The sequence below is a fragment of the Panicum virgatum genome, chromosome 7N, assembly GCF_016808335.1.
Source record: "Panicum virgatum strain AP13 chromosome 7N, P.virgatum_v5, whole genome shotgun sequence".
NCBI lineage: Eukaryota > Viridiplantae > Streptophyta > Magnoliopsida > Poales > Poaceae > Panicum > Panicum virgatum.
This window is the reverse complement of record NC_053151.1, coordinates 10560943-10633031: the sequence shown is the minus strand read 5'-3', so window position 1 is coordinate 10633031 and position 72089 is coordinate 10560943. Positions and strand designations below refer to the sequence as shown.

The window sequence follows — 72089 nt, the reverse complement described above, 5'->3', positions numbered from 1 at the left end:
GTGAAACATAAAATTCCATGGTTTACATCTATTGTTAGAACTGTTGGAGTAATGGGCTTGGCCCATTTATTCTAAAGCATTAAAAGAATTTAAAGCCCACTATTAATGCTAGGGAATCAATGTTTAATTCCGTACCGGGAATTGAGGAGGATCTCAACCGACTTAAAAGGTGGACTTCTTGTACACCACTTGTGAAGCCGGTAAGAGGAGGACGGTGAACCACACGCGCGCGCGCTCGCCTCGCCGGGCCGGGCCGGGCCGGGCCGTGGCCGTGGCCGTGGCCGAGGCCGTGGCCGAGGCCGAGGCCGAGGCGAGGCGCGGCGCGGCGCGGCGCGGCGCGGTGTGATGGCTATTTTGCCGTTGACAGCAATTAATTAAACGTGCAATTAAATCTGTAATTAATGGCCATAACAGCATCACCTAAATGACTCTGATGGTGTCCAGGTTCAACGAACCTGAGCACCTGAGTCACTATATAAGGAGTGCCATGCCCCTCATCCATCCTGCACCAGAGCACTGAGGCAACTCGGCTCCTCTCTTCTCCCTCTCCAGTTGCAACAACTGAGTTCCCCAACGCTAATCTCTGCGCGCACAGAATTAGCGTGAGCAGGCCTCCGAAACCTTGCTCGCCTTGAGATCCTGCACGGGATAGGCGGGCAATCAGGTTTTTGGTAACGCTTTTAGCGTGACTGCTCAAAAATACTAAGGCTTTGCCCGATTGTACGACTACTTCCTGATGGAACGAGCCGAACGACTACGTCGACTACATTCTGGTGGCCGAACAGACTACGTCGACTACATCTTGGGTGAGCGTTCGTTGGGACTGCACCTGCGAACTTCTCTTCCTGCACCGATTTAGTTCGACTACTTCGACTGAGGCCAACCGAGTAGATGTCTACTCCAGTTGGTAACACAGCGCAGCCAATGCCTCCGGCAACGGCCCCGCTTTAGGGTACTCCCTGAAACTTTGGTTATTTATATTGTTTATGCTTATATGTGTGATAAGTATAACATGTACACATGTTTTATTTTACTCCTTAAAGTCATAGAAATATTGCTAGTTTATACTCTAATTTTGGAATTAAAATATACCGAAAATTGCCTAGATTTCTAACAATCCAAAAACCTGATGATGTTAATAGGCTTTCGGTATCTAGCTTTGCTGCAATCAATCAAACCATCACCTTTTGATGGTTCAAATTACAAACGTTGGCAAGAGCGGCTTATACGTGGTTAACACTATCGAGAGTGATCCATGTGAAAGAGGGTAAGCCTGAACAATTCTCTCCAGAGGAAGGGAGTGCGTTCGATGAGGCTGATATCCTCTTTCGAGGCTTGATCATTAGTTGTTCTCGGTGATAACCTGGTGGATTCTTATATCCGGCTGCCACTGGCAAAGCTTTGTGGGATGCTCTTGAGGCTCATATGGGAGTATCTGACGCCGGGAGTGAGTTGTATATCATGGAGCAGTTCCTTGAGTACAGGATGGGTCGAAGACCGTTCTGTAGTGGAACAGGCTCATGAAATACATACTCTGGCAAAAGATCTCAAAAATTGCAGCAAAGAGTCCCCATGTGTGTTACCCAATAAGTTTGTGGCTGGAGGTATAATCTCTAGCTGCCACCTTCTTGGAGGGACTTTCCTACTTTCTAAAAACATAAGAGACAGGAGTTCACAATAGATGGACTCATAGGGGACTCTTGATGTTGAGGAGAAGGCGAGAGCAAAGGACATACGTGGGGAAAGGAGTTGTTGGTGCTTCAAGTGCCAATCTTGTTCAGAAGAACAACTCCCATAAGAACAAGAAAAAGCCACCGCAGAAACCAACCAAAGACTAAGAAGACAACCACTTTTAAGAAGAAGAAAAAGACGGGAGCCTGCTATGTGTGTGCTAGTACGGATCACTTGCTGCAAAGTGTCCGAACCGCAAAGGCAACGACTCCGCCAACATGGTTATTAGCGAGCCTGGAGGAAATTCGGGGTACGGTAATTTATTACCTACTGTTCTTTCAGTCTTTGGTTCACCCGAGTGGTGGGTTGACACTGGTGCTAATATTCATGTTTGTGCTGATGCTTCATTGTTCTCTTCTTACCAGACCGACGGGACTTCCTCCTTGCTGATGGGGAACGGATCACATGCGCGTGTTCTTGGTGTTGGTACGGTAAATCTGAAGTTTACTTCGGGGAAGACCGTGCAGCTGAAGAACGTGCAGCATGTCCCCACCATCAAGAAGAATTTAGTCAGCGGCTCTCTACTGTGTAGAGATGGTTTCAAATTAGTCTTTGAGTCTAATAAATGTATCTTGTCTAAGTTTGGTACTTTTGTTGGAAAAGGTTATGAAAGCGGAGGTTTGTTCCGTCTTTCTTTGTCAGATGTTTGTAATAAAATTGCATACAATGTTATTAACGTTGATGAAACAAATGTTTGGCATTCGAGGCTTTGTCACGTTAATTTTGGTTGTATGATGCGCTTAGCTAATTTGAGCTTAATTCCAAAGTTCACTTTTGTCAAAAATTCTAAGTGTCATGTATGTGTTGAATTAAAACAAACTCGTAAGCCTCATAAGACCGCGGAGGCAAGGAGCTTGGCACCCTTAGAATTAATTCATTCCGATTTGTGCGAAATGAATGGAGTGTTGACAAAGGTGGTAAAAAATATTTCATGACTTTGATTGATGATAGTACTAGATTTTGTTACATCTATTTGTTGAAGTCAAAAGATGAAGCTTTACACTACTTTAAAATCTATAAAGCTGAAGTAGAAAACCAACTTGAGAGAAAGATCAAAAGAGTTAGGTCAGATCGTGGTGGCGAGTATTTCTCAAATTTATTCACTTTATTCTGCGAGGAACATGGTATTATTCATGAGAGGACGCCTCCCTATTCACCTCAGTCAAATGGGGTTGCCGAAAGAAAGAACCGCACTCTAACGGATTTGGTTAACGCCATGTTAGATACAGCGGGACTTTCCAAGGAATGGTGGGGTGAGGCTATATTGACTGCATGTCATGTCCTAAACCGTGTTCCTACAAAGAATAAAGAGATAACTCCTTTCGAGGAATGGGAGAAGAAAATGCCAACACTGTCATACTTACGTACATGGGGTTGTTTGGCAAAAGTGAGTGTGCCAATAACCAAGAAACGTAAGCTTGGACCTAAAACTGTGGATTGTATCTTTCTAGGTTATGCTATTCACAGCGTTGGATATAGATTTTTAATAGTGAAATCTGGAGTACCTGACATGCATGTTGGTACTATAATGGAGTCCAGAGATGCTACATTTTTTTGAAAACATTTTTCCCATGAGAGATGAAACAAGTTCATCTAGGCAAGAGTTCATCAAGGATGATGGCTCTGCTGAGCCGATAGAAACACAATGAACATACACTTGTAGAAAATCCTGAGGAGGATAACAATGATGCTCCGAGAAAGAGCAAGAGACAAAGGACTGTAAAGTCTTTTGGTGATGATTTCATTGTATACCTCATAGATGATACACCCAGAACCATTGAAGAGGCATATTCATCTCCTGATGCTGACTATTGGAAGGAAGCAGTAAGGAGTGAGATGGATTCTATTATGTCTAATGGAACCTGGGAGGTCGTTGAACGTCCTTATGGATGTAAACCGGTTGGATGCAAGTGGGTGTTCAAGAAAAAGTTTAGGCCAGATGGTACTATTGAAAAGTACAAGGCTAGGCTTGTGGCCAAGGGTTATACACAAAAAGAAGGAGAAGATTTCTTTGACACTTATTCACCAGTTGCCCGATTGACCACAATTCGAGTGTTACTTTCCTTGGCAGCCTCTTATGGTCTTCTCGTTCATCAGATGGACGTTAAGACGGCTTTCCTCAATGGAGAGTTAGAAGAGGAGATCTATATGGATCAGCCGGATGGGTTTGTATCAAAGGGTCAAGAAGAAATGGTTTGTAAGTTGTTAAAATCTTTATATGGTCTCAAGCAAGCGCCTAAGCAGTGGCATGAAAAGTTTGATAGAACTTTGACCTCTGCCGGCTTTGTTGTGAACGAAGCTGACAGATGTGTGTACTATCGCTATGGTGGGGCTGAAAGAGTGATTTTGTGCTTGTATGTGGATGACATACTGATCTTTGGCACTAGCCTTAATGTGATTAAGGAAGTCAAAGAGTTTTTATCTCAAAATTTTGAGATGAAGGATCTGGGAGAAGCTGATGTTATCCTTAATATAAAGCTGGTAAAAGAGATCAATGGTGGGGTGATTCTTACACAGTCTCACTATGTGGAGAAGGTGTTAAGTCGCTTTGGTTATAGCGACTATAAACCTGTCTCAACACCATATGATGCCAGTTTAATTCTTAGAAAGAACAAAAGGATAATGCGAGATCAGCTGAGATATTCTCAGATCATTGGTTCATTAATGTATTTAGCGAGCGCTACAAGACCTGACATCTCGTTTGCTGTAAGCAAACTGAGCCGGTTTGTTTCAAACCCGGGAGATAATCATTGGAAGGGTCTTGAAAGAGTAATGCGCTATCTGAAGGGGACAATGAACTATGGAATTCACTACACCGGGTACCCAAGGGTACTAGAAGGGTATAGTGATTCAAATTGGATTTCTGATGCTGATGAGATAAAGGCCACAAGTGGATATGTGTTTACACTTGGTGGTGGAGCTGTTTCCTGGAAGTCTTGCAAGCAGACCATCTTAACGAGGTCAACTATGGAAGCAGAACTCACAGCATTAGATACCGCCACTGTTGAGGCTGAGTGGCTTCGTGAGCTCCTTATGGACTTGCCGATAGTTGAAAAAACCGTTACCGGCAATCATAATGAACTGTGACAATCAAACGGTAATTGTCAAGGTGAATAGTTCAAAGGATAACATGAAGTCATCTAGACATGTGAAAAGGCGGTTGAAATCTGTCAGAAAATTGAGAAACTCCGGAGTTATAGCCCTGGACTATGTTCAGACGGCTAAAAATCTGGCAGATCAGTTTACAAAGGGTCTTTCACGAAATGTGATAGACAATGCATCTATGGAATTGGGCTTGAGACCCACGTGAGTCATTCTATAGTGGAAACCTGTCCTATGTGATCGGAGATCCCGTGAATTAGGATGGTGAAACAAAACTAAAGTCTGACTGTGAGAAGAGAACCTTTGTGAAAAGGGCTCATTCCGTGTATAAGGTGCATTTCTCTTCTAATCTGTATGGCAGGTTGGTCTATACCTTAATGTGTGCCAGGTGGTTTCTTTTAAACAAATGAGTTGTTTTCTTGAAACAAAAGATGTTGTCCTACAGAACATCTGAAAGGAACACACCTATATGAGTTTGACCACTGGTCATGGTCTATGAGAATTGGGTATTCTCTAGAAACTCATGAAGGGCCTGGAGTATGACTTATAAGCTCCAAACCGCGGGGATGCTTTTGCAGCCTAGTACCAGTGTAGGGCTCTGGTCAAACTTGTTTGCACAAAACTGGCAATTCAAGGCATAGTCCATTGCACAGTTGTGAATAAGTGTAGCCTTTGTCCTAGATGGAAGTTCAACTTAACAGTCTCTGTCGAATACTGGTATATCAATGAGAGAATGAGGGTATTTCTAGTGTGGCTTGAATTTCTTGGTGGGGATTGTTGGAGTAATGGGCTTGGCCCATTTATTCTAAAGCATTAAAAGAATTTAAAGCCCACTATTAATGCTAGGGAATCAATGTTTAATTCCGTACCGGGAATTAAGGAGGATCTCAACCGACTTAAAAGGTGGACTTCTTGTACACCACTTGTGAAGCCGGTAAGAGGAGGACGGTGAACCACACGCGCGCGCGCTCGCTCGCCTCGCCGGGCCGGGCCGGGCCGGGCCGTGGCCGTGGCCGTGGCGTGGCCGTGGCCGTGGCCGAGGCCGAGGCCGAGGCCGAGGCGAGGCGCGGCGCGGCGCGGCGCGGCGCGGCGGGGCGGTGCGGTGCGGTGCGGCGCGGCGCGGTGTGATGTGATGGCTATTTTGCCGTTGACAGCAATTAATCGTGCGATTAAACGTGCAATTAAATCTGTAATTAATGGCCATAACAGCATCACCTAAATGACTCTGATGGTGTCCAGGTTCAACGAACCTGAGCACCTGAGTCACTATATAAGGAGTGCCATGCCCCTCATCCATCCTGCACCAGAGCACTGAGGCAACTCGGCTCCTCTCTTCTCCCTCTCCAGTTGCAACAATTGAGTTCCCCAACGCTAATCTCTGCGCGCACAGAATTAGCGTGAGCAGGCCTCCGAAACCTTGCTCGCCTTGAGATCCTGCACGGGATAGGCGGGCAATCAGGTTTTTGGGTAACGCTTTAGCGTGACTGCTCAAAAATACTAAGGCTTTGCCCGATTGTACGACTACTTCCTGGTGGACGAGCCGAACGACTACGTCGACTACATTCTGGTGGCCGAACGACTACGTCGACTACATCTTGGTGACCGTTCGTGGGACTGCACTGCGAATTTCTTCCTGCACCGATTTAGTTCGACTACTTCGACTGAGGCCAACCGAGTAGATGTCTACTCCAGTTGGTAACAGCGCAGCCAATGCCTCCGGCAACGGCCCCGCTTTAGGGTACTCCCTGAAACTTTGGTTATTTATATTGTTTATGCTTATATGTGTGATAAGTATAAACATGTACACATGTTTTATTTTACTCCTTAAAGTCATAGAAATATTGCTAGTTTATACATCTAATTTTGGAATTAAAATATACCGAAAATTGCCTAGATTCTAACAAGAACACACAGAGTTACATAAACAGAGACATAAAAATCTTAAATTTCCTGGGTTGCTTCCACGGATGATCCTAACTAGGCACTTTGCCATTCCTTCCTAGCATCCATGACTTATCTGATCTCTACTTCTCTAAGGATCATCGAGTAATAAAATACACGCAACCAAGCAGGGAATCTTGGTAAGATCAGTATCGCCTCAGTCAGGTTCTTCTAAATTACAAGAACAGCACCAACCTCACTTTCAAGATCCTCCCGATCCAATACACCAAGAGCCGTCTTCATTACTAAACCGAAAGCCTAGCTAGTTGGTCAGAACAAAACTACCCCCAATACGTTTTTTTAAATCTTTCGCGCAAGAAAATGAGGAAGGCAAAACAAATCGAACCGGCGAACGGATTGGATTCGAAGGACACCACACGGACGCAGAGAAGCGAACTACCACTCCACTCGCTCGCTTCTTCGAACAGGGGTCGGGTGGATCGCGAACTCGAACGGATCGGATGCGTGGAGCGGACGACGGATTGGGGCTCGATTAAGCGCGAAATCGACCCGGAATTCGTGCGAGGCGAGAAAGGCAGGGCGGACTTACTTGGAGAAACCGGTGGAGGAGCGGCGGAGAGAGGGCAGGGCAACCGCGCGCGGCCGGCGGAGGCGCGTCGGGAGCCTGTCAGTGTGTGCGGTGGAGGCTGTTTGGGGGGGGGGGGGGGGGGGGGGGGGGGGGGTGCGCTTTCGTTCGCGTCCTTCGGGCGGAAGGACGCGACAGAGGAAGGCCGCTATGCCCACGCGCGTGCTTTGCCTTCGGGGCCGCCCTGACGTGGCGACGTGGCAATGCCGAGTGGAATTTCTAGATTTGTTGACCGCTGCTTCCTACTCGTAGTGTCTTCCGAGCTCATTTCTTTACCGATAAAAAATCATTTTATTTTCTTATCTCTACTTATTTAATATTTCTAAAGCAAGTAATGATTCCACGGTCCGGAATTCTAATCGAAATCCGAACAAATCAATCCGAATCCCAATAGAACTTGGACAATTAATACCTCATAGGGTCACTGACGGTGGGTAAGTACCGCTAGCAGGGATTCGTGGGAACCCCCATTTAGAGATTCAGCCAGAGATGTAACACGTAGCGAGGGCTTCCTCGAGGGAAGAGTGAGACAGTGGTTTTTAGATAGGTTCAGGCCGCCCTGTGGCGTAACACCCTATGTCCTGTGTTCTTGTGATTGGTTATCTTATCGGCGTTCTGGGATCTGAACCCCTTACATATTCTAGGACCTTTCTATTTATAGACCCCTTGCATGCCTCTAACTGTGTGAATGCTCCCCTTCGCATGGTGGGCGCCGTCCTCCAGCTCATCCTGTCTCCTATCAGTTGAGTAAACAGGTTGTCGGGCCCGCCACGATGCACCCGGGATGTGCCCAGACTGTAGCATCCCGGGGTGGGAAGCCCCTCGGGGTGCGCCCCGAGGTGTCCCGGGGGTAATCCGGGGTGACCCCGGGTCAACCCCAGGAAGGCGGCTCAGGCCAACCCGGGGTTGCCTTGATATGAAGTGCAGTAAATGGTGGCGGGCTCAGCCACCGCCCATTTACTGTCCGATGGAACATGGCTCAGGGATAAGCCTCCACAGCCGGCTCTCTCCACCGTCTGAGCGCACGGCTCCCCCGTAATCATGATGCTTTTACGGGGAAGCCGCGCTCCTTCTCGGGCTTTGCGCCGGGCTCGGCAGTGCGCCGTAATCTTCTGGGATTCCCCGCCCGGTAAAAATCTTTTACCGGGCGGGTGTCTTCGTGGGGAAGGAAAAGGATCTCCTTGGGCCGCCGGCGGCGGTGGAGCCCTGGCCCGCTCTTGTGGGTGTCCGCCCGTGTAGACGGATAGCCCGGGCCTGAGTCATTGATCCCACGCCAGCCGTCATTGTGGGCCGGTGGGCCATTGACGGAGGTACATCCGGGTACCTCCCAGCCGAGTAGTTATCTCCCGACTAGGTACCTACTCGGCCAGGACTACTCTGCACGACTACCCGGCGGACAGGCACTCGGCTGGACGTCGAAAGGTTCCTCCGAGGATCAGGATCAAGGCGCGGATATGTATTCCAGATATCTAGGGATCTCAACCGACCTGATTCCATGTAACAACCCGAGTAGATCTCTTTCCTTACTTGTAACCCACGGCACCTGGCCTATAAAGGCGCCGTGAGGGGACCCATAGAATCCATATCTCATCGGCATTAGCATCAACATCAAGCTCAATACACACCACACAGGACGTAGGGTATTACGCTCCCGAGCAGCCCGAACCTGTCTAAACCCTAGCGTCAACTCACAACCATCTAGTTCTTGGCTCCGGAATCCCTCCTTCACCTACAAATCTACCGCCGGGCATACCCCTGGTGAACTTGCCGGATAAGCAATCCGACAGTTGGCGCGCAAGGTAGGGGAGATTTCTCAGGAGTCCTTACAGCGAGCTCGATGGCAGCAAGATTCGGCGTCTTCTTCTCCGCCAACGTCAGCATCTAGATGTAGGCCGCCGCCGGATTTGCCTTCACCTTTGGTAGTTTCCCAGAAACTACAGTTCCTCGAAACCCACCCACCAGCCCCTCGATCACTGAGAGCGGCAACTCCACCAGCGTCAGATCTGATCTGACGACTCAAAGTTCCATCACTCGTCGAGTTTCTGAACTCGACATCAACGAACTTCCGATCGTTCGCCCCAGGGCAACACGTCGGCCGGTCATCTGCAACAATGATCTAATCTCCGGAATAGATCGCGTCACCAAGTCTCTTGCCGAGTGCATCCAACTCGGCGAGACTGTGCTGGGTCATCCAGGCGGCTCGGCTATCCTCCCATACGGGCTTCGCAACAACTCCGCGGTCTACTCGGATCAGATCCGAGTACGTATGGGCCAGTCTGACTCGGATCAGATCCAATCTGATCTACCCTCATCTACTGAGGTTGGGTACCAGGCAGCCGTCTTCACCCTCCCGCCCAACCGCAGCAACCCCGACGGCCGGCGCCAGATCTCAGTCGTCTTGGTGGACTCCGAGTCCTTTACTGGCGAGGACGACCAACAGCGGGCGGAACGTCTTCACCGCAATGGCCTCCGCGCCGATCGTCGGGCCAACGAGAAAGTCATCCTGCAGGCCGAGGAAGATTTCGAGAACACCGAGCGCCGCAACCCCAGGGTTGCACGGAGGCGTCCGTCACCGCCAAGGCCCAAGAACCTCGAAAACGAGTTCGTCCTGGATTACGACGGTCACCAAGTCTTCGCCACGCCATCTGCCAACATGGCCGCCGTCCTCCAGGTATTTGAGGGACTACCCCAAACTCCTGAGATTGCAAAAGCTCGTGCTCGCCTGCATGTCGCAGCAACCCAGGCTCAGGGCCTGAGAAGGGACTACTGCAACCACCGGGGGCAATCAAGCTCCAACCGCTCGGTGCGTCCTCATCATCGTGATGAAGAGGTTGACCAGCCCGACCTTCACGACCGTCTCGCCCGCCGAGATCTTCGACCCCGCATCGACAATCGCCATCGCCAACGGGACAACGCCGAGCAGGAACGACGTCGCCGCTACGACGACGAGCATGGCGCACCCGACCACATCCGCAACAAACGCGATCGTCGACCCCGCGACGACGACTATGACCTGGCAGACGACCTGGATGGCTTCTCTCCGCCTTCTCCGACAGGCTGCGAGCCATCCAGTGGCCCGCGACCTTCAAGCCGGTCGGCATCGAAAAGTTCGATGGCGAGTCCGACCCCAATACATGGCTGCACACCTACTCCATCGCCGTCCGAGCAGCGAACGGCAACAACGACATCATGGCGGCTTACTTCCCGGTGATGATGAGCCGGCAAGCACAGAACGGGCTCGAGTCCCTTCCTGCTGGCTTGATCAATAGCTGGCAGGACCTCTGCACCGCCTTCGTCTAGTACTACCAAGCAGCCTGCCTGGGCCCCAAAACCAGATGGGATCTGGGCAGCGTCACGCAACGGCCTTCCGAGTCCTTGCGTGATTACATCAAAAGGTACTTTGCTAATCGTAATACAATTGCGGAAGCTGATGACAGGGATGTGATCTACCACTTCCACCAAGGCCTCCATAGCATCGAACTATGGAGGAAGATGTTCGAGTCCAACCCCAAGACCGTCTCTGACATGATGGCCATCGTCAACAAGCACGCCGACATGGAGGACGCCGAGCGTGCACATCGCCGCTACAAGGATCGCCGCGAGCCTGCCGATCGCCCTCGCCAAAGGAACGATGACCCAGATCGCCCAAGCGGGGATCGTCCACCACGCCACGGCAAGAACCGCGACCGCGCCGAGTCGTCCAAGGCCCGCGACCGCAAGCATGGCCCCGACAACACCGTCGCTGTCGCCGACCGACCTCAGCGACACACCTCCCTCGACCAGGAGGAGCTCTATAGGCTCCTCGACTCCAAGTGGCCCTCTCCAACAGCGTCGCTCCAGAGGAGTCCAAGCGGCCCAGGCTTGATGACCGTGAAAGACCGGGTAGCTCCAGAAGCTCCCGTGGCCGCGGCCGCAGAAATCGCTCACCCAGGCGAGACGAGGAGGAACAGCAGGGCAAAAGATCACCCGGCACCTTCCAGGAGGAGCAACGGGTGGTTAACATCATCTTCGGAGGCTCCAGCGCCCCATCCTGCAAGCGCAGCATCAAGCTGCACAATCGCGATGTCAACTCGGTGTTCAGGCACCCGGTTGAACCTCTTCGCTGGTCGGAAATCCCCATTACCTTCGACCGATGCGACCACTGGGTCCATCTACCCAGGCCAGGTGCTTACCCGCTCGTGGTAAACCCGGTGATACGCCAGATCCGTCTGGCCAGAGTACTCATCGACGGGGGCAGCGCCCAAATATCATCTTCTCCAAGACTCTGGAGGACATGGCTTTGACATGACCAAGCTGGTTCCTTCAGACCAGGCCTTCTACGACATCATCCCGGGTGCGGGTTCAACTCCGGTTGGCAAGGTCACCCTCCCCGTCACCTTCGGCACCCGGGACAACTACCGCACGGAGTCCATCATCTTCGAGGTGGCCCCGTTCGAGACTTCCTACCAAGCCATACTAGGGACACCAGCTCTCGCCAAATTCATGGCGATCCCCAACCACACATATCTTCTCTTGAAGATGCCGGCTCCAAACAGAGTCCTTTCCATCCGCAGCGACATCCAGACGTCTCACTCCTGTGAGACGGAGAACATCAACACTGCCGAGGCCCTGGAGAGAAGCAACAACTAGGCCATGGTCGCCCAGGCGGCAAAGGCCCTCACAATGGACTAACTCCATAAGCCGTCCAACAACTCGGCGCCAGAGTCCCAGCTTCATCCTGACAGCCAGACGAAGGCGATCGTCCTCAGCGACAACCACCCCGACAAGACAGCCTTGATCGGGGCCGACCTCGACTCCGCATAGGAACTCGCGCTCACCTCTTTCCTGGGACATCTTCGCATGGATGCCCTCCGACATGCCAGGCGTACCGAGGGAGGAGACTGAGCACTCCTTGGATCTCAACGAGAAGGCGCAACCCGTGAAGCAACGGCTGCGTCGCTTCGCTCAAGATCGGAAGGAGGCCATTAGTGTAGAGGTAACCTAGCTCTTAGCCGCTGGTTTTATCTGGGAAGTCACACATCCAGAATGGTTGGCAAACCCAATCCTTGTAAAAAAGAAAAACGGCGAATGGAGAATGTGTGTTGATTATACGGATCTCAACAAGCACTTCCCTAAAGACCCTTTTCCTCTCCCACGCATCGACCAGGTTGTTGACTCTACAGCCGGGTGCGCGCTCCTCTCTTTTCTTGACTGCTACTCCGGGTACCACCAGATTGCCCTGAAGAAGTCGGATCAATAGAAGACATCGTTCATCACGCCCTTTGGGGCGTACTGCTACAACACCATGACGTTCGGCCTCAAGAACGCAGGCGCCACCTATCAGAAGGCTATCCAGAAATGCCTCCAGGGGCAGATCGGGCGCAACGCCGAGGCTTACGTGGATGATGTCGTCATCAAGACTAGGTCCAATGATCAGTTCATTGCCGACCTACAAGAAACATTTGAAAATCTCAGGAGATTCAAATGGAAGCTCAACCCCACCAAATGCGTCTTCGGTGTCCCGGTAGGTAAACTACTCGGCTTCATTGTAAGCAGCCGGGGAATCGAAGCCAACCCAACAAAGATCAACGCTATCAGATTCATGAAGCCACCCAGGTGCAAGAAGGATCTGATGAAGCTTACAGGGTGCACGGCCGCCTTGAGTCGGTTCATCAGCCGGCTCGGTGATAGGGGCTTGCCCTTCTTCAAACTTCTCAGGAAGTCGGACAAATTCGAGTGGAACGAGGAAGCCGCCGCAGCCTTTCAGTAGTTAAAAGACTTCCTCACATCCCCACCAGTCCTAACAGCTCCAGAAGACGGAGAAACACTGCTCCTCTACATTGCGGCAACTACGCACGTGGTCAGCACTGCCCTGGTCGTCGAACGAGACGAACCGGGCCATGTCTACAAAGTACAACGACCCATTTACTTCATCAGTGTAGTACTCGGCGAGTCCAAGCTGCGCTATCCTCAGGTGTAGAAACTCCTCTACGCGATCCTCATCACGTCCAGGAAGCTGCGCCACTACTTCCAGGCGCACAATGTCAAGGTGGTTTCCGCTTTCTCCCTCGGCGACATACTTCACAACAGGGACGCCAATGGACGAGTCGTCAAGTGGTCGGTGGAGCTAGGAGCCCTCTCCATCGAATTCCTCCCCCGCTCCACCATCAAGTCACAAACCCTGGCGGACTTCATCGCCGAGTGGACCGAGATTCAGGATCCACCACCTGACGATCGACCCGAACACTGGGTCATGTACTTCGATGGTGCCCTCAACCTCGACGGCGCCGGGGCAGGAACCCTCTTCATCTCCCCGTGAGGTGAGCAACTAAAGTATGTCCTGCAGCTACTCTTCAAGGCCACCAACAACGCAGCCGAGTACGAGGCCCTCATCCACGGTCTCAGGATCGCGGCCTCACTCGGCATCAAGAGGCTACTCGCGTATGGCGACTCCAAAGTCGTCATCCACCAAGTCAACAAGGATTGGGACTGCACCCAGGAAAAGATGGACACCTACTGCAAGGAGATCCGCAAGCTTGAGGACCACTTCTATGGCCTGGAATTTCATCATGTCCTCCGAGACTACAACGTGGCGGCTGATGTACTCTCCAAGCTAGGCTCCAAGCAGGCACTCGTCCCGGCCGGCATCTTCGTGCAGGCTCTCAACTCTCCCACCGTCAAGATTGAGGAGGAACCTCCTACCAAACCTGACCTAGTGCTAGCCCTAGGCCAGGAAGTATTGGTCGCCTGATCCAGATTGGCGAGCCCGGATACTCGACTTCATCATCAACAATAAGTCCTACCCGAAGGACAAGGAGCACGAGCGACTCGCCCGCTGAGCCGCAAGCTACGTCGTCATCGGAACCGAGTTGTTCAGGCACTCGGCCTCCTCAGGAACCCTTTCCAAGTGCGTCTCCCAGTCAGATGGAGTCCGACTCCTCAGCGAGATCCACTCGGGAATTTGCGGAAACCACGCAGGAGCTTCCACCTTGGTGGGCAAAGCTTTCAGGTTAGGCTTCTATTGGCCGACGGCCCTGGCTGCACCCAAACCATCGTCAGACGATGCCCTGGATGCCAGTTCTTCTTAAAGCAACATCACGTCCCGGCTCAGGCTCTGCGGACGATCCCTCCATCCTGGCCATTCGCCTGTTGGGGACTCGACTCGGTGGGACCCCTGAAAACAACACAAGGCGGCTACACCCATATATTCATACGCTATCGACAAGTTCACCAAGTGGATCGAGGTGAAGCCGGTCTCTTCCACGTCAGCAGCCAAGGCAGCCGAGTTCATCCAGGAGATAACACACATGTTCGGAGTGCCCAATCGGATCATCACAGACCTGGGCACCTCCTTCACCAGGATCGGAGTTCAGGGACTTCTGTCAGGAAAGCTGCATCAACGTGTACTACGCCTCTTGGCTCACCCTAGATTCAATGGTCAGGTGGAACGCACTAATGGCTTGATCCTCCAGGGGCTCAAAGCCAGAATTTTCGAACCCGATCGAAAAGTACGGCTCCAAGTGGATCCATGAACTATCCAGAGTAGTATGGGGGATGCGTACTGTGGCAGAACCATCTGAATTATCCCGGCTCAAGTGCGCTGGCCATCACCCTAAAGGCAACATCGGTTCAAACGCACTTCAAACGGAACAATTCTTGGTCTATCGGGTAACGTCTCGATACAACCACCGGTTCTCGGATCGAACAAGCATACCCCGCACGATGGCGAGTCCAGAGATATTACAACCATAATTTTACAACGCAGGCCTAACAGTTATTACAATAAGTTTAAGACATTATTACAGATCCAAACTTAGTAAAACATTATACAAGACGTAAGTTTAAGTTCAGAGTTTAAAGCAGCGGAAAGAAAACACGACGGCTACAACACGTCGCAAAAGGACTCCAAGCTAGCCCAAGCAAGGTATCACTCGTCGGGGTTATTGCCGGTCGAAGACGGATCCCAGTCTACGGACCAGCCAGGAGGCAAAGAGCATGGCCAAGTCACACTAGTGATCTGGTCCTCAAAACTCATACCTGAAAAAGGTTTCAACATCAAGGCTGAGTATTCTAATACTCAGCAAGACTTAACCGTCAACGGATATACTTAGTCTACCTAGCTAGACTATGGAGTGTTTTGTAGGCTCTGGTTTTCCTTTTGCTGAAAAGCAATAAAGAGTAGGGCCTTACTTTCAAATATTAGCTTCCAAGATTCTAGTTGATTAACCATTCTATGTAAGCAACTACTCCTATTCAACCATGATAGAACTTTAAGCAAACATCAAGATTGATCATAATAATGTTACTCTTATTACTCTGTGTGGCAAAGGGATCAAGCAGTCCCAAACCGTGAGAAGCGGACGATTCAGCTCTCAACCCGGCAAGTAAAGGCACACCGCAGGGTTGTCTGCTCCTAACTGCTCGGCTAACTTAGCAGCAACTTGGATTACGAAGTCCAACACAAGCACATGCAAATTTATTTACATACAAAATAAATATTATTTTTTGGCGATCTACTGACCATTTTTCCTCAGTTCCTACAACTATAGGTTCAGGTCGGCCGCCACGCGCTCCGTGATCGGCCGGGCGTCAGCAAGGTAGTCGGCCCAGGCGAGGTCCGAGGTATCCGGCGCCATCCCGTCACCCACCGGCTCCAAGTGGGCCTCCGGGAAGTGGGACTTCATGAGTCCCAGGGTGTACTGGGCCGCGTCCTCGGCGACCCCCATGGCGAAGACACCGAGCCGCCCGCACGCCGCCTCCAGCCATGCGTCCAGTTCCTCCACTACGGTCGTGCCCTCTGGTTCAATGGCGGCGAGGACGGCGCTCACCCTACCGGTAAGCTCGCCAAGGGCTGTGACCACTGCTGCAAGCCGGGCCTCCGCGCCTGTCAGCAAGGTTTTATCTTAACTCCCCGTGAGTCGGATTCGAAAGGAAACAGGGTGGTTCTAGAACCATACCTTTGTGTGCCTGGCACTCCAGGCGGAGCTTGCCCTCCGTGGCATCCTCCCTGGCCTCCGCGGCCTCCCGAGCCTTCTGCAGATCGGTGTTGGCCTTCTCATAGGCTGCCAGGTCGCGCTTCAGGGTGCGGACCTCCTTCTCCAGCCCTGGGAGGGTATCGATCAACTTGAATACAAACGAGTCGGCACAAAGCGTGGTACGCTTCTTACCCTGCTTCTCGTCCGCGAGGGCCTTCTCTGTCTCCGCCCGCTGATTCTCCAGCAGGCGGTTTTGCGCCTCCAACTCCACCAGCCGGGACTCGAGCTGCTCGAGTCGGCTGTCTGCGGCCGACGCCCCCCGCATCCTCTCGGTGGCCCGCTGGCTCAGGCCGGCCAGCGCCTAACAACAACAAGGCAATCAGCTCAAAATTCAGTACGACACGAACAACTACACAGGCAAGGGATGTCACCCTACCTTGGCCGACTCCGCCGCGCGGCGCGCGGCGGCCTGGAGCTCCTCCGCCAACCTGGCCGGCTCGTCACCCTCGGCCTTCTGCTCCTCTGCCACCAGGTTCCCGAGCAGAATAGGGCCCTCATGAGCGGGGAGCAACTCCCTGCTCGGGGTCTCCTGCAGCAGAGGCGATGGCAGCGCAGGTGGCACCTCTGCCACCCCCGATCGGTGCGGCCTTTCGGGCCGCGGATCGCACGGCGTCCTCCGCCTCCGTTTTGCCCGGCGTCGCCTCTCGGCGAGCGCAGGACCATGGCGGGCTCTCCACTGATGGATTGGAGCCAGCTGCCTTGGCCTGGCGGGGCTCATCAGCGGCCTCCTCCACCTTCCTCTTCCTGTGAAGCCAAAAATTGCGCATCATCAAGTTGCAAATCATGATCCAAAACGACAAGGGATTGCATATGCAAAGTTCAATTACCCCGCGCTCTGACGAGCGGTGAAAGACAGCCTCAGCGGCACAGCGGGTGGTTGCGGTCGGGGCACAAGCGGAGGAGATCTGATTCCTCCAATGTGTGCCAGCCCGGCCGCCGCTTCCCCCTAGGCGCACCCGGCGCCAGCGCCGGCGCCTTCTCCTGACAACTTGGGGGCGTCCTCCGCCCCCAGCTCTTCACTCCCCGACCTCGAGGCGGCAGCGGAGCCTCCATTCGGCAGGGCACCCCTCAAGCCAGCCTTGGAGGCCGGAATCTTCCTGATGGCACGCCTCCTCCGCGTTGTCGCGGCCGGAGGGGCGCTGGTACCCACAACTTCAACGTCCGACCCGTCCCCAATGGACGAGTCAGATGACACCTCCAGATCTGCCGCCTCCGGCTTCTTCAGGTCGGCCGGGGCAGCGGCGTCCTTCCCTGCATCCCCCTCTGGCACGGGAGCGGGAGACCAGAACTCCAGAAATTTTTTCTGCATCCACAAAGGCATTCCGAGTTGGTTACAACCCAATGGGTGCCCTGCATACGAAGAAGCAGGGTGGAAACGACTCCAAGGCAAAAACAGAACAACTCAGAACAAATAGCAAGAGGAAAGGAAACTTACGGCTCTGGTCAGCTATTTCAAGCAGTGCGTCTTCGGGCACCTGCAGTCACGGATCGGCCCTTACATCATGCGGGCGACCTGGTTCGCGGCTTCTTCCCGGGAAACCTTTTCGGTTCTGCCCTCGGGTCGGGTCCTGACGACCCCAGTACTCAATACCGGGGTGCACTCTATCCCGAATCGGCTGCACCAGCCATTTGCTGAAGGACAAGGCCACCACGGCGCCTGTCAGCCCCTCTTGGCTGACAGGCCGGTGATATCTTTGAGAAGGAGGTCCACCTGGACCATCTCCTCTTCGGTCGGCTGTTCCTCCGAGCACGCTTGAGGCTCCGGCGCGCGGCCAGTGCGGGCAGGCAGGCGAGGGGCCGGGTTCGACACCACGAACCACTCCTTGTGCCACCCCTTGTTGCTGTCGCGCAATTCCAAGGCCGGGCACGATCGGCCCTGGCACAGCGAGAAGGCGGCGCCGCCCACCACATCGCAGTGAGCGGCGGACGGGTACCCCCCTCAGATGGTACAGGGCTCGCCACAGATTGAAGTGCAGGGCAATTCCTAGGAACGCCTCGCACAAATGAATGAAGATCGCGATCTGCGCGATGGAGTTTGGCTTGAGATGTGTTACCTCAAGGCCGTAGAAGAAAAGGAGCCTGCGGAAGAAGGCCCCAGCGGGCAGCGCGAAGCCCTTCTCATAGAAGGACCGGAAGATGACCGTCTCCGTCCAGTCCTCCGTCGGGAACTCCTCCCCGAAGTAGCATTTCCACCCCGAGATCTCCTTCTCGGGGAGGAGTCCGCGCTCCACCAGATCTTGGATGTCCTCCTCTCGGAGGTTGCTCGGTGCCCACACCTCCGAGGGCGGCGGCACGTCGGCAGCACCCCCAGACGTGGAGGGGGTAGACTTCGGTGACTCGCCGGCAATTTCGAGTGGCGGCGGGTGGATCAGATCTGTTGGGGGGCATAGGGAGGACGACTAGCGGCGAGAAGGTGAAGAGGCAACAGCAAGAAGGCTACAACGAAAAGGCCAGGGAACGGGAGGCCCTCCGTGGGCCGGGCCCTTCCCCTTTTAAAGAGGATCAGTTGTGCCTGCAACGGCAACCCCGAAGATCGTGCAGGATTTGAGTCGACTTTCCAGAAGCAGCCTGAGTCGTACTCAGCAAGGAGCGGGCCCCCAACGGTAACTTTCTGCCTATAGCAGTAAAAGACCAAATGGTAAAAATACGAACCATCTGGGCACTGCTACCACTCGGCGTGTCTCCGTGACTCCGCCAGCCACCTTGCTCGGGGGCTGGGCGCCGCTAGCCACTCGGCGTGTCTCAGTGACTCTGCTGGCCACCCTGCTCGAGGGCTGGGCGTCGCTGCCACTCGGCGTGTCTCCGTGACTCCGCCAGCGACCCTGCCCAGGGGCTGGGCGCCGTACCACTCGATGTGTCTCCGTTACTCCGCCAGCCACCCTGTTCTCGGCCTGGGCGCCGTTGCCACTCGGTGTGTCTCAGTGACTCCGCCAGCGACCCTGCTCGGGGGCTGGGCGCCGCTACCACTCAGCATGTCTCCGTGACTCAGCCAGCCACCCCGCTCGGGGGCTGGGCGCCGCTGCCACTCGGCATGTCTCAGTGACTCCGCCAGCGACCCTGCTCGGGGGCTGGGCGCCGCTACCACTCGGCGTGTCTCCGTGACTCAGCCAGCCACCCCGCTCGGGGGCTGGGCACCGCTGCCACTCGGCGTGTCTCCGTGACTCCGCCAGCAACCCTGCTTGGGGGCTGGGCGTCGCTGCCACTCGGCGTGTCTTCGTGACTCTGCCAGTGACCCTGCTCGGGGGCTGGGTGCCGCTGCCACTCGGCGTGTCTCCGTGACTCTGTCAGCTATCCTGCTCGGGTGCTGGGCACCGTTGCCACTCGACGTGTCTTTGTGACTCCGCCAGCGATCCTACTCGGGGGCTGGGCGCCATGACTTCAGAGTTGAGTGGGTCCGGTCGGACAAATGATCGGGGAACGACAAGGTGGTGCGATATGCTGGGAACTCATGCTGGGTCCTTTAATCGCATTGCATTTGCATCGTTGCATATCATTTAGGTACACTAGATGCGCGACGCGTGGAACTAAAGGACAAAGTTGAAGTCGAGCTAGAAGATGGTGTACTGGTGGGCCGATCTAGAAGATGGAAATACCGACTTGAGTCATGCTTGGGCCAGAGATGCTATCAAGCTGGAGCAACTAAAGGTCCGGCCCAAGGTCGGAAGGTCCCAAGGTCTTGTTTCTACTAACACTGACTTTGTGTCAAATCCAGGCAAGCCCCGGAGCATAACCCCTAATTTGAGTATTCAATGTTTATTTAAGTATTTGTGCATTTACGTTTTTAGGAGTTGTATGGAACCGTAGTATGCATGTTTCTCCCTAGGTACCTATGAGTCTATACTAGTATACATGTGTTGTTAGTATTGCCATGCTTAACTAGGATCCGGTAGAAGTCGAGTGATTGCTGTCACTCGCGAGCTATAGGTTTTTGTTACTTATGGAAAAGTGGCTTGAGAATGAATCTGTGAGGAAAAAAAATGGAGACCGGGCGGAGAGGAATTGGATTACGGATATGGAATGTTTGGAAAGTGGACCTCTGCCTGTGTCGATTGAGGACCGTACCATTGTTGGCCCTGATAACCGAGGATTGAATAGTATTAACCACATACCGGAAGTAGGAGGTAGTCGAAACCAGTAAACTGTGTACCACTTGACGACGATACTTTGAATTCCGTCCTACTATGCTGAGCGTGGGATGATGGCAGGTGTTGGATTGGATGTCGCCTCCGGGTTCTCTGGGAGTTCGCTGTGAGGGGCCCTTCACCTGGGTTTTAGCAGGCGTGGTTCAGGTGTCGTGGTAATGATGGAAACAGCTGACGCGTATGGCCCGATGTGGTTTGCATGTGTCGTGTGAGTTAGGTCCACCTTGCAAGGTTAAATCGGATCGATTCGCCGTGACTCGCGGATATGAGAGCCTTGGTCACTGCGTCACATCGTAGAAAAGAAGTGGAATAAGAATTGAAAGACGAGGATGGAATATATGTTTATGATACTCTTGGAAAATATAATGTGATGTACATGTTTGCTCTAGATGTTTATGCAAACCTAGTGGATATTTATACATTAAACTTGAGCTAAAATATTAAAAGCAAGAATCCACCATTAGTCGCTTTCCAGCAAAAATAAACTCCAGAGCCAAAAGCTTGCATGTCTAGATAGTGGGCTAAGTATACCCATGTCGGGTAAGCCTTGCTGAGTATTAGTATACTCAGGATTTGTTGTTATCCTGTTTTTACGTAACTGCTGCTGGTTGGAGCTAACCAGGATTCACATCGGTGGGCTCGATGTGATGTCCTCACGTCATCGTAGTTACCGTTGTTTTTATAAACTAAACTTCTATTTAATTTCCACTGCATTTTGAACTCTGATATTTTATGTAAATTTGTTTGCAAAACTCCGCATTGTAAATTAAATTTGAGAACTTTTGTCTGCTTGTAATCATCTGCGCTCGCCTTCGGGTGAGACTTCCAGTGTTTTCGATCCTTAACCCAGCAGGCTGCCGGATTACACCGTTTTAAGTGCGCGGTGGCTTGATTAATACTTAAAATGATATTTAGTGCACTTAAGCCGGTTTAATTTGGGCGGTTCTGTTACAGCTGGTATCAGAGCCGAAACGCACTGGGGATGATTACTTGTATGCTTAATTAAGTTTGACGCTAGTTGTGCTAAGGAATAAGATAGATAGCTCGTATGCCCTATCTAGGTTTTATTAGCTATGGTGCCATTTATATATCTATTTTATTCCAGCATTTCCAGCACTTTGCATTCTGTTAAAACTTACTTTCTTGCACAACTGGTATCTAATATTCTGTAACGACGCACCTACGCTCAGGTGAGCAAGGTAAGCATTCTTGTTAGTCCTTTAGAATAGCTCATGTGTTTCATACGTGTGCGGGTTCTGTATGATGAGCATACGAGGAGGTGATATGGTTCAATTCAAACGAGCCTGTCGCTATCTGCCGCCTGATATGGAGTACGGATTTCCCACCGTGTGATTGTAATCACGGCTATCTCGTAAGACAATGTTACGAGGTGAAGACCTGTTATGTGGTTAGACATAACCGTGTACTTTGGGACACGTGTACCCTTGGGTGTCCCGTAAGGCGATTTATATGGGAAGTGAATACGTTGCCTCGGTAACGTATGAAGCGCTGCCCATTCAGCGTCAAATGTTTGGGTGCCATCTCTATAGTGGATGGTAATGTATGTGTGAATATGTGGGAAACTGCATATGCGTTACCCGTATGGCGTAGGACACATGGGGGCCGTTCGTGTGTGCTGGCATGAAGGGTCCAGAAATGGATATTTATGTCTCTTTATATCTTATGTTTGTCTGCAGGTACACTAACCACGTTACGTAAGCTTTGAACGTAAGAACGACTAGTATATATAGGGAGAGTACGTATCTGTGCCACCGATTGTCCCCGTATGCCTAGTTATTGGCATTTGTTGGTGAGGAACGATAGAACGTGCATGCATCTTGGCATAATCTTGAGTTTGATTGATTGTCATGCTTGTTGCGTCGTTTACTAAAGTGTGATGCTTTTACCTAAAGGTTCACCTAGGTTTTGTGTTGTAGTAGTGGGGCTAACATAATCTGCTAGACTAATCTTGGCTTAAGAAGATCTTTTGCAAGTTGGTGGCTTGGGTCTTATGTGAATCTTATGTTTCTCTTAGCCTGTCATTCCAATCAAACCCTTGATCTACGCATTGCACTTGTTCTAGCAAAAGCAAGCTTTTCCTTCAATGTCTAAGCCTCAATCTTTGTCAACAAAATCCTTCGATCCATCGTTCAATGACCGGACTATCATTGATTTCGTAATCTATATTGTTGGCTATTTTGATTCTAACACCGGAACCTTGTACATTCCATTCTTGCTCAGTAGTTTTGGATAAATTAAAAAGGTTCATGACAAAATAACTTTTTGAATATAGTCATTGCAACAATCATGCATCACGTCATTGGTCAGTGCATGGTGTTGCATCATCGTCGAGAATCCATAGATTGACTAACGGGAATGCGTTCGAGTGTAACATCGTGGGTTGTCTTGGGTTTCCTCTAACCTATCTTGCCTCTTCTGGCCTGTTGGGTTGCTACTCTTGATTTCTCTTGTGGTGGTGTTTAATCACATGACCCTGATGCCGCGACGGAACCTAGAGCCTCATGTGTGCTGCAGCCACATGATTGAGCCACTAGGAGCGCGCTGGTGTCTCGGTATATGTGACATACCTCACCTCAATCCCTTCTTGTGCAACCCTTACTAGTGTCCTAACTTCTAATACTTACTCAAGGGTATAGGGTTAACGCGAGTTTAGTCACGAGGGAACAGTCATAAGACGCGTGTTGCATTGTGTGCATCGCAAACTCATGTGTGTATGCATCATATTTTATGCATCTCATACATGCATACATCAAGAGCATCATCATTTTTTGCATCATGATGTATGCATCATTGGGCCAGCATCATGGCAAGTGCATCGTGTCATATGCACCATTTCATTTGCACATGGAACACTCCATCCTCGTGTTGCACCATCATTGCAATCATCCATCTCTAGGGTGCATCATTATCATGGCTATCGAGCATTTGCACTCTAAGTTGGAATATTTTTGCCATTATCCCTTGATTGCATTGGTATAAAGAAGCATGTTTTACAGCTAGCATCGTGCAACTCATTCAAATAATATAATTCTGGGCAAGGATGTTCCGAAATTTCCATTTAAACCCATCTTCCGTACTATCCTCACTTGTTCTCCCAAGCCTTGTGCTAAATCTCACCGACATCTGTTTTCTTCATGTGGTGATCTCAGCATTGTGAGAACTGACCACTTTGTCTCATCATCATTTCTTGTTCGGTCTAACTTTTCTTTAGGATGTGTGACTTAGTTATCCTATCTAGTTGAAGGGCCGTGTACGAATCGAATTCAGTGTTTTCTTAAAAGCATCGTTGTCAGCAAGAGCCGTCCCTGGCTGCATGCAAGGAGGAAGTTCCTTTCGCCTTAGTGGCAAAATCCTAGATCTGGAATGCGTTCGTAATCTTTTGAGTTCCATAAATGACCCTGATCAAGGTTTCGAGCTAGAAAATCCTTTATGCACTGCTAGTTACGGTTATTGTGCTGCAAAAAAAATCCAGTATCTATGCATCGTGTAGACCTTTTGTTGACCCGCCAACCCAGTTAAGTTTTCTCAAATACTCGTCTATATCTGTAGTAGGCTCATGTGCCTGCTGGTCAAATTCTACCTAACAATCATTGTTGAACCTCTCCGTTGCTTATCCTAAAGATGATCTGATGCAATGTTCATATCTTTTCTTCCTAGGCCTCATAATCTTTCCCTTGCAGATCGTGTCATTACTCATCAGCTAGGTCTCTGAATGGTACATCGGTTTTGGTTCTGTGTCATGCTCATTCATCTCTAGTTGCCCCAGATCTTTAAATGTTTATCGGCCTTGATCTCATGTTGCTGCCCGACTAGATCGAATCTCATGTTGATCGTTAATTTGGTAATCTCTTCAAAGGACATAAGTTGTGTGTGAAGCTACAGCAAGTATCTTATGCCCTGTAGTCATTGGTGGTTAGTCTGCTCCTTTTCCTTTGAGAGTCTTTCGTTTTGAATCTCGGGACGAGATTCTTTTAAGGGGGTGAGGCTGTAACACCCCAGTGTTAATTTAGGTGCTAATTCCGTGCTTAGTCGCTAATCATCACTTAAGCATGGTTATTAGTGTTAATCGTGTAGGCTTAGTTAAATTTCAGTTATTGACTTAGCCTTGACCCCTGTTTTCTCCCAAATCCAAAACTCGAATCAACTTTTGCCCAACATCAATGTTGTGGAACTTTTCTTCCTCTCCAACTTTCATTTTGGCCAAATTTCAAGTTTCAGCGCGAAATTTAAAGAAAACCTTTAATTCTGCTTTGAATAGGAAATTTTCCAATGCACTCAAGTTTCAAATTTTATCTTTCAAACCATTGTTCAAATGAAAAAGACCCTCAAACAAAAGTTGAAGATCTCAAAATTTGGAACAACTTTCGTATTCAAAAGTTTTTCATTCGAGACCAAGAAAAAGGAGAAAAACTGAATTTACGAATTTTATTTTGAACTTTGCTTTATTTACAAGACAGCCCTCACTTCATCTCTTTCCTCCCTGTTTCTTGCCGTGACGGCGTTCACCGCCGGCGTCGGCCACGCGCCGCATCCTCGCCGCGCCCCCGGCCAACTTCACCTCGCACGCCCCCGGTTTCGCCCGAAACCGCTCTCTTCTGGCACTTCGCGTGGCTGCCACGCGCCCCGACGCCCCTCTGCGCGACACGCCGCCGAACGCCATCGCCGTTCTCGACATACGTGTCCACGCATCGCTCGTCGAGCCACCTTGCCGCTGACGATCCTCGCTCTCCGCGCGGATGCGTCCTTATCCTCTTCCCGAGGCCCCGTTGCCCTTTCGCCTTTTCTCTTCTCCTTCCTCGAGCTCGAGACGAGCAGAGCCGAGCGGAGCGCCGTCGACGTCGCGCCGACCGCCCTTCGCTTTCCGCCCTATTTCGACTCCTTAGAGCCGATTCGCCTCACCCCGAAGCTCCGCAACCTCTCCACGAGCCCGACCGAGCCTCTCCCCGGCTGAATCGGCCCTGCGCCACACCATGGCCGCTACAGCAACGAGCCGAGCACCAAGCCGCCGCTCCCCTGCTCTGCCGCTGTCGCCGTTGCAGATCACCCCAAGCCCATGCGCCGCACCTCTGCGAGCCACTGCGTGCCGCGGACTCCCTTGGCCCGGCTGACCTCCGCGCCGCTTCGCTGCACCGTTGAGCGGCCTCGCCACTGGCAAGAACGCCGCTGTCGCAGGCCATGGCCACCACCCCGCCGAGCTCGCGCGGAGCTGCCCCTTCCGGCCATCCCCAACCCCGATTCGATCCACCAATAGGTAGAGCTCGATGTCCTCTTGCTCCAAGACCCATCCCCCACTGCCGGCGAGCCCTCCCTCGCCGGGAATCAAAGCCACCAACACGGCACACCGCCGCCGCCCCTACCTCGCCGTGGAGCTCCCCTGTCCGACCCTCTTTTGCCCCCACTGACCAGCTAGTGAGCTTTCCCGTCGCCCACTGATGCTCGTCGGCCCGGCCACCACCGCCCCGCCACACCAGAGTGCTGCCACCGCCGTGGACCACCGCCGCCCCCTCTGTCCTCGCCGGCGTGCCCCCTTCTGGTCACCTCAGCTCGCGCCGAAGCCTCCCCAAGGTAGCTCTCGACGTCCTCTAGCCCATCCACCCCGGTCCCCTTGCCGCCGGCGACCGCCGTCGCCGGAAGCGGCTGGCGCCGCCCCCATGTCGCCCTCCCCTATTTCACAGGCCGGCCAAGGGTATGGTTGAAAGGAAATAAAAGATTCTAGGGGCATTTATGCAAGAAACCAGGGACTGGTTTGTAAGGTTAAGTTAGGTTTTTCTTAAAATCTTGCTATGAACTTGGAAAATCATAGTAAATCATAGAAAAATCAGAAAAATACAAACTAAAATTTGTTGGATTCCTTGTCCTAAGATCTACAACTTTCCTTACAGGTTGGTCTTCAATTTCTAACTAGTTTTTGCTCTAGTTTAAATGTTATTTTAAGTGGTTGCAAGCTTTGAAAATGCCTAGTAAATAGTGAAAAATGAGAAAAATATAGAACTAGTTGGGTTAGCTTTGTTTTGCCATGTAGAACTTAGGAAAAATATTTAACCTGCTGGTTGTTTAATGTTTCTGTGATGGATTGGTTTAATCATGGTTAATGCTTGTTTTATTTTGTTTATTTAATATCTGCAGTTCTGGATATTCAAAAATTATGAAATTTATGCAGTAGCCTACTCTTTGCATGTTTAGTTCACTGTAAAAATTTCAGAACCAGAAGCTATGTGCATGTTTGTAAATCTATTTTTGTTCTGTTTGTCTTGCTATGGCTAAATTAAATGTTTTCTGTTGTCAATAAACGTTGGCAAAATATTGTTGCATGCTTTATGAATAGCTCATCATGCTGGTAAATTTTGGTTGCTAGATCATGTCCTCAAGTTAAGTTTTTGCATTTGTTTAGTTTTCAGTTATAGCTTCATTTTACAAAAGTATTGGTAAGCAATTCCTTTCTGCATGTTTCAATCCATCAAGTTATGTCATTTCTGGGTGAAGTATATTAACTCTTGTTAGCTAGACAGGTTTGGCTAATCCTTATTTGGTGAGTGCTTGCAATGATTTGATTTAAGTTAACTTGTATGTCATGTTGGGGTTAATTTAATTACCTCCTGTTATCATCAAATGCTGGAAAATCATGATTGCTTGTTAATTCCAACAATTTAAGTTTGTCCTGTATAAGTTATGTTAACCTCTTGAGAATTAGTTCATGGGTTGCTTTTATTTATTTTACTTTTATGCCTTGTTGGTTAAATAAATTGTTCTTTCTTGATTTATATCCTTGCTTAGCTTTTTCTAAGCAAGCTAGTAATGCTTTTTAGTAGGAAACACTTCAGGCTAAAATAAATTGAACCTGACTTCTCTTATTGCAGCACCAACCCCTTTTGCTTTTTGAGTTTGTTTGTTGTGTTTACTCGATAAATGATTGCCCAGTCATGTCTTTCCTTTAATTGCATTGCATTTGCATCGTTGCATATCATTTAGGTACACTAGATGCGCGATGCGTGGAACTAAAGGACAAAGTTGAAGTCGAGCTAGAAGATGGTGTACTGGTGGGCCGATCCAGAAGATGGAAATACCGACTTGAGTCATGCTTGGGCCAGAGATGCTATCAAGCTGGAGCAACTAAAGGTCCGGCCCAAGGTCGGAAGGGCCCAAGGTTTTGTTTCTACTAACACTGACTTTGTGTCAAATCCAGGCAAGCCCCGGAGCATAACCCCTAATTTGAGTATTCAATGTTTATTTAAGTATTTGTGCATTTACATTTTTAGGAGTTGTGTGGAACCCTAGTATGCATGTTTCTCCCTAGGTACCTATGAGTCTATAGTAGTATACAGGTGTTGTTAGTATTGCCATGCTTAACTAGGATCCGGTAGAAGTCGAGTGATTGCTGTCACTCGCGAGCTATAGGTTTTTGTTACTTATGGAAAAGTGGCTTGAGAATGAATCTGTGAGGAAAGAAAAATGGAGACCGGGCGGAGAGGAATTGGATTACGGATATGGAATGTTTGGAAAGTGGACCTCCGCCTGTGTCGATTGAGGACCGTACCGTTGTTGGCCCTGATGACCGAGGATTGAACTGTACTAACCACATACCGGAAGTAGGAGGTAGTCGAAACCGGTAAACTGTGTACCACTTTACGAAGATACTTTGAATTCCGTCCTGCTACGCTGGGCGTGGGATGATGGCGGGTGTTGGATTGGATGTCGCCTCCGGGTTCTCTGGGAGTTCGCTATGAGGGGCCCTTCACTTGGGTTTTAGCAGGCGTGGTTCAGATGTCGTGGTAATGATGGAAATAGCTGACACGTGTGGCCCGGCGTGGTTTGCATGTGTCGTGTGAGTTAGGTCCACCTTGCAAGGTTAAATTGGATCGATTCGCTGTGACTCGCGGATATGAGAGCCTTGGTCACTGCGTCACATCGTAGTAAAGAAGTGGAATAAGAATTGAAAGACGAGGATGGAATATATGTTTATGATACTCTTGGAAAATATAATGTGATGTACATGTTTGCTCTAGATGTTTATGCAAACCTAGTGGATATTTGTACATTAAACTTGAGCTAAAATATTGAAAGCAAGGATCCACCATTAGTCGCTTTCCAGCAAAAATAAACTCCAGAGCCAAAAGCTTGCATGTCTAGATAGTGGGCTAAGTATACCCATGTCGGGTAAGCCTTGCTGAGTATTAGTATACTCAGGGTTTGTTGTTATCCTATTTTCAGGTAACTGCTGCTAATTGGAGCTAACCAGGATTCACATCGGTGGGCTCGATGTGACGTCCTCACGTCATCGTAGTTACCGTTGTTTTTCTAAACTAAACTTCTATTTAATTTCCGCTACATTTTGAACTCTGATATTTTATGTAAATTTGTTTGCAAAACTCCGCATTGTAAATTAAATTTGAGAATTTTTGTTGTAATCATCTGCGCTCGCCTTCGGGTGAGACTTCCAGTGTTTTCGATCCTTAACCCAGCAGGCTGCCGGATTACACCGTTTTAAGTGCGCGGTGGCTTGATTAATACTTAAAATGATATTTAGCGCACTTAAGCCGGTTTAATTTGGGCGGTTCTTTTACACCTTCCTTTCCCATTGTCGAGCGTGTGCTTAAAAACAATGATCTTTCTTTTTCCAGTGATAATTCGGTTGAGTCAGTTTGTGATTCATGTCAAAGAGCTAAAAGTCATCAGTTACCTTATGGCACGTCAAGTAGCATATCTACTTCTCCCCTTGAGTTAATTTTTTCTGATGTTTGGGGACCAGCTCCTGCTTCGGTTGGGCGTTATTCTTACTATGTGAGCTTCATTGATGATTATAGCAAATTTACATTGAACTACCTTCTCAAGAAAAAATCTGATGTTTTCCAGGTTTTTCATGACTTTCAAAGTTTTGTTGAGAGGAAATTTAATAGAAAGACCATCTCCATGCAAAGTTACTGGGGTGGCGAGTATGAGAGGCTAAATTCCTTCTTCCAAAAAATAGGGATATCGCATCGAGTCTCTTGCCCTCATGCACATCAACAGAATGGTGCTGCAGAAAGGAAACATCTGACATATAGTTGAAGTAGGCCTTGCCCTTCTTGCAAATGCTTCCATGCCCCTAAAATTCTGGGATGAAGCCTTTCTCACAGCCACTTATTTGATCAATATTCTCCCTAGTAAAGTTATAAACTTTGACACCCCCTTCCAACGCTTTTTTAAGGAGAATCCTAACTATAAGTCTCTTAGGATCTTTGGCTGTGCTTGCTGGCCCAACTTACGCCCATATAATACCAGGAAACTTGCTTTTCGATCTACTCGATGTGTCTTTCTTGGTTATAGTGGCCGGCATAAAGGTTTCAAGTGTCTCAAACCGTCTTCTGGGAGAGTCTATATCTCTAGAGATGTTGTCTTTGATGAAGCTATTTTTCCCTTCTCTCAACTTCATGAGAATGCCGGTGCTCGCCTTCGCAAAGAAATTTTTCTTCTCCCAGACCATCTCCTTCCTAGGGGTGTAGACCGTACTGACCCTATTACTGCTAACACAAATGTGCCTAGCTGTGATGATGAACTGCAGGTACACTTGGGTGAAAATCTGGAAGAAAATGATGCAACCGCTGCATCAAATCATGGCGCACAGGCTGCAGCACATGATACCCTATCCGGCGCGCACCCCGAAGCTGATTCACCTGCTGCTGACAGCGTCCGATCCTAGGCGGATTCACCTGCGCCATCGCCAACCAACTCCGAGTCGCATACAGCCACTGGAGCATCGCCGCGTGGGGGGGGGGGGGGGGGAGCGCAGTCCTCCGACAGCAGACGCGCCGCGCCCGTAGCGCCTGGGTCACCCGGATCCTCTACATCATGTGGATCGGCAACATCACCTGCGGCTACGACTGGTTCATCTCCAACACCTTCCACTGGTGCAGACCCGGTTGAATCTTCTCCGATCCCGTGTCCCAGAACACGCTTTCAGAGTGGAATTGTCAAACCCAAGAAGTATACTGATGGTACAATCAGGTATGGATACTTGTGTTTCACAGGTGAACCTCAAAACTTACAAGAAGCCCTAGATGATCCCAAGTGGAGAAAAGCCATGGAGGAAGAATATAATGCTCTACTCAGAAACAATACATGGCATCTTGTTTCGGCCAAGAAAGGTACCAAACTGATTGGTTGCAAGTGGGTTTACAAAGTCAAAAGAAAAGCAGATGGGACCATTGATAGGTATAAGGCTAGACTGGTAGCAAAAGGATTCAAGCAAAGGTATGGAATTGATTATGAAGATACGTTTAGTCTTGTTGTTAAAATTGCTACAGTTAGATTGGTTCTATCTATAGCCGTTGCTAGAGGATGGTGTCTACGACAGTTAGATGTACAGAACGCGTTTCTTCACAGTGTTCTGGAAGAGGAAGTATATATGAAACAACCACCTGGATTTGAAAGCAATGATGCACCCTTCTTGGTATGTAAATTGGATAAAGCCATTTATGGGCTTAAACAGGCGCCTAGAGCTTGGTACTCAAGGTTGAGCATGAAATTAATTGAGTTAGGCTTTAAATCTTCAAAGTCAGATACTTCATTATTTATATATCAAAAGAATGGCATAACAATTTTCATGTTGATCTATGTTGATGATATAATTGTTACTAGCTCATCTCAGGAAGCCGTGGCAGCTTTACTCAAGGATCTTAAGAAAGATTTTGCACTTAAAGACTTGGGTGATCTACATTATTTTCTGGGTATTGAAGTCAAAAGGGATAAAGAAGGCCTTGTATTATCTCAGGAGAAATATGCAAAGGACATTCTTTCCCGAGTGGGCATGACAAAGTGCAAAGCTACAGTAACTCCATTGTCTTCTACTGAAAAGCTCTCAAAGATAGAAGGAGAAGCACTTGGACTCGAAGATAGTACAAGGTACAGGAGTATTGTAGGTGCTTTGCAATATCTTACTTTGACTCGACGAGATCTTGCTTTTTCAGTTAATAAAGTATGCCAATTTCTTCATGAGCCAACAACAGTTCACTGGATGTCAGTTAAAAGGATCCTAAGATACATACGGTTGACTAGTGGAACAGGATTAAGAATTGGCAAAACAGGCTCTACACTTCTAAGTGCTTTTTCGGATGCTGATTGGGCTGGAGATGTTGATGATAGGCGATCTACAGGAGGGTTTGCAATATTCTTTGGATCAAATCTTATCTCCTGGAGCGCTCGAAAACAACCAACGGTTTCCCGATCAAGCACAGAGGCAGAGTATAAATCTATGGCAAATGCAACAGCTGAACTAATTTGGGTTCGGTCACTTCTAGGGGAACTTGGAGTATCGGTTACTCAGATTCCTTGTGTTGTGGTGTGATAATATTGGTGCAACATATCTTGCTGCTAATCCAGTGTTCCATGCCAGAGCAAAACATATAGAGATCGATTTTCATTTCGTCCATGAACAAGTTGCAAACAAACAGTTGCAAATTCGGTTTGTGTCTTCCAAAGATCAGCTAGCTGATGGATTTACCAAAGCTTTGCCTACCCGACAGTTTGAAGATTTCAAGCGCAATCTAAATCTTGAGTATCACCAGAGTTTAGATTGAGGGAGGGTATTAGAGATATGATCTTGTAATCCTTTCCTTGTATATCACGGCTGTGACCGTATGGATATGGTTGTTGTTGTACACGGTGATATCTTGAGTAACCGACTAGGTTTGTTAGAGTTAACTCAAGAATATCTCAACCGGTGCACAACAAACTTGTAACTTCATGATGTAATCTTGTTGCGGGTTTACCCCTATATAACACAAAGCCGTGGTGAGCCAAGATAGGCAACCACGTTCCCATATTCTTTACAGCACAAATATACTTTTGTAATTTCTTTATGTTTGGAAGTCTATGTGTTTTTACTGGTTGAAGCCTTTATTTTCTACGAAAACATGGTTTGGTCTGCAATTTACCAGACGTCACATGTTGAAAGGAAGTAGTAAAATGGCCGGAAGGAAGTTGCTGAATTATTTGTCCATAGTTTCGGTAATCCAGAAATGGTGTTACCACGTTAAGCACTAGGTGGGAGCTGACATGACAGGTTACTAGTACAACGACCCAACGAGCTTTTTGAGATGCAACGACCCAACGAGCTAAGGGCATGTAAGGACGGCAAGCCACAAGTGGTTAACAGGTGAGAAGTATGCACGAGTAGCGAAACAAATGTACAGTGAGTAGACGTGTACCATTCGCAGCTGAACTAGCCAGACAACATGCCTGAAATCACCGCAAAACAACATGCCTGGAAGTTAGTGGCGTGCCCACATGAGCGAGCGCAAGGATGTAGGTAGCCTCTCGAAGGGTAACCGAAGATCCAGATGATCGAACTAGCGTTGGTACTAAGCCGAGCACAGCATCCAGGAATGGGAGCGCAGGATGAGAGAGTTAGAGAGAATAAGAAGGCGGATGGAGTGTGAGTCACCTTGTAGTCCATCTTGTTCTTGCCCTTCATCTTCTCGTTGAGAAGGGACTCGACGTCCTCCCTGCCCGCGAGGACCATGGGCTCCTCCTCAGGTGGTGGTGGCGGCGGCTATGAAGCTGCGGAGAGCGGCTGCCTTCCGGCCCCGGTGGCGGTGCGCTGGCGCTTGCCGGCCTACGCGTCCGCCGGGTTGTTCCCCTTGTGGCGCAGCATCCCTGGGCGCATCCCTCGAGTGGACATGGCGGACATATAGGTTGGTGGATGAATCGATCGATCTAGGGTTTGAGGAGGAGCGCGGGGGGGGGGGGGGGGTTGCTTGGCGTGACCGACAAAGCACATGGCGTGACCAGAGGGAGAGGGAGATTTGAAATCGTTCGAATTTTGGTGGGGCCAGGAGACGCTCATGTGTAGGGCCAACTGCCACCGGCTAGGAGGCGCCGGGCGCGGGCGGGGCACTCCTCCAAGTTGGGCTGGGCCGGCCGATTGTGGTGGTTGGTGGTGCGTGCTACCCTCACAGGCCCAGTCGATTGGGCCAGAGTAGCTGTTCAGTGGATCGGGCCAAATTGATCATCGATAGGATTTTCCCTTTGCGAAAATAAACGAATCTCTATAATAGTTGAATTGTATTTTTTTAAAAAGTAAGTTTGAATTGTGGTATTGAAGAAGCTGTTGGATGAAATGCAATGCAAAGCAGCAGGGTCCGAAAGACAGCCCAATAAGCAAGCAAACGGAAAAGGAAAAGAGCAAAGTGTCTTGGTTGGATCCTCCAAATATATGCTATGCCTTGCTCTCATTGCAAGTTGTGGCCTGCTGATGCTGCGTCCATACTACTCTGCGCCTTTATTTAACCAATGCAACAACAGATCTGATTCTGATGTGAACTATGCATTGCCATCTTGTTCAATACAACATGTATAGGTGACTACACCGTCACCTCTAAGCTCCTATCTGCTAATATAAACGGCAAAGCTTTAGGATCATTTTTTATATACAAAAAATGATTATTTGCCAAATTCAAAGCTAGTGTTTTTATATAAGGTTTCTGCTTGCCATAGTCTGCATTGATACAGTCAAAGCTAGTGTTTTTATATAATTATTTTTTTTCCGGAGAAAGTATTATTTTAAAATATAATTATACCTTGTACATGCATGCCTTGTGACACACACACACACACACACACGATCTAGTAATATTCTTTTTTGTCTCTGATCATGTGAAGTGGTCCTACTAACTAGTACTACTTTCACTTTCCTCTTTTACTACTTTTTCACCAAATGAAGAGTAAAAGAAAAGAAAGCAAAAATGGAAGGCATATTATTCCAGGTGTTGGAGTATGTAGGACACGCAGCCTATCTATCACTTGCACAGTCACATAGAGCTAGGCAACACCAACAGTCCGGTCCGGCAGCATATAGAGGCCTGCCCTGCCCACCGGCCGGCACAGACATTACTACGCACACACCTTAGCTTGCTTGTATCATCATATAGTATTTCATTCCTGTTGCTGGAGCTAGCTACCTAGCTCAATTTGCATTGCATTGGGGAAGAAACCAACAGGTAATAACAGCATGCTCATTTCCCATGCATGCATGTGTTTTGCTCACTTTCCTCGGTCACCAACAAGTGTGGTCATATTATATTGTTTCTTTTATTATTTTATACACACACACGCACACACTCTACGAGAGCCTTTTTTTAAAATAAATTCATCACCAACAGATTTCGTCATTTTAAAACGAAAAGGGAATAATCGGTGATAATATCTTCATCTTTTAGAAATGTAGACGAAAATAGTATGTCGATTTACCAGACAACCACTAACAATACAAACATGTATGAGTGGTCGATCAAAGAAATAGTTTCTCGATCGATTATATTACTGAATGGGAGAAATAAATTATCTGGACATTTGCTTTTTCTCTGAACCATCATTTAATTTATCAGCAAAAAATCTGTTACAAATATTTTTTTGAAGAAAATGCTGCTAGAAATATTTTGAGGTGATCAAATTTCAGGCAATGCGTGATGTGTTCATCATGCAATGCAATGCAACGGCTAACCAATGAGTGACTGAATGTGCACGCACGACATGCATGCCTCAGGTAGGCAGATCGGTCGTTGGCGATGGGTTTCAACCCTCCGGTGCCGCAGCAGGACAGCGACTGGGAGATCCGGGCGGCCGTGCTGCTGAGCTTGGTCCTCCAGATGTTCCTCATCTTTGTAGGCCCCATGCGCAAGCGCTCCTCGTCTCCGGTACCCCGTTTCATCGTCTGGTCCTGCTACCTCCTCGCCGACTGGGTCGCCGACCTCGCCCTCGGCCTCCTCCTCAACAACATGGGCAACATCGGCGGCGGCGGCAACAACTCTTCCTCCAGCTTCGGCCTCAAGCGCGGCGGCGGCGGCGGCACCGCCGGCAACAACAACGCCAACAACGGCGGCGGCGGCGGCCCCATCATCTTCGCGTTCTGGACGCCGTTCCTGCTGCTCCACCTGGGTGGGCCGGATACCATCACCGCCTACTCGCTGGAGGACAACGAGCTGTGGCTCCGCCACCTCATCGGCCTCCTCTTCGAGCTCTTCTCCGCCTGCGTCATCTTCTTCTGCTCCCTGCACGGCAACCCGCTGATCCACGCCACCGTGCTGGTGTTCGTGGTGGGCATCATCAAGTACGGGGAGCGCACGTACTCGCTCTACTCCGGCAGCGTGGACGGCTTCCGCAACAAGATCCTGGACCCGCCGGAGCCCGGGCCCAACTACGCCAAGCTCATGACGGAGTTCGACTCCAAGAAGAAGGCCGGCCTGGTGGTCGAGATCGACATAGCCAACGGTGAGGCCGAGCAGGCGCACGAGGAGATGGAGAAGCAAGAGACCAAACGGCTGGTGCTGGACAGCAAAAAGACCGTGGAGGCCCGGGCGTACGAGTTCTTCCTCGTCTTCCGCCGGCTCTTTGTCAACGTCATCCTCAGCTTCAAGGAGCGGCGACTGAGCCAGGCCTTCTTCCTGGAGCGGGGGACCACGACGCCCAAAGAGGCGTTCGAGGTGATCGAGGTGGAGCTCAACTTCATCTACGACATGGTGTACACCAAGGCGCCCCTGGCGCACAAGAAGGTCGGGTGGGTCCTCCGCTGCATCTGCTCCTGCTGCCTCGTCTCCGCGCTCGTCATCTTCTTCTTCCTCGACAAGCCCGGGCACCAGATCCTGCTCGTCGACGTCGGCATCACGTACGCGCTGCTGCTGGGTGGGCTGTCACTGGATGTGGTGGCGCTTCTCATGATCTTCTTCTCCAACCGCGCCAAGGTGTACCTGGAGGAGCGGTCGTCGCGGTTGGGGCTGGTGGGCTGGCTGGCGAAGCTGAGGCAGGCCACCAAGCGGTGGGAGACGCGGCGATGGTCGGGGAAGACCTCGCAGCTCAACCTCATCACGCACTCCCTGGGCAAGCCTGCCCATGCCTGGTGCTGTCTCGGCCTCAACAAGGTTGCCGACTTCCTGGGCCTCGACGACATCGTCGACGACTTCGTCTTCATACGCCGCGTCTGGCTCACCAAGAGGGAGAAGAACAAGTTCTGCGAGCGGCTTCGCCGGGTTGTTCCCAAGTGCTGCAATAAGGCGGGTGTACACGACATGGACGACGACGACACGGAATCACGTCTACTGGACTTCATCTTCGAGGGTCTCAAAGGCGCGGCTCAGAAGCTGGACAAAAAGCACGAGATCATGGAGGTGTGCAGCCGCCGGGGCAAGGGTGTCATCGACCGCCTTGAGAAGCGCATCAAGGATGGGCTCAAGGATGGCGACGACGCCAATCATAACAAGGCCAACAAGTTCGACCTCATCATGGAGAGCGTGACGATCAAGGACTTCGACGAGTCCCTGCTGCTGTGGCACATCGCCACCGACCTGTGCCGCCACAAGGATTGCGAAGGTCCGCTGGCGAAAGAAACCCCACGGTTTCGAGCCATCGGCAAGACCCTGTCGGAGTACATGCTGTACCTGCTCATCAAGCAGCCGGACATGCTGGCGGCGACGGCCGGCATCGGCCTGCTCCGCTACCGGGACACGCGCGCCGAGGCGCAGAGGTTCTTCAACTCCATGGCGGCGTGGAACCCTGACCACAACCACGATGACGCGCGGAGCATGCTGCTCAACGTCAACACCACGCGGAGGCCTGCGGAGGTGAAGGGCGACCGGAGCAAGTCGGCGCTGTTCGACGCGGTCATCCTGGCCAAGGTGCTCCAGGAGCTGGACGAGACGCTCATGTGGGAGGTCATCACGGGGGTGTGGGGCGAGATGCTGACGTACGCCGCGGGCAAGTGCCGGGGAAGCATGCATGTCCGGCAGCTCAGCCGCGGCGGCGAGCTCATCACCCTCGTCTGGTTCCTCATGGCGCACATGGGGCTCGGCGACATGTACCAGATCCAGGAAGGGGACGCCAAGGCCAAGCTCATCGTCAGAGACCAGTAGTAGCGTAGGAATCTCAGCTCGCTCCTTGTCGTCTATATGTGTTCCCTTCTCTTCGTCTTCCATTTACCACCGTTGCTGATTTTATAGAGGGTCACTGAGTGTTATATTATCACACTGATTATCTTATTCGGTTGTTTGTCACTGGTCGTCAGCTAAGACCACAATAAAAGTATATTTTTATACATACTCATCGTTACTAAACTATAAGACATTTTGAATTTTCTAGATGTATATATTCTTTTTTTATTATGAATGTAATTATAACGTAGATCTCGTTTGGCATAGCTTAGTTTTACTAGTGAAGATGTTTTTTTTTACTTCAGCTTTACAAGCAGCAATACTAGTAAAGCTGAAGTTGTTCGGTGAACCATTTAGCACTGGTCGGTGGCTTGGCCCGCGTGTACCCAAGCAGCCTGTCACACCCGGTTTTAAGGACCAAACCGAATGCATAGCTATATGTATGCCAGGATCAAGTTTCATACATATAGAGACATTATAAGTGAATAATCAGCAACAGTATCATGAAAAAGAGAAATACAACAAATAAAAGACTATCAGAGTTATACAACTTATCCTGGAAATGAAGGCTTCATACTTCACAGGCAATCGACTGGAGATTGCATACGCCTAGAACTCAGCAACATCTTCATAAATCTTTATACATCTTCTCCTTCTGAGCAGCAGTAAGCAAGGGTGAGTACACTTATGGTTGGTACTCAGCAAGGCCACAGGAAATAACCAGAAAGTGATTTAAATCCATCTTTAAGTTTATTAATCATGTGAGGGTCCAAGACGCTCTTGACCGTGAGCACGACTAACCGGTTAGTTTTAACTCTGCAGAGGTTGTACACTTTCACCACAATTCGCGTAAAAGTTCCGAAGAACTTTGAACCCAACCACGCAATGTGCTAGCTAGGCACAATACCACACTTCCGAGGTGTGATTGCATAGGGACGCTACGAGGCCTTTACAAAAAATCCCTATATGTATGTGTTGGTCCCTGCCGTGCGGTCCCTCAGAAGACACAGCTTCCTTCACCCGCTCCACAACACAAACTCATAACCACCAAGCAGAACAACCCCAACACAACATATAGTTCATCTAATTACTTATCCAAGACCAGAGCCATATAGTATTGTGGTTGTACTGTTTTCTTGGGTGGTTCTCCATGTTCCAATTAAATCATAGTACTCTTGTATATAAGCATAGATAGAAAGATGGTTAGGGTCACTTGCCTTTCTCCAACGAAAAGCTACTCTTATTGCTCTTCAGCTTTTGCTCACTTGGAACTCTTGATCTTCAATCTTCGAACAATGATCCTTATATTCGGAACAATCATCGGGCAAACATACAAAGAAAACAAAAAGATACAGCTAAGAACAATACACCAAAACAAAAGAAAGGCTTTAAAGGAACGTACTAAAGGATAGGGCTCGCTTCTACGGTTACGAGAGCGCAAGAAATACGGAAAACAGAGCTAAAACGGTGATTCTATGGGATAAACGGTGCTTCAGGGATTTAGTCGCGATTAACTGAAGGGTTAAGAGCTAACAAAAAAAGATTTGTAAGACACAACAAAGTGTGCCCACAGAGGATAAAAAGGTTATAAAGCTATTGCACACGTCACAAGGATCACGTGAGCGCAAGAATCGCTGAAAACGGAGTTGAAACGTGAAAGATATGGCTAAAACAAGGTCTAAGGACTTATTTGTGAAGAAATAGTGCTTCCAGGGGCTAGATCTGAAGAAACCAGGGGCTAAAACCTAATTAACCATAGACTTCAAGGGCTAGCACATAAAAACACCTAAGCAGGACTGCGGGTTCTATTTTGGAAAAGCTCAGGGGTTAAACCATAAAAGATAGGACTGGTTTGTAAATTCATTTCACCTAGCATGGACCGCGGGTTGATTTTAGCAAAACAGAAGGACTTAAGTGCAAAAGAGCCCTGGTTGACCGGTAAGGTTGAAATTGACTTGGGTCGAAACGGATATAGACCGTTGGATCTAGATCCAAGGGCTGGGGCTAAAGGGGCGACAACCGGCGGCGCAGAGGTCCGGCGGACGGCGGCGCTTGGCCGGGGGCTCACCGGCGTAGGCGTTCTAGATGCCCCGGGCTCGATTTGGCTCGGTACCAGGACTGGAAGCACGAGTACGCCACGATGAACTCAATTTGGGCTGCGGTGCGGGCTAGAACGGGCGGGGTGGAACTCGCAGCGGCGCATGGCGAAGCGACGGCGACGGCGAGCGGTTCCAGGCAGAGCAGAGCGAGGGAGAGGGAGAAAACAGGACAGGGAGGTGTTTTACCACTCGACGGAGCTACATCGGCGTTCAAACGGCGAAGAAGAGCAACGGGGCGGCGGCTCCGCGGAGCTCCGAGCGAGCCCAACAATGGCGGCGGCTGCGGCTAGGGTTTTGCGAGGGCAAGGGTGGCGGCTTCGGTTCGATAGGGTTTCCAGGGGGAGCGGCATCGCTTAAATAGGGGCGACGAGGTGCCTTGGCGTGCGGGCCATGGACGGGAGCGGCGACGTGCGCGGCTGGGTCGGACTCGAGCTCGAGTCCGGCTCGGTCGGGAGGTCGGGGGCGACCCCGACGGGCAGTCCCCACCTGGCAGCGAGACAGGAAACGAGAGGAGGGAGGGGGCCGGACTAGGCTGTGGAAACAAATGGGCCGGCGCGGATTGGGCTTTGGGGAAGAAAAAGAAAAGGAGAAGAGGGATTGGGCCGGGCTGAAAACGAGAGAGAGGGAAAAGAGTTGGTTTTCCATTTTTGAATCTGATTCAAACACATTCATTTGAATTTAAATTTGGAGAATTTAAGTTCAACTGAACCCAATCAATTAAACAAATGCAATTCAGCATGAATGCATAACGAACAAGCAACCTCATTTAATTTAGAAGGCAAACAATTATTTTCTTTATACTAAATTCCCTGTAACGATAAGAAATGTTGGGAAAATTTTAAAACTATGAGAAAATTGTTGTTTTATTTTTAATTTTAATCACATCCTAAAATTCAAAAATTTCAAGGTGTGCCTCACTCGGCCGCTCGTGAACTGATGACTTGCTCCAAAGCTGGCTGAGCTTTTCGCGCCCCGGAGGTCGCTCACCTGCTCGCACCTCGGTGGCCGTGGTCACCAGGCTACCTCCCAGCTGCATGCTAGTCGCCAGCTCTATGCTGGGCAACATGCCCTACTGCATTGTGTGAGTTGTCAAGGCTCAGGTAGTGGGGCGTGGTAGGGCCGTGCCCTTGCAGCAGCTGCTGTCGGTGTGCCCTAGGATACCGCAACATGGGCTCGTGGCTTAGTACCTATGTCGATTGCGCGTCGTTGTGCCTCGAGCTCGTCTACTTAGGTCTGAGATGGCGGGCTACAGTTCAAGGATTTGGGGAGCTTAGGCAAATGATGTGCATGACCTGGCTTTGCGATAGATGACCGCGCCCATCGGCGTTGTTTACCTCCTTGGAGGCATCAATGCAGCCTCCATGTGTGCCTATACAACTGTGGTGTTGTCCCTCTCCTTCTGGTGAAAACCTTGCTCTAGTTATTTAAGCCGGTTGTGGCGATGTTAAAGACGTCACGTCCTTCATGAGGGAATCACCATGGAGGGCCACCTCAGACCTACCACAACTTACTTTCTTGCGGGTCCTCCATGCACTCCCTATATTGTCGCACAAGATGTTTGCTAAACGGTGTCTGCTGCCAGTGTCCTTGCTCTGTCATCCTCTAGATTCCTTGATTGCATCTTCTCACCGTATGACAGATTAGTGGGATCATGATCCCCTATCTTGGATATGCTCTTTCTCCAATTGTCGGTCCTCCAACCCTGGAGGCTTCCTCCCCTCTAGGGGTGTAGGTGGAAGGCGATTGGATCCCAATGAACTCCATAGGAGACGTACTTCATGACTGTCGTCTGTCAATCTTGACTTAGTGTCCTACGTTCGCTCGTGGAATGGAGATCCTCGAAGTTTAGTCTTTAGTGGATCTCTCTATAATTTTTAGAGACCCTACATATTTTTAAGGACACCTTTGAAAATTGATTTCTTAGGGCGGTTGACTTAATTCAATCATCCCTAGAAATCACCTATTTTTAGAGACGAATGACATAAGCAACTATCTTTGAAAATCATATTTTCAGAGTTCTCTTAAACATATTGTCCTTAAAACTATATATTTTTTCAGTGACGGTTTACTTAATATGGAACCATCCTTAAAAATGTATTTCTAGGGGAGTATTATAAGCTACAGTGCTCCCTGAAATAGTTACAAATGGTTTGGCAAGTAAACGAGCCTTTGAAAGATTATTTTTGTAATACTGCTTTCAAAGCATGCATGCTTTCTGATGTCTAAACATATTCTGAGAACTTTCCACAACATGAGATGTAACACATGTACAGTAACGTACATTATTAGTGGCATTCATGCTGGCTGCAACTCGTCTTTTGTTGTGGGAAGTTTTCAAAATGTGTTTAGGGCGTGTTTAGTTCACGAATTTTTTTGGGTTTGGATACTGTAGCATTTTTATTTTTATTTGGTAATTAGTGTCCAATCATAAACTAATTAGGCTCAAAAGATTCATCTCATCATTTACAGCTAAACTGTGTAATTAATTATTTTTTTAAATTATATTTAATACTCTATGCATGTGTTCAAAAATTCGATGTGACGGGGAATCTTGAAAATTTTTGGGAACTAAACATGCCCTTAGATATTTATTAGGATTTCATGCTGTCTTCAACTCTTCTATAGCTAAACCCAAATGTTGGAAGTTTTTTGAGACATTTTGATGACTGATGAGCCCCAAATATTCTATTTGGGCTTCGTCCGCGACCTGTGGGAGAATGATAAATTGCTTGCAGTGCAAGCTTGTTGATGCACTTTAGTGCCCTTTAATTTCTCCGATCCAAGTGCAAGGTTGTTGATACACTTTAGTACGTGCCCCTTCTCCGATACGTCTCTTGCAAGAGGCATAAAAGGACTTATTCCATATCCAACCTAGTTAGCATCACCGACATCTTGTCTGCGAATTGACGTAATAATGTACAAGTATATTAGTATAATTCCCTTTCCTGCCACCCCACACACCTAAGTGTGCCTAATTAACGATGGAGACACACACACAGCAGCACCAGCAGCAACCAATGCAAGCACAGATAGCGTGCATTGTGCCTCTCCTAGCTGGCCGTGCTGCTCAGCTTCCTGCTCCAGCTCCTCTTCATCTTCCTCGGTGAGGGACCAAAACTGGTGACCAGAGGGCGGGTGAATGGGAGCCGATCAAAATTTCTTTCGAAATCGATCTGTCAGCCTATATCCCGAAAATCACCACAAACCCTCAAATCCTAGATGAGGTGTGGAGTAGCTATAGAAGAGCTAAACCAACACAAATCACCCCTAGGAACGAGCGAGAGAAAGCACGGAAGCGATCGAGAAAAACTACAGATCTAGCAGTCAGGGACCGGCCAGACCGCTTGCTCTGGGCGGTCAGACCGATCGGGCTGGATTTGAAATTCCAGACCGGTCAGACCGGTTTCTGCGACTGGTCAGACCGCTTCTGCCCAGAACAGAACTCTAGCCCGCGAACTCGAGGTGATTTCAAGATTACTCGTTCAAATCATCACGAAATGGTCTCAAAATTTGCAGGGAGGTTCCTGGGATAGAGACGAACCTCTCCACAAAAAGAATTAACCCAAAACGCAAAGGATCACTAGAATTTCGAGGAGGAAAGAGGCAAAAGAGGGGTTTTCCAAAAACTCCAAAAACCTCAATCAGAGGGACTCGTGATTCTCAGGGGTTTAGCTCTAGGCTAGATGGTCAAGATACAAATCACGGAGTTCCTAAACCCACCAAGAGAAAGCGTTAATCTCAAAAACCACCAAAAGAGAGGAAATCAATCCATGAACAAAAGATGAACAGGAACACAAGAGAGCTGCTCAAAAGGGTCCTCGATTTCATTCAAATTCATCGTGATTTATAGACGAATTCACCTATACAAGAGCTAGACCTCCACCCATTCATCCACCCTCTCAAATTTGTGGACCTAGCTCTAATCTAGACCACGTTTTCCATGGAGACCTCGGCCTAACCCTAGAACAGAGAGAGGAGCAAGGAAAAACAGAAAAGGACTCGTGGCTTGGAGGCTCACCTGTCCAAGGGGGCAGGTGAGAGGTATTTATACCATCTCGGGGCCGACCGGTCAGACCGGTCCCTTCCCAAAAATGACCTCCACCCTGACTCGAACACTAAAACGCCCGTAGGGGCAAAACCGGAAAGGGTACAAGATCTCATCCGACGTCAGAGTTTCTTTCTTCGACTCGAAGCCTTCTCCGCGATGCCGCCACGTCGATGCAGATCTGATCCGCGGTTTTGAGGGGTCCGCGAAACTCGGTGAGGTGGCCGGTTTTGAGAAAACCGCCAAAACTCCACGCGCGGGAAGATTCCCGCCTCCACGCCGTGGCCCTGGACACCGTTCCCGCCTCGGCCTTCTGACGGCCCTAGACGCCGCCCGACGCCCATCACCTCCTCGCCCGCAGTGAGGCCCTAGAAGCCATCGACGCCCATCACCTCCGCCAGTCCCGAGACCGACGCCCATGCCTCCACGACTTGGCGTCTTCAACCGCCGTCTGCCAGCCTGGTTTTGTGGCGCAAACCAAGAAACCCGCCATCCACCGGTGATTGCGCCCTCGATCCAGGAGTGGACGCCATTGCTGCTGCCCGGCCCGAGCTCCGGTTATAAGGAACATGGCACCATTTATGCCATTTCAAGTGATTTTGGTGATCAAATGACAACACAACACTTGGACTAATATGATTGTTAAGATGACCATTCTCAGGCTTTTAGGTTCAAGTGATGACAAAGAGAAAGAGAAGATAGGCATAGCAAGGCCCGAAGGGCTGCCCCTACGGGGGTTCCGCAGAAAAGGCACCGGTTGAACCGACGGTCCAAGAAAAGGGCATCGGTGCATTGGGCGTCCTTTGTTCCAGAGACGATGTCAAGTGCCCAGGAGAAGTTCCTTCAGCACCGGTTTAACCGACGGTGCATCGGAGTATGGCATCGGTGCAATGACGTCAGCGCCCAGGAGAAGATTCTTAAGCACCGGATGAACCGGTGATGCATCGGTACAAAGCATCGGTTCAACCGGTGATCACTACGTCAATTGTCAGAAGCTCAACGGCTACTTCGGTGTATGAGTGACCGGATGAACCGACGCTACCCCTGCCAGAGGCATCGGTTCAACCGGTGATACGCAGAATTTCAGCTGACCGTTGGAGCAACGGCTACAAAACTTGGTGGCCTATATATACGCCTCACCCCGGCCATTTGTAGAGAGCTGGAGTTGCTGGACATCCCACACACACCCAAGAACATCTCCAACCACTATAGAGCTTCATTGTACATCATATAGGCTTAAGCACACTTGTGAGAGTGCTTAGTGCTTGTAATAGGGATTAGTTCTTGCGAGAGCTCCCTTGAGAGAAGTCTTGCTGCGGCAAGCAACTTGTGATCCATCGTGTGACCCTCCGTCTTGGTGTGGAGTGGCAACGACACTTTGTGCGGGGGAAGAGGAGGCCCCCTCCTTGGTGGAGAAGCTCCGTAGTGGATTACGGCCGGGTGACCGAGAGAGACGGTGGCGGTGCACGAGACTCGGTGTCTTAGGGGCACTTGCCTTTGCTTGCCGGCATCGCCTTGGTGGCGAAGTGCAAGACGGTGATCGGAAGAGCCTCGGTGTCCCGTGGACGTAGGCGTTTGTGCCGAACCACGTTACATGACCGTGTCTACTCGGGAGTTTGCATCCCTCTTGCACTTACCTCTTTACTTACCGCTTTACGTTTCCGCATTTACTCTATCTTGCATACCTTTACTTTCCTAGTTAGTTTGATTAGGATTGGCTAGGTTGCAAGTCTTTTAGGGGTAAGTAGAGAGTAGCATAGATAAACCTTAGTCATAACTAGCATGTGTAGGACGTGTTAGGTTTATCTTATGCAAGTAGTTTGAGCCCTAGGTTAAAAAGCGATTAGCGATCCTATTCACCCCCTCCCCCTCTAGGGTCGGACACCCCGGTGATCCTTACACCGGTCTCGGCTGCCCTTCACCGCCGTCCACCGCACGGTCCATCGGCCACAGCACCTCCACGGCAGCTCACCGTCGATACTCGACGCCCGTGTACCTGCAACCAAAGACCAAGCACACGATCACACCGCACAGTTAACAATTCACTCATCACAGCCAGGAGTGAGTACTGCTCATTCCTCAATCTCCCCCTTGATGAGTGGATTGTCAACACACCACCTGTAGCAGAGAAGTGAAAAATAAAAAGTGGCAAGAAGAAAGTGAAGAACTCAAGCAAGTGACAAAAAGCTCAGAAAGGCAAGAACAATCACTTACTCAAGCAAAGATCGATTCCCTAAGACAAGGGCAACGGCTCGACGCAGTCGATCAAAAGCCAAAACATGACTCCTAAAAGATAGAGGTAAAGCTCGACGCAGTCATGCAAGAAGTGGAGGGAAAGCGAGGAAAGATCAGGAGCCAAAACAAAGCAGACACTCCCCATGCAGAGCCTTTCCCTCACACAAGTGCAACTCTCCCAAAATGATTCACTCTCAAAGCCCTGTGCGCAACAAGTGTTTCAAAAATCAAACAAGTCTCAAGTCTCCCCCTTGTTCGATCACTTCTCCCAAAAATTCTCCCCCTTGTTGGCACATGCACACATCAAGCCTAAAATATGCCTAAATCTCCCCCTGAAATCATGCTATGCAATGAATGTCGTGCAGAGGGTGTAAGTGAAAGATTCAGACATACAAAGATATGATCATCTAGTGACAGGCATGTGTGCTTCATAAATAGGAACTGAATCTAGCTCAACAAGGTATATCAATCAAGTCCAGAGCTAGCAAGTTCAGTTCAGCAAAAATAAAAGCATCGCCCATGATCTAGCAACAGCAAGTAGGAGAAAGAAAGTAGTGCTAGCCAAACTAATACATGGTGATCCAAACCAGCCAATATATTTTATCATGAACCAATTTTGCATCTCAAAACTTGCATTTGAACGAAAAGTTAACATGTTATATCAAGCAAGTGATTCTGCCAGGGGTTGAAAACTTGTCATGCTTTACTTACCAGCGAGGCCAAGCCTATGCCAAGGGCAGTCAGAAGCTTAAGGCACTCGCTTCAGTCATGCACAGCCTTGCCCGGGTTCTCAGTAGTGCTATGTGAGCCGTCCCGAAAGCTCGATCAGTGCGATAAGCAATCCCACATGGATCTTTTCAATCCATTTCAGACATATATTAAACAATCTTAGCTCATGTCAAAGATTAAAAACCACACTAGCATGAATAAGATAGCAAAGCGTATCAATACAACATAACTTGCTAGTAGCCAGACAGGGTGATCAGTTTTCAGATTTTCAAATCAAAATAGCTTAACTCAGATGATATGACATATACTGAAGAGCAAGCTATACATGATCAAATCTAAGAAACTACACTAGCAAGCACTAGAGGATCGTAACAGTGTATACAAGAATGCCAGTGTAGTGAAGCAATGCAAAATGCAAACATGTACAATGCAAATGCATCTATCAGAAGCTAGAAAGTGAAGAGAAACAAAAACAAAGACCTACAAAGAGCTAACCAAATAGAAGTCAGCGATCAAAAGGGGTAACAAACCCCAAGCTCCCCTCGCAAGCAAGCAAAGGTGTCCTGCTCAAGTGGTTTGGTGAGGATATCTGCAGTTTGCCTCTCTGAATGGACATAGTTCAAGTCTATGTGCCCTCTCTCATGGTTATCTCGAAGGAAGTGGAACCGGATATCTATGTGTTTGGTTTTGGAGTGTAGGATAGGGTTCTTTGCAATGCTAATGGCGGACATGTTGTCTACAAAGATGGTAACCCTACCAAAACTCAATCCATAATCCTGCAAGGTCTGTTTCATCCAAATGACATGGGAGCAACAGCTAGTAGCGGCAACATACTCAGCTTCTGTGGAAGAAAGCGCTATGCTAGCTTGCTTGTGAGAGGACCAAGACACCAAAGATGTACCGAGAAATTGACAAGTTCCGGATGTCGACTTGCGATCCAACCGACACCCAACGAAATCGGCATCAGAAAAGCCAACCAAAACCAGAGAAGAATCCGCAGAGTACCAAAGACCAAACTCAGGGGTGAATTTGAGGTACCTGAAGATGCGTTTCACCACCTGCTTGTGGGAGGTGCGCGGCGAAGCCTGATACCACGCACAGAGGCCGACACCGAACTGAATGTCCAGCCGCGTCGCCGTCAGGTACAGGAGGGAGCCGATCATGCTCCTGTACTCCCTCTGGTCCACCACCTCACCGTCCAAGTCCTCATCAAGCGCCGTTGATGTGCTGATCGGAGTTGGCTGAGGAGACAAGTCACTCATGTCGAACTTCCGCAGTAAGTCCCTCGTGTACTTGGCTTGATAGACGAACGTGCCCTGGGAAGTTTGCTTGATCTGCAGCCCGAGGAAGAACTGCAGCTCACCCATCATGCTCATCTCGAACTCCCTGGACATCTGCTCAGAAAACTTGGAAACAAGAGCGTGAGAAGAGCCACCAAAGATGATATCATCCACGTATATCTGAGCCAACAAAAAGTCAGAGCCAGAGCGTATGAGGAACAAAGTTTTATCAACACATCCCATTTTAAAACCTTGAGCAAGCAAGAAGTTTTTAAGCCTATCGTACCAAGCTCTAGGTGCCTGTTTCAAACCAAAAAGAGCTTTTTGAAGTTTGTAAACTCGGTTTGAAAATTTGGGATTTTCAAAACCAGGGGGTTGTTTCACATACACTTCTTCTTCAATAAAACCATTTAAGAAGGCAGATTTCACATCCATTTGGAAAACTTTAAAACCCTTGGAAGCAGCAAATGCAAGAAAAATTCGAATCGCTTCTAAGCGTGCTACTGGGGCAAAGGTTTCCTCATAATCAATACCCTCCTTTTGGCAAAAACCTTGGGCTACAAGCCGAGCCTTGTTCCGCACTACCAACCCATCTTTATCTTACTTGTTCTTGAAAACCCATTTGGTTCCAATGGGATTACAAGCAGGCAGAGGCTCAACCAAAACCCAAACCTGATTCCTTTCAAAATTTTCAAGTTCCTCATGCATGGCATTAACCCAATTGGAGTCAGAAAGAGCGTGTCCAACATCTTTGGGCTCAAAAGAGGCAACAAATGCTGAATGAGCAAAGCCAGCGATACTTGTTACCTTGGACCGCGTGACTCGCTCATTGAGGTCACCTAGCATCTGTTAAGGTGGGTGATGACGCTGAATATGTCGCGGTGCTTCCCTTGTCGAAGTTGCCTCCTCCTCAACCAAAGCTGGTGTATCCTCATGTGCAGCTGGGAAAGGCTGAGTCACCTGCTCGATCGGCCCCCGGGAAGTGGATGTAGTCGGATCGGGGCCGTCATCATCGTCCGAGCTCGTAGTGGAGGCGACTGGGTCCACAGCACGCATGGTAGCCTCAGCATCACCCTCCGCAGCTTCTTCCTCCTCATCTTCAAAGATGGGGGTTCCGAGCTCATCATCTCCTGCAACCTCAAAGACAGAAGAATTGCACCGTGCAGTCTCGTCAAAAGTGACTTCACAAGTCTCTCTGACGATGTTAGTATCAATAATCAGCACACGGTAAGCTCTAGAGTGAGAAGCATAACCGATAAAAATACCATCAGACGATTGAGACTCAAACTTATCAAGATTTCCTTCCTTCAGCACAAAGCACCGGCAACCGAAAACTCTGAGATGGTCAACACGGGGCTGGCGTCCAAATCGCAACTCATAAGAAGTCTTGTGCATGAAAGCACACAAGAAAATACGATTGGACACATAACAAGCAGCGTTAACTGCCTCAGCCCAGTACTTTCTAGGAGTCCGATGCTCATCGAGCATCGTCCTAGCCATCTCAACCAACATCCGATTCTTCCGCTCTACAACCCCATTCTGCTGTGGATTGTAGGGGGAAGAATACTGGTGTTCAAAACCTTGATCACTGCAAAAGGTGTCAAAACGAGCATTTATGAATTCTGTGCCATTGTCACTGCGAATCGCTCTCATGGCCTGGGGTAACTCATTTTTCAAACTCAAGATCAAGTCTCGAACAAACTCGAAAGCCTCATCCTTTGTTCTCATGAAAAAGACCCAAGAATAGCGAGAAAAGTCATCCATGATCACAAGAACGTACCACTTCCCACCAACCGACATCACCCGAGAAGGACCGACTATGTCCATATGTAGCAACTCTCCAGGGTGAGTGGTCATCACTTGATTAACAGACGGATGGAAGGTGGCAACCATCTTCCCGTGGCGACACGGGTGGCAAACAAGGTCCTTTTCAAACTTCAATTTGGGCAATCCTCGGATCAGGCCAAGTGAGCTAAGTCTCGACAACAAGTCAAAGCTCAAATATCCAAGTCTCCTATGCCACTTCCACAGATCAGAAGAAGGACCAGCCAACAAGCAACAAGGAGGACCAAAAGGAGTTTCAGAGAAATCGACCAAGAAAACTCGGTCACGAGGAACGATCCGGCAAACCAGGTCTCCTCTGGAATCCAAAACACGAGAACAACCCTCCTTGAAGCGAACTTCAAACCCATCCTCAAGAAGTTGCGAAACCGAAAGCAAATTAAAGCCAAGATTCGAAACCAAAGCAACCTCTCTCAGGGTGAAGCGATCAGAAACTCTAACAGCGCCAACACCACGTACCTTGCCCTTACCATTATCCCCAAATATGATGTATTCTTTGTGGCACGTTGGGGTGAGGCTGGAGGACCATTTGTCATTTCTGATCATATGGCGCGAACAATCGGAGTCCATGATCCACCTGTTCTCCCAGCCTCCAACCTGCACATCAGTAGTGAGACAAAGGGTGAGCAAATGTCTCAACACTGGGGTTAGCAAAGTGTGAAGCAAACCAGTGTCGAGCCATTTGCTCTATAGAAAGGTTAGCAAAAACAGGAAAAGCGTATCCCCCGTCCCGTCTACCGCGAGGCTGACGACCACCACCGCGAGGAAAGCGTGGTGCATCGTAACCTCCTCCAAAGCCTCGGTCCCGTGGCCCATAGCCATACTGAGGACGACCAGGAAGCACGACCGGCAAAGCGACCACCCGCTGGAGCACAGTAATCACCACCGTCTCCCTGTCCTCCACCTACACGGCGCGCCCTAGCATCTTGCCTACCACCACGCCGAGGAGGACCATGCACTTGAGCAGAGTACATGTCCGAGTTATGTCTCTCCTGCTCACGCCTCACAGCCCGCTTCCTCCTGAAGCAAAACTCATCCAGGTGACCGTCTCTGTGATAGTGCTCGTAGTGGTACCTCACCTCTCTCTTGGGAGATGGAGGCCTTGCCTTTGGACGGGGAGGAGCAGCCCCCTTCTTCTGGGCAACTTGGGCTGCGGCAGCAGGGAGCGTATCGAGGGGATTCCTCAGCTCATTGGGCTATGGAACCCAAACCTGCTTCTATGGAGGTGCTTTTGATGGTTCTTTAAGCACACCATTCACGGGGTCGACAAGCGAAGGCTGCGTGCTCGTACTAGCAGTGTTTAGAGCACTAGGAACTCCAGCAGCCTTGCCAATCTTTCCATACAGCTTGTCAAAGTCTGACTTCATGTAGGTGTAATCGACCCCAAATCCATCACCACGCTTAAACTGCTTGATCATCATCCCCAACTGCGGCTCACTACTAGAAACCCAACTAAGAATCATCCTAAGGTATGTGTTCTCATTCTCCAAGTTGGCTTTCTCTACCGCAAGATTATCCAGATCAGAAATCAGACCAGGGCAAACATGACAATCAATAGGTGGGCTAGACTCCACGACCTTAGTCTTCCCCAAGGACTTAATCAAGGCGTTCTTCTCATCTAGCTTCGACCTAAGCGTGGGACAAAGCTTACAAGCACCAAGCTGAACAGGCCTAGATCTAAGCTCCTCTAGCTCACACACAACAGTAGCAAACTTAGACTGCAAAGAAACTAGATCAGACTTAAAGATTGAGCACACATCAAATTCAAGCACATCACTAACAATAGGAGCATCCTTGGCCAGTTCAGGTTCATGCTTTGCCCTAGCAAGCTCGTGAGACACGTCAGCAAGCGAAGTCTTGGCAACATCCATGTTCGTAATGTTCTCATCATGCTTGGCACGGAGAGCAAAAGATTATTCATGTGAGATATGTAGCCAGCGCACTCATCCTCACCAGATTTCTCTCTAGCACAAGCCAGCTCATCCCTAAGCTTCTTACGCTCTCTAGCTGCTTCCTTAAGCAGCCTTTTCTGATTGTCGAGAGCGGCGTACAACTCCCTAACCTCAGTATCAAGCAGGTCGATAGTGGAGTTTACCTCTGAATCGCTCTCAGATCCTGGAGAAGAGTCGTCGTGCGTCGGTGTAGCATGTCCACCTGGAGACGCACGAGCACCATTGACCTCACCCGCCATGGTGCAGAAGCTCTTGCGCCGACCGGCCGCTAAGCAAAGGCCGATGAAGCCGGTGGCTTCCTTGTCCCACTTCTTCTTCTTCTTCTTGTCATCATCGTCAGAGGTCGGTGAAGAAGAGCGGTCGGTGTCGGAGCTCTTGTCGAGGTCGCTGAGCTGTGCCAGGAAAGCCTTCTCCCGCTTCTTGGCCTTGTACTGGAAGCGCTTCTTGAGTGACTCCTTGTCGAAGCGCCCTCCCCGGTCACGACTGCGGTGCTTGTGGCGCTGACGCTCCTTGTTGGAGCCTCCCTCGTCGCAGTCGCGATGGCGGTAGTAGTCGAGGTTATTGTTCTGGCCACCGCCGGACTTCTTGGGGCAGTCGGCGATGAAGTGGTTCGGATCGCCGCAGTGGTAGCACCCGGGGTTCTTCCTCGTCCGCCTATTGTGGTAGACATGCTGGAACTTGTTGATGAGGAGGCACAAGTCGTCATCGCCCAGCGTCTCTATTTGCTCATCTGTAACAGAAGGCAAAGAGGCAAGAGAAAAGTCAAGAGCAGAGTTAGCATTAGAGCTCGATCCACCTGGGCCAGTCACAAGAGCGATGCTCTTGGAAGGAGGGGCACCATTGAGCTTGGCTCGTGTCTGGTTATCCACCTCGGTGGCCTTGAGCTTGCTGAAGAGCTCATTCACAGTCAGAGTCTCATAGCCTACAGACTCAATGATCGTGTTCACCTTGAGCTTGCTGAAGAGCTCATTCACAGTCAAGTGCGTAGAGCAACTTGAGAGCCTTCTCATGCTCTGTGTAGTCAAGGGCATCAGCAGATCTGTTCGCATTGACTTTGTTCACAATCGATTGAAACCGACTGAACATGTCGCCAATGCTCTCACCCAGCCCTTGTGTGAAGTTCTCATATTCACGCCGGTGAGTCTCGAAAAGCCTAGCCTTAACCTGAGGTGTGCCCTCGTGGTAGTTCTCAAGGCACGTCCAAACCTTGTGGGCTTCCTGAAAACCCTGGACGCGTGAGAACTCCGCATGGGAAACGCCAGCGAACAAGGCATTGACAGCCTTGGCATTAGCCTCGTGCTCGGTCACTTGCAGAGGAGTGGTTCGAACGGAAAGCACCTCGTAAGCCTGATTCTTGGTTATATCCCAAACCTCGACTCCTAAGCTCTGCAAGAAGGACCGCATGCGAACCTTCCAGTAGGCATAGTCCTCGCCGGTAAACACAGGTATCTTACCAAGACTCGCCATAGTCGCCAAATGGTTTTCGAACCGGTTAGGGTAATGAAAACCATAACCAAGCTCTGATACCAATTGAGGGACCGAAACTGGCAACCAGACGGGGGGTGAATGGGAGCCGATCAAAATTTCTTTCGAAATCGATCCGTCGGTGTATATCCCGAAAATCACCACAAACCCTCAAATCCTAGATGAGGTGTGGAGTAGCTATAGAAGAGCTAAACCAACAAAAATCACTCCTAGGAACGAGCGAGAGAAAGCACAGAAGCGATCGAGAAAAACTGCAGATCTAGCAGTCAGGGACCGGTCAGACCGGTTGCTCTAGGCGGTCAGACCGGTCGGGCTGGATTTGAAATTCCAGACCGGTCAGACCGGTTGCTCCGACCTATCAGACCAGTTTCTGCGACCGGTCAGATCGGTTTCTGCGACCAGTCAGACCGCTTCTGCCCAGAACAGAATTCCAACCCGTGAACTCGAGGTGATTTCAAGATTACTCGTTCAAATAATCACCAAATGGTCTCAAAATTTGCAGGGAGGTTCCTGGGATAGAGACGAACCTCTCCACAAAAAGAATTAACCCAAAACGCAAAGGATCACTAGAATTTCGAGGGGGAAAGAGGCAAAAGAGGGTTTTTCCAAAAACTCCAAAAACCTCAATCAGAGGGACTCGTGATTCTCGGGGGTTTAGCTCTAGGCTAGATGGTCGAGATGCAAATCACGGAGTTCCTAAACCCACCAAGAGAAAGCGTTAATCTAAAAAACCACCAAAAGAGAGGAAATCAATCCATGAACAAAAGATGAACGGGAACACAAGAGAGCTGCTCAAAAGGATCCTCGATTTCATTCAAATTCATCGTGATTTACAGACGAATTCACCTATACAAGAGCTAGACCTCCACCCATTCATCCACCCTCTCAAATTTGTGAACCTAGCTATAATCTAGACCACGTTTTCCATGGAGACCTCGGCCTAACTCTAGAACAGAGAGAGGAGCAAGGAAAAACAGAAAAGGAGTCGTGGCTTGGAGGCTCACCTATCCAAGGGGGTAGGTGAGAGGTATTTATACCATCTCGGGGCCGACCGGTCGACCACAGCAGGTGCCAAATTTGGCTGTCAACATATGCCCCCCTGCTTTTTGGTGAGTTTCACAAGCCAAAAAGCAAGAACTATCCTGATGTATATGTTTTACACAGAGCATACAAGTCTAAAAATAAAACTAAAGGCGATATCCAATACCGGCCGTCTTCGTCTTCACGTACTTTGCCATACGCTAGGATAGAATTTCTTCAAGTATCTCCCATTGATAGCCCTGGGTAGACATTCACCTTGCACCATCTCCACCATATACGAATTTCCGGAGATAACTTTGATAATCTTGTATGGACCCTCCCAACCTGGCGACCATTTGCCAAACCTGTTGCTTTTCATCTCAAGAGGCAAAATTGTCTTCCAAACCAGATCCCCAACCTGAAAAGATTTAAGTTTTATCTTTTTGTTGTAAGATCTGGCCACCCGAAGCTTGTCTTTTTCAATCTCCTTCAAAGCCTTCAAACTCTTGTCGGTCACCTCATCAATATTATCCATCATCAAATCATGGTAATCAACAGCGGAGAGGTCATTTTGCTTTGCCAACCTATATGCGTCCAGATTTACCTCACTAGGTAAAATAGTCTCTTGACCATACACAAGCTCAAAAGGAGTAAACTTAGTAGCACCATGTCTAGATATACGATGAGCCCACAATGCTTCGGATAACACTTCATGCCACCTCTTAGGATTTTCTTCTATCTTCTTCTTGACAAGTTTGATCAAAATCTTATTATTTGACTCGGCCTGCCCATTGGCCTGAGCATAGTATGGAGATGAATTGAGCAACTTAATCTTATAAGATTCGGCAAAGGCACGCACCTCTTTTGATATAAATGAAGAACCTTGATCCGTTGTCAAAGTTTGTGGAATGCCGAATCTATGAATAATATGCTCGGTAATAAACTCAATTATCTCCCTATGTGTCATATTCTTCAACGGAACTGCTTCGGTCCACTTAGTAAAATAATCTGTAGCAACTAACACGAAGCGATGCCCCTTTGAAGATGGAGGATTAATTTGTCCAATAAAATCCAACCCCCAACCTCGGAACAACCATGGTTTAATAATAGGATGCATCAACGCAGCAGGCACCAATTGCAAATCACCAAATCGCTAACATTCTTCACACCCTTTAAAGTATCTAAAACAATCGGATAGCATGGTGGGCCAATAGAAACCGGATCTTCTGAGTAACCACTTCATCTTGGGAGCCGATTGATGAGTATCACAAAAACCTTCATGAACCTCACCCATAGCAACCCGAGCCTGATCCGAGTCTAAACATTTGAGAAGCAAATCTTCGACAGTTCGATGATAAAACTCATCGTCAATTAAAACATACTTGAAAGCCAAACGCCGAATATTTCTCTCCGCACCACGGCCAGGATCTCTCAAATATGACATAAGAGGGACCCTCCAATCCTGGGCTTCGGTCGAGATAATTGAATCATCTTTTTTGGCCGAACCAAAACCATCAGTAGCATCACCGGTCAGACTGGTCTCTGGACCGGTCAGACCGGTCTGGGCAGTCAGACCGGTCTCCCTAACCGGTCAGACCGGTGTGTCCAGAACGAGAAACTCGGCTTTCGTTTGCATCGGCTTGCGAATGTTGAAATATTTTTTCGTAACATTATAGCCAGATGCTTGCTGAGCCAGAGTATTTGCCTTTCCATTCTCTTCCCTTGGTATATGTTTAATAATAAATTCATCGAAGGAGGAAATAATACCGAGGCATTTATCAAGATATACATTTAGAGAACCATTATAGCACTGGCATATCTTGGATACTTGCTGCACCACTAGAAGAGAATCTCCAAAGGCTTCAACATGTTTCACACCCATGGATTGCAAGAATTCCAAGCCAAATAGAAGCACTTCATACTCAACTTGGTTACTTGTGAATTCTTCTTCCAATTGGTTTGAAAACTCAAAAACGGCACCATTCGCAGAAATAAGAACAGCACCAATCCCTTGACCATCATCACAAACCGATCCATCAAAGTACAACTTTCATGGTGTGCAAGTAATATAGCCGACTTCTAGATCATGCTTGTCGTTAATCCGATGTTCAACAATAAAATCCGCTACAATTTGGCCTCTCATAGATTTTAAAGGTTCACAAGCCAAATCATATTCAACCAAAGCATAAGCCCACTTGCCGATTCTACCACTCAAAACTGGTTTTTGTAACATATGTTTGATCATATCGGTTTGACACACTACTATGCAAGTATTAGATAGTAGATAATGCCTTAATTTGGTACAAGCATAATAAAGAGACAAACACAACTTCTCAATAAATGTATACCGTCTCCGCATCAATAAGTCGTCGGCTTATATAAGTGATGACATACTCCTTGTCTTCGGTTCTTGGGTCAAAACAGCCCCAATGACATTATCTTCAACAGCCACATAAAGACTGAAAGGAACCCCTCTCCTAGGTGCCTTGAGCACAGGTGGTGAAGACAAATAAACCTTGATGTTTTCAAAGACCTCTTGCTATTCTGCTCCCCCAAGTAAATTCGGTTTCATTCTTTAACCGAAGAACAGAAGTAAGAGCATCAATATGCCTTATTACAAATAGTTTGCCAATTTTCTAGCTCGAATTGAAAAACTTCTAATTCGGCTTTTATCCGCTGATGTTGCAATTTTCAACCAGCTCAAGACCTCAAATACATGATCAAAGTCTTAAGAGCCCCTTGCAAACTGATCTGTTGCATAGAAACTTTATGAGGTAAATTATCATTTGCCAATATTTTGCCCCCGAGCACTTAAATGTCGTCGAGCTCCATATTGCTGCCCTTTTGGTGTAGCCTCATGATCCACTAGCTCCTCATTGCCTTGTACCGAGAATGTTAGCGGTGTTTCTCTATCGCAAGGAACCGAAATAGGCATTGCCGATTTGGCTTTCTGTTCTGCTGCAACCTCAACCGGTCTGACCGGTTGCTCTGGACGGTCAGACCGGTCGCTTGTACTGGTCAGACTGGTCTCCTGAGGCGGTTCGACCGGTCGTGCTGGCTGGTCAACTGCTTTGACCCTCCATACCTTGCCTTGAGGGACCATTGGTCTGTAGTGGTTGGATTGTTTGTCCCTCAGCCTCTTGAACTCTTTTTCCTTCTTCTCCTGAGCACGTAGACGCTGCAGCTTCCTTCTTTGAGTACGAGTCAACCCTGAAGGACACCATCTTGGTTGAAAGTACTTTGATGTTGAATTACTGCTGCTGGTCTCATGATCATTATCCATGATCGGCCTCTGGACAGGAGGATTGACCGATTTATCAAAAACCATCGGTCTTGTGCTCGCAACACTGACATCCACTTTGATTTTTCAGATCTGCACCTCATCATCGGCTTTAGCTTTTTCTGGATCAATAGTGGTATGTACCTCATCTTTCTTTTTCTTGACATGGTACACTTGTCTTGGAGAACGAACTTTGACCAGCCTCCGATGAGACCGGTCTGACCGGTCAATGGCGACCAGTCTGACCGGTGCAGGCTGCCGCCTCTGACCTGATCGGTGAGGTCCCAATCGGTCATGCACTGGTCGTGAAACCTTGCCGAATGCATGCCTTCTACGATCCTCCTCCCTGTGGTGAGATGGTGGGTATAGCATCGGATATCAATACATCTAAATTCCTTCATGCCCCCATGTAGGACAAGAAAAACCCGATGCCGGCGACGCCCATGACGTAGTAGCATACACCTTCTGAGGAGGCAATACTGTAGTGCTATCACCCCTATGCTTGCTGGATTCTCCCCTAGGAGAAGAATGCTTGCCTTGACGCGGAGGTGAACGTGGTTGTTTTTCTAGTGGCCGATCTTTTGGAACGGTCTTTGTGTACTTGTTTAGTAGCTGAGCAAGGGTGAGCTTTTGCTTTGTAAAACTCCCATGCACCTTTGACTCATTAACCTTCCTAGTACCTTCTTCCGGGTGCTTAGACTTGAAAGTTCTGGCTCGTCTTTTTGCCAGACCGGTCTGACCGGTTGAGGCGACCGGTCTGACCGGTCGTGCCTGGGCAGCAGGCCGACTCGTGTCTTGTGAGGAACTCTCTTGCCCTCCTGGCCTTGAAGCTTTGACAGTGATCTTCAGTGACTCCTCTCCATCAGGAGTCTTCTCCATCGTTACTTCCCTAGTCTGAACCTTGTCATTGACATTTTTCGACCTTGGCTCACCAATGATAATATTTTTCCCTTTTGCTCCTTCGGCTTGTTCCGACTGAATGAGTACCTTGACATTATCCAAATCAATCGTATGGACAGGGAATGACGCCTTGTCATCTTTTACCTCATGCATTACCAATCGTCCATCATTAACGGCCGATTGGATTTTTCGACGAAAGATATTGCAATCATTAGTTGCATGAGAAAAAGGATTATGCCACTTGCAATATGCATGCCGCTTCAGCTCCTCAAGCGGTGGTATGATATGAGACAACTTGATGTTTCCGCTTCTAAACAATTCATCAAATATACGATCACACTTAGAAACATCAAAAGTGAAACGAGCTTGTTCTTGTCGATTCTTTGGAATTGGCTTAAGCGATGAACAAAAACATGGCTTAGCATCTGATGGCCATATGAATTCAGCAACATAAGCTTCCTTTTTCTCATCGTCCGAATCAGATTTACAATCGACATGTATGGACCGATGAGTATTATGGGCATCTTTTGCGCTCTGGAGTCTGAATTCTAAACCCAAAACTTTCATGTGCAAATAATTAATAGTGTAGTACTCAAAGCCTTCGAGTTCTTTTTTCAAATAAGAACGCAAACCATCAAAAGCCAAATCAGCCAATTCCTTTTTAGAAACTGTTAAATTGAAACATCGGTTCTTTATATCTTTAAACCTTCGGAAGTAATCCTAAATAGGTTCATCTTGGCCTTGCCTAACCGATGCCAAATCCGACAGTTTAGCTTCATTGTGCCCATTATAAAAACGATCATGAAATTTACGTTCCAACTGATTCCAAGATTGAATAGAATTCGGGGCTAATGAAAAAAACCAAGAAAAAGCGGTTCCAGTCAAAGATAATGAAAATAAGCGAATGCGCAAAGCCTCATGAAAACCAACTTTTCCCAGTTGTAAGATATATTGGTCAATGTGCTCCCAAGGTGCTTTATTATCATCACCACTAAATTTCACAAAATCAGGAACACACCAACCAGCAGGAAAAGAAACTAAATCAAATTCAGCAGGATATGACTTTTAGTATAATATAGAATTACCTATATCCACCCCGAATTTAGTTTTCATCACACTAGCCGGATCCTCTTTTAACCTAGCGGGATCGGCTTTGCATCTACCACTCGTGGATGCTTGTGCCACAGAAGTAAGACGATGTTCTATAGGATTATCTTGTACCATCGTCTGAACCGAACTTATCGGTGCAAGCCCGCAGAATTTTCATGTACATTAACAAAAATCGGTTCATGTGGAGAACCAGATTCTTGTGAAGGAGAAGGCTGCACACAATTTGTCATCCCATTGGTTCGGCTAAGGATTGCCGAGCAAAGAGTAGACATGTTCGGTGTAGATGTTACTGGGCTGACCACCATCGCACCAGTCTGACCAGTCTGTTGGACCGGTCTAACCGGTCCAGCCGCATTCAGCTGTACCAGCTGCAATGGTGATGTTTGCCCTGCAAAATAGTTCGTCGGCATACCATATAGTGGTTCTTGAATAGATGCTGGCATAGCCGATGAATTAGCAGTTTGGAAAGCACAATTATCATCTACGGATTTGCTTTTTTTCATGATATCTATTTGATCTTTTAAATCATTCATTGGCTTATATATATCAGCAATTTTCTTATCCATAATAGATGGTAATTGGCTAAACAAGTCGGAAGATGAAGTGCTTACATTGCATATTACCTCGACTTGCTTATTCTTGAGCGTGAAGGAGGGCATCACAAAGTCTTGAACCTTCGTGACCTGGCCTTGCTGATTTTTCTTGAATCCCTTCAAGAATTGTGCTTTGAAGTGCTCCCTGACCACCAAGTACTCTTGGCGCTCCTCCTCGCTGAGTTCCTCGATAGATGTGGAGATGTTGCCTTCGTCGAGGTCGGTGATGACGCCCATCTTCTTTGAGAACTAGATTTGATTGGTTTAAAAACCAGATTAATCTGTCCCCAGCGGAGTCGCCAAAAAGTGTGTTGACACAGAATTGCGCCAAACACACCTGAATGCGCTAGAACGCGCGACGATCGTCAAAACGATCAACACAACGAAAACCCTGGGTGGACCGGTCTGACCGGTTTCGCCGACCGGTGCAGGCAGGGAACTCGCGAAGACCTAGAACAGCGAGCTCGGGAGGGACCCCGTCGGAGCTCGTGATTGTAGGGTTGCTCCGAGGTCGGCAGGCCACTCAGAACGTGTTCAAACGCCGTCGAGACGAAGGAAGAAAACAATCTAGGGTTGGAAAAGGCTAGGGTTTGAGAGATAAAAGTAATGCGATTTCTGTATTGATTCGATTGGGAATAACCTCAATCGGCCTTAGCCTTTATATTTATAGGCTGGGGAAGACGTATCCCTTCATGAGTAGGATTATATGAGGACTCTTTACAAAAACCCTAATTCTACTCGGACTATACAGACCAGACCGGTCTCCGGTCGACCTCAGCAAGTGACAAATTTGGCTGTCAACACCTGCTACCTCCTTGCCGATTCCGTCGCCGTCCTCACCCTTGGCCTCATCCTCTACAATATATGGAGCTTCAGCTTCAAGCGCGAGGCAGCCGATGGCATGATGTTGGCGTTCTGGACGCCGTTCCTGCTGCTCCACCTAGGTGGCCCGTACACCATCACCGCCTACTCTCTGGAGGACAACGAGCTATGGCTTCGCTACCTTGTCGGCCTCCTCTTCGAGCTCTTCGCTGCCGCCGTCATCTTCTGCTCCCTGCAGGGCAACCCCATGATCCACGCCACCGTCCTCATGTTCATCGTCGGCATCATCAAGTACGCGGAGCGCATCTACTCCCTCTACTCCGGCAGTATCTACGGCTTGCGCAAGAAGATCATTGCCCCCCCCCCCCCCCCCCCCCCCCGGAACCGGGGCCCAACTACGCCAAGCTCATGGCCGAGTACGAGTCCATGGAGAAGGCCGGCCTGGCCGTCCAGATCGCCATAGCCAACGAAGAGGCCGAAGAGGCGCACAACAAGGACGACGTGGTGACTAGCAACAAGAGCGTGGAGGCTCGGGCGTACGAGTTCTTCCTCATCTTCCAGCGGCTCTTCGTCAACGTCATCCTCAGCTCCAAGGAGCGGCGACTGAGCCAGGCTTTCTTCCTGAAGCGCCAGGCCAGCGAGGCGTTCGAGGTGATCGAGGTGGAGCTCAACTTCATGTACGACATGGTATACACCAAGGCTCCGGTCGCCTACACAAGGGCCAGCTGGGTACTCCGCTCCATCTGCTCCGCCTGCCTCGTCACCGCGCTGCTCATCTTCTTCTTTCTAGACAAGCCCGGGCACCGGATCCAGCACGTCGACGTCGGCATCACGTACGCGCGCTGCTGCTCGGAGGGCTAGCGCTTGACGCGGCGGCGCTGCTCATGATCTTCTTCTTCGACCGCGCCAAGGTGTACCTGGAGCAACGGTCGCAGCTGGGCTGGCTGGCGAAGCTAAGGTAGGTCACCAAAAGGTGGCGGACGAGGCGCTGGTCGGGGAAGACGTCGCAGCTGAACCTCATCGGCTACTACCTCGGCATACGGCAAGCCGGGCAGTTACAGTAGTAACAGAGAAGGACGGTGGTGGCTCCACAAGATAGCCGAGAAGATGCACGTCGAGGACATCGTCGACGACTTCATCCACCGCGTGCCATTAAGCAAGCAGGATGGTGATGACTCCTCCCCCCATGTCCTCAAGTTCATCTTCGACAGCCTCCGAGGAGCTGAAAGGGAAGGAGGACATCATGGAGATGTGCAACTATCGTGGCAAGCGTGTCATCCAGCGCCATGCCATAGAGATCAACAAGGCCATCGGGGTCGTTGAGGAGAAGTTCAAGGTGATCCTGGACAGCGTGGTGCAGAGTGACTTCGACGAGTCCCTGTGCTGATGTGGCACATCGCCACGGACCTGTGCCGCTACCGCACCGAGGATGTCATCGTGCCAGCGGCAGCGGGAGACGCAGGCGCAGAAACCGTGTCCGTGCGGCCTGTGGGAACTCTAAGCCAAAAAACCATGGAGATGCAGGCCATCGACGAGACCCTGTCGGAGACCATGGTTCTATCAGACATGTTACATGGATGTCACATGGCACCTAACATTAGGCCAAAGAACAAGCCAACAAGTAACATTACACAGCCACAACAGAATAAACTACACCTACTCCCTGAACTGATCTTGTTAGCCAGGAGTACCAATTGCTTATTCTTCTCCTCCAAGTCCTTCTCTTGTGACTTTAGGATTAAAACCTTCTCTTTATTCTCACTGGACAGCAGTTCATTGATTTGCTTCAGCTCAGCAATCTCCTCCGCTTTGCTCCTCAATTCCCAAACAGCATTACGGAGATCGAAAAGTAAATTCTTCATAAATGTTGTGTGCTCGGGATCATATCACACATAGAAGCCACAGTCCCCATCAGTCTATACAGTAGATAACAAACAAATCAGATGCCAAGTCAAATCGTACATCACCAAAGCAAAATAAGCAAATTTCTTACCCTTGCTCGGCTGCATCTATAGTACCTCCGACCTAGATTATCATCACTCCATGAAAATCCACCGTGGTGCCTTTCTGTTGCACATACACACCACAATGGGCTCATAAGCTAGAGGGTCTTCTCTATAGGGCACCGGTGGTCACGACCTCAGAAGCCCACGGACACCACGACTACCTGCACTTATCGTGGAACCGTGCGAGCTGGACTCTGCCATGCCTGCAACAGAAATCAAAAGACATAAGGACGGTGAGTTTTTTAAGCTACGGTAACATAAGGAATACATCCAATTATCATATCATTGTATCCACTGCAGAGATACTTTTGATTCTTCAAGATATGACCATGGTCATTCTGAAACTGAAAAGCCAATTCAAACCACATCTGGTCAGCAGAACCATCAAACCTATACTACCAAAAACAGGGCTTGCTTTAGTTATCTGAAGCTATCAGAACAAAACAAGCAATCAGTAACAAGTACATTGGTTGACAGGTGAACAAACCAAAATGTCTGCGCAGTGAAGCAGAGTAGTAGCAGTACAACTGAATTTTCTGAACCTATGTCGCAATGAATCTGAACATTCGGTTAGTATCCATGAAATATACTGTGAAATATCAATACAAACTGTAAGTGCATAAAAAACTTGAAGTTATTTCCAATGATTCCCTGGTCCTAACCAAACAACGAAGCCTACCGTTCTTGTCAAACACATGAATTAAATAGAGAAACAAAAATGAAAGGAGATGATTTAAGATTCAGCAACTATATATTCAAAACTACAGAAAGACTCTGAATATGTGAGCTGCTGTACAAAGTAGGCAGGTTACATTTTCTACTGTCATCTGTACAATACTGTGATCTTCAAAGCATCTGTCAAGAAGCAACAAATTCATTGATCTCTCACAGCAAGTGCAAAACTACTAGGCTGATGACTAGGAAACCTAAACAAGAAGACAGCATCGGGAGCTGCATGAACGAATCAGAATGTACATCATGAGAATGAGTTGCAATGGTGATTTTGCAGAATTACAACTTTAGCAATGATCAGATTTTTAGCATCAGCAGTTCGAATAAAAAAAAATCAAGATTGCTATTTCAACATCCAATTGACGTTCATATGGATGGAACCGACATGTTGCAAGAATCCTGCTCCACCCAAATCAATGCGAAGGGGCGGCAAACTCATCGGAATTGGACGAGGAAGTAGAGGCGCTTCCTGCCTCCGGGAACGACTGAGGCAGGTCAGGTGGGGAGGGGCGAGGCAGGTCAGGCTGTGGCGACGGGCAAGGAAGGTTAGGCGGCGGTGACGGGCGAGGGGAGGGGTGATGGGCGACGGGCAAGGGGAGAGGCCAGGCCGGTCGGTCGGCGGCGACGGGCGCAGCAGATCGAATCGCCGCCGGTCGGGCGGCGAGGCGCCGAAGATCGAATCGGGGGTGACGAACACTTCCGAACCCTAATAAGAATGAGCATCTTTTCCTTTAAAACAAATATTCATCTCACTATCTCACTATAATTATGAATTTATCCTTTTACCCTTGATTAAAAAAATAACTATGGAAAAGCAATTGCTATGAATTCCGAATCCTTTTAATTTTGTAGGTATTAGGAGGCGTTGCGGCACGTATGGACCCACCCACTATGACACATCTAACACTTCTCGACGCCTCCTCATTGATGCCTCCTAATGGCTTTTCTGATATGGGTCCATAAATTTCAGACACGTGAAATGCCTCCCAACGCCTCCCCATATATTTAAAAAAAACTCTCCACAATAGAGAGACGGGCAGGGGATGCATATAGGAGAGGCGCACCGCCTTCACAAATTTTTTTAACTAGCAAAAGTACTTGTGCGTTGCAACGGGGAGAAATTATGTTTTGCTCTTTCTATAAAATTTAATAAACTTGTCTCTTTGTCCCGCTTTCTTCATGTTGTCGTGTCAATCATAATTCGAGCACCACACTTTTCTTGTTTTTCTACTTGCTTCTTCCATCGCCATGCCATCTCCTTGGCAATTCTTGCAGTTATTGCTACCGACATTGCTCCAACCCAGGTGAGTCTTGTTACGCTCTGCCAAGGCATCGAAAAGCGCACAATACAGCTGGAGCTATGGCCATAGGACATCCGGGGACCCAGGGTTGGGTGGCACGATGCGTATCTCTAGCGCCAGTGGCAAAGACATGCACGGGCCTAGGAGTTCAGCTATTCTGGCCAGATGGCCCTAGCATCGCCACGTCCATGCCCGATGGCGCCTCAAATTCTTGCTATATATGTGTCTGGCGTGCTGACCGTACCGGCACCTCGGACGACAAGCAGTCCATACCAGGCACTTCAATTGGGTTCTGGCTCAGAATCTCTAGCAACGACGACATGGTGGTGAGGCAGAGAACACTGGCCATCCTGGTGAAGAAAGGTGATGGCCGACACTACCGGATTTCGCTCATTTGCTGTGTGCCCAGGCATACGACGAAGGCCAAAAAACGCACAGCAAATCTATTTACCGTGCGCGGCTCACGGCGAAACACCCACGGCGAACAGCAGCGACGGCAAAGCCGGCTTCGCCGTGAGCCTTTTATCGGGCACACGGCAAAGATCTTTGCTGTGTGTTTCACCTGGAACATGGAAAATTAAAGTAGCAGACGCCGGGGATGGGATGGGGACGGTGACGGCGCGCAGGAAACGGTGCCAGCTTCCTGCTTCCCCGTCCAAGGCACACAACAAAGATTCGAACTTCGCCGTGTGTGCCTGCTTCCAAGGCACACAGCAAAGATTGTTGCCGTGTGCCTGCGTGGGGTTCCTGACCTTGGCAATAGACACTTTGCCGTGTGCCAAGATCTAGGCACATGGCAATGTGACCAAATAGATTTTTTTTTGTTTTTTATCGTATAAAGTCCCCACACAAGCAAATATTACATGTAATATCCATATATCAAAACAAATATCACAGGCATCATAATTATAACATAATAAGGCTCACAGGCAGTCGATATAGATAAATTCACGTCGTTTGACTTCAAGTTCACAATCCAGAGTAACAAGTACACAAGTTCACTCACTGAAAGACTAAAAGTAGCACAATTTCACAAATACAAACTTATGTTCTACGATGGAGGTTGGTCGAACGGAGGAGGGCCGAACAGCGGTGGCCCCAACGGAGGTGCGAACGACTGCTGTCCGGGGAATGTCGGTGACATGCCCGTCGACAACTCAAGCGTATTCGACGCTGCCGATTGATTCTGCAGAACATAGTTTAGATTGCATTTAAGACAATAATCAAGTTTAAAAAAATTATAATCTCTAGGTCCAAGTGAGTCTAAGTCTGTACGTTCTGCAGGTCTCTAATACTTGAAATGAAAGTATGAAGGTTGTCATGTGGCTCATAGGAGGAGTTGCCGGAGCCGGAGCCGAAATCAGCGGGAACGCCATCGTAGGTAGTTGTTGACCCATCTGAACTGAAAGATCATGAATGAAGGAGTACATTTGGGCCATCTGCTGCTGAATCTCGGCCTGCGCCCTCCTCGCCTCCTCTTCGCGTATCCTCCGCTCCTCAGCTATCGCCGCCTCGTGTGCCGCCGCTTGCGCCGCCATCTGGGCCTACATTTTTTGATTGCAATGTTACAATGCAAAGCAAATTTATATACATATTCAATGAACGATGAATAAATCAGGATTTACCTCAAGTTCCTGTACTCGGAGCTCTGCCATGGATAGCCTTGGGTGTATGGGCTGGCCACTGTCCGTGGTCCTTGCTTGAATCTGGGCGAGAGTGGGGGTAGAGGCCGTGTCTAGGGTGCCCTCGCCTATAAAGTACCGGCCATGCTTCTTCCCTCCTCCCACCATCATGATGACCTCTCTGTCAAGGTCATGGGCACTCGGATCCCAGTCGGGCCCATGTACCTGCCTTTCCGCCTCTGTGTACATATTGATGCGGGCGTGGACGGAGGGATTGGTGTACACCGAGGGCGGATCGTCCGAGTTGTAGGTGACCTCGGACGCCTTGCCCTTGTGAGACAAAGCCCATCCCATGAACTGGAAGCACTCAGCGCCTTCATGTGCCGCGGACTGCGAAAAAATATGTTGTTTACAAATTATACATAATTGAACGTTAGATTAAAGAAATGAATCTGTATACCCATCTAGCTCTGTATTCCTCGTTGCTAAGGCTTCGTTGATGATGTGCTGGCCCTGGCATAAGCAAACGCCGCTCTCGACCAGCGTTGTGCGCGGCCTTCCACTCGGGTGTGAACCACTTGTCCACGATGCATTCCCAGCACATCGAATCATTACGGCACCACCACGCAGGCACCTACACGTGATCAAGTGAATAACATATGAAAAGTGAAATATAAGTAACACACTTAATCTAAGTATAAATATAAATTTACCTGTAAGTACTGCTCCCGGGTCAGTTTCAGATTTATTGCAACTTCTTTTTTGATCTTGTGCTTAAGGAACATAGCACCATAGTTTATGACGCACTGGACTTGCGCCTCATAGTGCATGTCCTTTACAAGCTTGATGCATCAATTGTGAGACGTAACTGACGCGCGTTCCGCGTATCCCTCGTCACACCTATAGAAATCCTGCATATAACCACAATATATCCAGTAATTTTTAGAAAAAAATGTCAAATGAATGCGATGTATTAAGGAGTGTATTGCGAGAAAGACTTACCCACAGTTCGGCCATCACCCTCTCTGCCTTGTTGTCGAAGCACCTGTTTTCCCGATCGACCTGATCGGGGGCGTGGGCGTAGTGCTCCCACGTCCAGGCCGGCTCGTACCTTCCACCAATCTGGACTAGGTCCGGGAAGTGGTCCCTACACAAAAGGCCCAGGATGTCGTTGACCTTGCGCTTGTGAGCACCTCCACTGAGTATTCTCCAACTCCTACAAAAAGTGATTAAGATAAAATATTAGTAGTTGTAACATCTAAAGTTTATGGTGATTTTCAAGTGATCAAATGAAAAATAGTGATAACATCTAAACTTACTTACCATGGATCAGAGGGTCAAATCAACGGGTGTAGGGCAAGAGGAATCGGCCTGTCCGGGAGTCGCGAGGGACCCCGCAACCAGACAGCCGGTGTACTAGAGTCCTCTGTCGCGTCCTCCTCCTCCTCCTCCTCTTCCTCCTCCTCCGCATCCTCCTCCTCACCACCAGACGACTTCGAAGGCGGCGGCGGCGGTCGACCGAGGCGGCGGCGATGTCTCGGGGACGCGGGGTGGGGCGGGGTCGGGGGCGCCGGTCGGGGCGGGCTCGGGGTGGCACAGACTCGTGGCGGGGCAGGCCGGGTGCATGGTGGCAGCGCCGGCGGTCGACCGAGGCGGCGGACGTGGTCGGGCTTGGGGGCCCGGTAGGGTTCGGAGGCCCGGTTGGGCTCGGGCGGCGGCGGCCGAAGGCGGCAGCGGCGGCGGCGGCAGAAGGCGGCGGCGGCGGCGTGGGGGCGGGGTCTTGGCGGCATCGAGGTACGGGGGTGACGGCTCTGCGTGCGTGTGAGGAGGGGGGAGGGGGGCACTGAACGTTAAGTTATAATGGAGGATCCAAGACACACAGTAAAGACCATACTTCGCCTTGTGCCTTGGGATAGACAAACGGCGAATCCAATTTCTATTATTTCATGTGCACAAGTTAGATAATGTAAATTTAAAAAAATAACTAAACCTAAACACTCAAATTTTTTATATGGCCTCAATAACATGAATTTTTTTTGACTAATTCTATCCTATTGTTTCATGTCATTATTGATCACATTTAACTTATGTCAACTAAAATAGTTTAATTGCAATTAATACATTAAAAATACTAAATGGATCCGAAAAAATTTCAAAATTTAACATGAAGCAATCATTATCTCATATTGCCTATAGAAAAAGTTAAAAGTCAAACTCAAATTTTTCTATCATGACACCTACAAATCTAACCTCATCCTTCTCTACTCTCTGAAACTTCTTCGAGAAAGTCTCAATTTGTAAGCATCATCTTGACAAAATGTGCGTAACGTACTAAAACTTTTACCATACATTCCACATATGATAGCATGAAGCCGCGGTGTAAGGAACATGGCCCCATTAGGCCATTGTTTGTGATTTTGATGATCGATTGACAATGCAATCAATGGGACTAATGAGTTTGTCAAGATGATATTTCTAGATCACAGGGATGAAGCAAAAAGGCCAAACAAAACAAAACACAAAGAAAGAACTCAAAAAAATGTTGAAATAGACGAGTTCTGTAGAAAACAGTAGGACCGGTTGAACTGGTGACCATGCACCGGTCTAACCAGTGGGCTTCGGTTGAACCGACGGTGTGCAAAAGAGGCGTCGGTGCAAGCACCATACTATTCTTCAGAGACGATGTCAAATGGCCAAGAAGCAGGTCTTCAGGACCGGTTGAACCGGTGCCCCACCGGAGCATGCACCGATGTAATGCCACGTCAGCTGAAAGGGAGTGAAGGCAGATCTCTTCAGCACCGGTTACACCCGTGATGCGCCGGTTCAATACACCGGTCTAACCGGTGACAGCCACGTCAGCTGACAGAAGACCAATGGCTAGTTGCAAGTCGTGTGTGACCGGTTGAACTGACGGTCCCTCACCGGTTCAACTGGTGCCCTCGCAAAAAGTGGGTAACAGCTAGTAACAGCCCTGTCGACTTGGTGGGCTATATATATGCCACCCCCCGGCCATTTCAAGGTGCCGGAGTCCAAGTGAAGTCCTAGACACATCCAAGAACACCTCCAAGCCATCCAAGAGCTTAGTAATCATATCATTAGTCCTTAGCACATATTTGACAGTGTAAGTGCTAGGTTTAGCTCCTAAGTGAGTGAGAGTGCAAGATGTGTTACCTTGTGAGCTGGTTCTAGAGTGAACCACAAGAAGATCTCAGTGAGCCGGTGTTGGCGCTCCTTAAGTACCCATTTTATTATATGATTAGGAGTGGTTTTGGTAAATTCTTCGGGATGATTCATGTACTAACCCGCCACTTGGCACCCGAACTTGACCATTTTCGATTTTGTCCTGGATTTTGGAGCATGTTGTGTTTTGGCAGGAAATTGGACATTTTCGGAGATATTTTGTCGCATGGTCACAACTGGGCTAAGATGAGGAATAAGGAGAAGAGGCCGCACGCGAAAGATGGGACCGAAAGGGGCCAGAAAGGGCCCAGGCCGGCCGGCCTGGGGCCCTCTGAGCCGGCCGGCCCAGCCCATTCCGGGGCCCAATCGGCCTTAGTTTTCTTCAACGCGAAGTATGCGTCAACCCTAATCTGTGTTTTACCAAAACCGCCGACCAGAACCGCCTATATATACCCCGAAGCCGCCGTCAAAGAGGGGATTGGAGGGAGATCGCAGAGAGATCACACAGAGAGAGAGCATCCAGAGACGAGTTTCAGAGATCCATTCGAGTTAGACATAAGAGAAAGGCGACACCGGAGGCCTCATCGTCCCTCGGTGCCGCTGCAAGTTGGAGGACAGCAAGGGATCCATCCCTTGCCGGAGATTTCGTCACCATGATCGACTATGCTTCGTTTAACTTCATGGGGTAAAGTCCTCGTTTGTTCATGGGGTTGTAAGGAGATCTTGAGTTGTAATTGCCGAATCCTTTATGAGATTGATCTATCACGATTTTTGTTGATGATGCTTTGATGCCTAATAGTTCGCAACTTGGCTTTGGGTTTGCTTTGCTCTTGCATGGTTTACTTAGATTACATCAACTATCGTGTTCTTGTTGATTCGTTACCGATTATCCTCGTGTAGTGACAATATGCGGGAGGGAAATGTTTTGATCTTGGAACACACCTTTGGTAGATTAGATCCGTGCTTCGTTGCTTGGCGATTACATCTCTAGTCATCCTAGACTCTATGGACAAATGCTCTTCATATCTTGTGCACACACCTATCATTGCTCACTAGTCTAGATTGGATTAGATTGGTTAGATTAGATCTATTTCACCTTCAATCACTCAATATGGATCTTTTACCAACATCATTAGTGCTTAGTGAAGCATAGTAATACACTTGTTCCGTGGATTGATAAACCTTGGGGGAATACTATAAGGGAAAAGCTACACGATCCGTGCGCTTGCGGTACGTAAATTGGCGCTCTAAGGAGCGTCAACAAGCTTTTCTGGCGCCGTTGCCAGGGAACAAGCGATTTTGCTACGTTTAACTTTGTATTAATTTTGTTGGTTACTAACACCTAACCTTTTCCCTAGAAAATTTTTGTTTTCTTGTTTTTGTTTTGATTGTCTAGATGGCCCATCTCATTCAACACGTGGAGGAAGGAGAAAAATCACTAAGGGATTATGCAAGCCCGCGAGCGGAGGACTTCGACATGCAAAAATCAGATTTGGTGTTGCGAGCCACCGAGTACGAGATCCAGCCTCAAATCATCAAGATGGCGGCGGCAAACCCCTTTAGAGGAGATGAGACGGACAACCCATATAGACATATCAAGTGGTTCACAATGCTATGCAACACGGTACAATAAGACGGAGTTCTGCTAGCTTGGTTTGGATGGAATCTTTTCCCATACTTGCGGAAGAAGCGAGAAGATGGTTTGCACTTGCATCCTTCGAGGTAAAAGGAAATTGGGATGACTTGATGAAGAAATTTTGCGAGCGGTTCTTTCCGTTAAGCAAGGTTCAACATATTCGGAAGCAAGTGATCAACTTCGCGCAAGGAGAAAAAGAAGGGATAGATCAAGCATGGGATAGATTCAATGGATTGATTGAACAAGGACCGAAGCTCGGATTTTCCGGTGAAGTACTCTTGCATACCTTTTACTTTTCCCTAACCCCCGAGTGCATGCAATTTTTTGAAATGTGTGCAGGAGGAGATCTCATGGAGAAAACATTCACGGAAGCCGCCCAACTCCTACAAAAAATTAGCAAGGGTGCGGCCATGCGAAGAGATTGGGAAAAATGATGTTCGGCAAGCTCCGAGGAAGAATCTCGAGTGCGGGTGCTTGCTGGAATTTTCAGAAAAGAGACATCGGAAGTGAGGGAAGAACAACCAAAGCATGGGAAAGTCATAGAGACAAACCACGATGAAGAAGCATCGATCCGGAGTGCAACAAAAGACGACCCGGAAAAGAAAGGAAGAACCTTGGGCACCGCCAAATCGCTAAGGGAATTCGAGCAAATGGATTGGATACCAATTGACTTCGAAAGATTGTTCGACAAAGCAAGACCGCATCCAAATCAGCGAGGAATGGCGAAGGTGATAGCGGAAGACTTCCCGCCGGATAATCACACGGGATATACATTTGGCAAGGAATCA

The 72089-nt window shown here is 48.9% G+C and overlaps 1 protein-coding gene across 2 annotated transcripts; it reads left to right on the top strand.

Annotated features, from left to right (window-relative positions):
- Positions 1–34326: 34326 nt before the first annotated feature.
- LOC120683512 lies at positions 34327–37615 on the top strand. 2 transcript variants are annotated; one of them, XM_039965591.1, is made up of 2 exons: positions 34327–34510; positions 34969–37615. In XM_039965591.1, the coding sequence occupies exon 2, from the start codon at positions 35078–35080 to the stop codon at positions 37412–37414; it is 2337 nt and encodes a 778-aa protein (XP_039821525.1). In that variant the 5' UTR covers positions 34327–34510; positions 34969–35077; the 3' UTR covers positions 37415–37615. The 2 variants fall into 2 exon arrangements, with proteins under 2 accessions (XP_039821525.1, XP_039821524.1); XM_039965590.1 differs by having other exon boundaries at positions 34328–34510; positions 35056–37615.
- The last annotated feature ends 34474 nt before the right edge of the window (positions 37616–72089 follow it).

Bases quoted from the DNA above. Each gene is read 5' to 3' on its own strand.
- LOC120683512 (XM_039965591.1), top strand. From the start codon at position 35,078: ATGGGTTTCAACCCTCCGGTGCCGCAGCAGGACAGCGACTGGGAGATC.